This window comes from Pyrus communis, chromosome 1 (genome assembly GCF_963583255.1).
Source record: "Pyrus communis chromosome 1, drPyrComm1.1, whole genome shotgun sequence".
Taxonomy (NCBI): domain Eukaryota; kingdom Viridiplantae; phylum Streptophyta; class Magnoliopsida; order Rosales; family Rosaceae; genus Pyrus; species Pyrus communis.
The window spans coordinates 41217754-41289056 of NC_084803.1; the positions used below are offsets into that span (position 1 = coordinate 41217754).

At 36.1% G+C, this 71303-nt stretch overlaps 6 protein-coding genes across 8 annotated transcripts in view; 4 read left to right on the forward strand and 2 right to left on the reverse strand.

Moving 5' to 3' along the window:
* The window catches only part of LOC137736433 (dynamin-like protein ARC5), a 9367-nt gene extending 1716 nt beyond the window's left edge, over window positions 1–7651 (forward strand). The window contains exons 4-16 of the mRNA XM_068475703.1: window positions 221–354; window positions 447–539; window positions 742–805; window positions 1100–1148; window positions 1306–1388; window positions 1789–1946; window positions 2089–2149; window positions 3763–3825; window positions 3945–4045; window positions 5829–5886; window positions 6467–6811; window positions 7050–7214; window positions 7332–7651. Coding sequence (XP_068331804.1) covers window positions 221–354; window positions 447–539; window positions 742–805; window positions 1100–1148; window positions 1306–1388; window positions 1789–1946; window positions 2089–2149; window positions 3763–3825; window positions 3945–4045; window positions 5829–5886; window positions 6467–6811; window positions 7050–7214; window positions 7332–7421 — 1464 coding nt within the window. The 3' untranslated portion in view covers window positions 7422–7651. The remainder of the gene's footprint in view (window positions 1–220; window positions 355–446; window positions 540–741; window positions 806–1099; window positions 1149–1305; window positions 1389–1788; window positions 1947–2088; window positions 2150–3762; window positions 3826–3944; window positions 4046–5828; window positions 5887–6466; window positions 6812–7049; window positions 7215–7331) is intronic.
* A 4525-nt stretch (window positions 7652–12176) lies between these two features.
* On the forward strand, window positions 12177–13522 carry LOC137712593 (NAC domain-containing protein 104-like). Of its 3 annotated transcripts, none has more exons than XM_068451695.1 (3): window positions 12177–12400; window positions 12710–13026; window positions 13205–13522. In XM_068451695.1, the coding sequence occupies exons 1-3, from the start codon at window positions 12238–12240 to the stop codon at window positions 13346–13348; spliced, it is 624 nt and encodes a 207-aa protein (XP_068307796.1). In that variant the 5' UTR covers window positions 12177–12237; the 3' UTR covers window positions 13349–13522. The 3 variants fall into 3 exon arrangements, with proteins under 3 accessions (XP_068307796.1, XP_068307813.1, XP_068307804.1); XM_068451712.1 differs by having other exon boundaries at window positions 12710–13021; XM_068451703.1 differs by having other exon boundaries at window positions 12710–13017.
* Window positions 13523–17191: 3669 nt separating this feature from the next.
* Window positions 17192–20060, forward strand: LOC137715896 (putative clathrin assembly protein At1g03050). Its single transcript, XM_068455259.1, has 2 exons — window positions 17192–18049; window positions 18594–20060. Exons 1-2 carry the CDS (start codon window positions 17386–17388, stop codon window positions 19724–19726), a joined length of 1797 nt encoding a protein of 598 aa, XP_068311360.1. The 5' UTR covers window positions 17192–17385; the 3' UTR covers window positions 19727–20060.
* A 1057-nt stretch (window positions 20061–21117) lies between these two features.
* LOC137711294 (probable manganese-transporting ATPase PDR2) lies at window positions 21118–35828 on the reverse strand. The gene is made up of 22 exons (XM_068450523.1): window positions 35612–35828; window positions 35175–35438; window positions 34581–34673; window positions 34229–34431; window positions 33217–33289; window positions 32938–33110; window positions 32684–32855; window positions 30884–30988; window positions 30646–30756; window positions 30463–30549; window positions 30195–30377; window positions 29300–29350; window positions 29087–29212; window positions 28061–28140; window positions 27179–27287; window positions 26141–26269; window positions 25287–25352; window positions 25027–25098; window positions 23979–24130; window positions 23636–23747; window positions 23426–23542; window positions 21118–22574 (listed from the first exon to the last, which is right to left on the reverse strand). Exons 2-22 carry the CDS (start codon window positions 35421–35423, stop codon window positions 21465–21467), a joined length of 3573 nt encoding a protein of 1190 aa, XP_068306624.1. The 5' UTR covers window positions 35424–35438; window positions 35612–35828; the 3' UTR covers window positions 21118–21464.
* Window positions 35829–40598: 4770 nt separating this feature from the next.
* On the reverse strand, window positions 40599–44240 carry LOC137736722 (cytochrome b-c1 complex subunit 6-1, mitochondrial-like). The gene is made up of 5 exons (XM_068475964.1): window positions 44112–44240; window positions 43486–43554; window positions 41577–41661; window positions 41028–41117; window positions 40599–40934 (listed from the first exon to the last, which is right to left on the reverse strand). Coding segments are annotated over exons 2-5 (210 nt in total). The 5' UTR covers window positions 43488–43554; window positions 44112–44240; the 3' UTR covers window positions 40599–40901.
* Window positions 44241–47888: 3648 nt separating this feature from the next.
* On the forward strand, window positions 47889–51757 carry LOC137728016 (fructose-1,6-bisphosphatase, cytosolic-like). Its single transcript, XM_068466897.1, has 12 exons — window positions 47889–48047; window positions 49355–49402; window positions 49503–49577; window positions 49833–49894; window positions 50004–50070; window positions 50169–50282; window positions 50374–50460; window positions 50681–50751; window positions 50868–50933; window positions 51028–51114; window positions 51397–51472; window positions 51629–51757. The coding sequence occupies exons 1-12, from the start codon at window positions 47889–47891 to the stop codon at window positions 51755–51757; spliced, it is 1041 nt and encodes a 346-aa protein (XP_068322998.1).
* Window positions 51758–71303: the final 19546 nt, after the last annotated feature.

Consider the following 71303-nt stretch of genomic DNA (forward strand, 5'->3'; position numbering starts at 1 on the left):
GTGCGGAATTTTTTTTTAAGTTTATTCCTCTTTGTGCTATCCCTTAATGCTTTCTTTGTCTATAGTTCCTATGCTAATTTTTTCTGTCAGCTGTTGCTGGTAGATTCTTTGTATTCCGTTAGATAATAAGCATAAGATTGGGTATGCCGGTATACAATTATGTTCCTTTTTTCTTTTGATGTGGAATCATAGCTGGCTGGTTTGTACTTTCTTTATGCAGGCAATATCATTAAGAGAGATGGAAGATGTTGCAAGCTTGGAGGAGAAAATGGGCCGGTCACTGTCAATACAAGAAAGAAGTAGAATAGGTGTAAGCAAACTTAGGTTGTTTTTGGAAGAATTACTACAGAAAAGGTTAGTAATAATCCTGTTCTTCCTATTCTGATAATAATAATGACAACTTGCTAAGTTCCATGGCTAAAAGTTTGGGAATCAAATTTTGCAAGGTATATGGATAATGTGCCACTAATCGTTCCACTTCTTGAGAAGGAGTTCCGTAGCGCAACCAGAAAGATGAATGAAATAAATCAAGAACTCAGGTCCACAGTTTTAACTTACAGAGCACATATCTTTAGGGCAATTAACAGACTGGATGCAATTTATGGCACTTTATTTGCTTAAACTCTGGTCAGACCATTGACCAGGAAGGTTAAGCAAATTTTGTTTTCTCTGGTATTATAAATTTATCTTACTTATTTCTTTTATATTGGTTGGTTATATTGCATTATTTTGTTTATGCAGCACTTTGGATGAACTGAAACTGAAGGAGAAAGGAAGAATATTTCATGATCGGTTCTTAACAAAGGTTTCAGTAGTTTAGATGTTGTCATTTAAAAGTACTCATATGTTGTTATTCATATCTTAGTATCAGAGTCTTCCGTGGCTGATATATTGTACCTTATCTATGGAGTAGTAGAATGGCCTCACACTATAGTGCTAAAGGTTAGGACCACATTGAGATCTCACACGAAGGACCCGAGTTTTAGTGTGGTTAAAAGTAGATTAGGGTCTTCCATTTTTGTTTTTCATTTGTATTTAAAATTTTAATGATTAAAAACTATTGTTATTATTACTGACAAAAGTTTTCTTTGTTCCTCAGTTATCGTTGCTACTGAAAGGAACAGTTGTTGCACCTCCAGATAAATTTGGTAAATAAGCTTAAGTTGCTTATTAGTTAACCGCAAACTATTTAAGCTTACTAAAGGTGAAATGATACAGGATGAGAGGACGAATGATGAAAATTCTTTTCATGTTGATGGAGTCTTTCCTATTCTAGTTTCATTCATATATTGTTCCTTTTTCAAGGTGAAACGCTACAGGATGAGAGGACTAATGGAGGGGCATTTGTTAGCAACGATGGCCTGCAGTTCCCCCACAAGCTTATACCCGTAAGTTATAGAATTCTCAAGACTGTAGATTTTCTTTTTCCTTTTTTATTTTCTTTTGTGTTTGCATGGCTTATATTGTGGCAGGAACTTTTTCATACTGAAAATTTTCAGAAATCTCTCTCTCTCTCTCTCCAGATTTTTTGGTTTATTTGTAATTCTTTCTAAATGTTGGAATCAGCCTTGCTTCTTCCCTTCCAATATGAGTACCAAACCATGCAAAAAATCAGGCTATTTAAGTTGCTGCCTTTCTTTTGTTTTTTCTCGTTAACATCTAGGTGAAATTTTTTACTAGACTGAAAAGTGTAGACTTGTTTCTTGCGTATGTTCTGGACCCAAACTGACTGAACCTTTTAGAGTTTCATATACATGCATGTAAGCACTGTGTATCCTTTGTGTTCAGAATGCAGGAATGCGTCTATATGGGGGTGCACAATACCATCGTGCCATGGCTGAGTTCCGTTTTGTAGTTGGTGGTATAAAATGCCCTCCAATTACACGGGAAGAAATTGTAAATGCATGTGGAGTGGAAGATTTACATGATGGAACAAACTACTCAAGGTATTTTTAATTTTATATTATCATACCTGTGATTCTGGTTCTTAAGCTGCAATATTTGTGCTCCAATATTTTTCTTGATGTTTTTGTGTCCCCTTCTATTATTAATCCCTTTTCCATTTCAAATTTACTTTTGATAAATCAGGACAGCTTGTGTAATAGCTGTTGCAAAGGCCCGTGATACATTTGAGCCTTTCCTCCATCAGGTGATGAATAATTTCTCTCAGTAATTTATTTCCCATTTTTCTTTCCTTCTATCTTTTCCCTGCGACACGAGTTATGTTATAAGTGGTGCAATATAGGTATCTTGTGTCATCATGTGTTTAAAAGTTATGATCAATCTAGTTATTAATTTTAAAGTCTGTCTGCTCGGGTAATTGAATAAAATGCAAGCCTTGAAACAGAGCACCTACAAGCTACATTTTACCTGACAGATGCTAGACTATGAGAACTCTGTTAAGTCTGACGTTTTCACAAAGAAACTACCTCATAAACGGCAATGATCTATAGGAACCCTCAAGGGAGCTCCCCCAGATTTTCTTCTTTCAATGTATCTTGAAGAAATGGATTGGAAACTTGCAATTCTAAAAATATCTCCCAGTTTCACCTTCTAGTGTCCCTTTAAATCGTAATGTTATCATACAATTAATATACCTAGAGGAATTAAGTGGAGATGTGGTTGTAGAAAATATTCATAATTATGGGTGTATTCAATTAGGAGTTTAAAGGATTTTAAAAAAGTTTACAAATCCATATGTATTCAATCAAGAATATAAATGAATCATCCATGTAAGTCCATGGGTATTCAAGATTTTAAAGTAGTTTATAAAACTCCGTAGAAATCTGAGTGTATTCATTCCGGATTATAACGTGGTTCATAAAACTCCATGTGTATTCAATTAGGATTTGATTTTAAGATATTTAAAAGATGAATGATTTGGAGGGATTTTATACTGTTTTAAGGCTTTAGGAAATCAGGCCTCTCCCCCTAAAATTTCTGATGATTTCACCTAAATTTCACATGGAGTCTATGAAACTTGATTAAACTCCATAGGTTTGTAAATTTTTAAAATCTTTTAATTTTATTGCAAGAATTTCTTATATAAAAACAATTGTTGCAACGATCTTTTGGTTGTTTTCTGCTGAATAATTAGGCTTTGCACTACATAAAATAATGTTTCAAAATGAAAGAACAATTCATACATTCTGGCACCTTGCGTTCACCATCAATTAGCAGGGTTTGGCTGACTGGCAGTGGACGATGGGCCTCTGGTCTTGGTAAATTTTTTTAGAAAACAGCTTTCCCCTTCGATCAGAGCAAGTCATTTTCTGAATTGCCATCTACCAGGAAGATATTTTTTTGTTTGCCATCACAGAAAATAATCAGAAATTGCAAAATATATATTTTTGGTAGCTTGGTAGGTTTGGAAAATGGCTTCCCTAATAAAACAGGAATACATTTTAGGAACCTCCTTTTTTCAAGGGGTTATTTTCCATTGACTAGGAAGTTATTGTTAATTAATCAACCCACCCAAATGATGAAATTGAAAATTTATATATTCTAGTAGGTTATGTTCGATGGAGCAAGCATATTGTGTTTCTTCTGTTTTTATGAATAAATTTTGGCTGATGTTAATGGAAACTTCCCTATAGAATTAAGGAATCTACCTATGTAATCTTAAGGAATCTTGAAAAGGTTCAGTAATTTGGTCCTTCGTTTAGGACTCTTATTCAGACTACATATTATTTCGCAAGTAAATATCTTGTTATGACTGTCATGGTCTTAGCTTTTGAAAATTAATATTTTCTACTCATGCAGTTAGGGTGTAGGCTCTTGCACATTCTGAAGAGATTACTTCCTATATCAGTCTATCTTCTTCAGGTATGGACTACAGTCTACACTGTTGTGTAGGTTGGTGGTTTCCAAATCTTGTGTGCATATAATAAACTCCTCAAGTTCTACACGGTTAATTCTTGCAATTTCTATCTTGCTTTCTACAGAAAGATGGTGAGTATTTAAGTGGCCATGAGGTGTTTCTAAGGCGTGTTGCTTCTGCTTTCAATGACTTTGCAGAATCTACTGAAAGGGCATGTCGTGAAAAGTAAGCCACTTTACTACTTATATATATATATATATATATATATTACTATCTTAGTAAGTGAATAACCTGTTTAGGTTTTTATTTTCTTTTCGTTTTTTCTAATATGAATACATTCAAACAAGCATGTTATAACTAAATCAAAATTAAAAGTGGCGGATCCAGGATTTTTTCACTGGGTGGGCGACGTGCAAAGCTTCTCAAATTTTTATGGGAAGAAAAAAATGCCCTTACAAATCAAATCATGCTATTGTGAATCTGATTCATAATTTAAAGAAAGAATAAGCTCTATAATTGCACCCAAAATTTTTATGATGCGTTATAGATTCGTTAATACTTAATAGTAGTAGTAATTATAGAAAATGATAAGTTTGACCCTCTGAAGCTTTCCTTTTAAGTGCTAAGCCAAAGACAAGGTAACGGGGAGATGGAACCCTTGAAAACCAACATTTGAAGATTGCTTCAGCGTTGAAAAGTTCTTTATTACCTTCTGGCTCAATTTGCAACCAACTCCAATCTTTTAAAATCTCACATACAGTACAGTACTCCAAACAGGATATCAACCTTTGATAAAGCTTGAGAAGGATAACTGCAGCCCACTTGAAGAACTCAAAACCTTTATCTATAAGAAACCCTTATCATACATACTGTTAATTAATTTCAGAAAATTGACAGGTCATTTCTTTCCATTTTAAAATGGCTGATGTCGTTTCTATTTCAATGAAAGGACCAAACAGTGGCATTCGGTCCAGGACTTTTTAACTAACAAGCTTTTTCTTTTCCCGTCCTCTTCCTTTGCCCTTGCACTGGCTTAGCTGCCATGGGCAGTAGCTGACTAACACACAAGGAACATATATTGCACTTACTAACACATCCTGATATTATAAACAACAAAGTATCATTATCATTGATGACTTCCCCATTCCAAGTAAACATGCCCTATAATTGTATTACCTAATCTTTTTATAGCGATGCCTAACTGTTCATTCCAAACCATCTTTCAGAGGTCTGCGTTTAGTCTTTAGAAGAGTATGGTATACCAAATTTCTTGTTCTTTAGAATAAAATATGATAAAACTCGTAAAAGTTTCATTACTATGTTTTATTGATCCATTGAAGTTTAGTCAGGAAATGTAGGGCCTTTTGAGAGGTTCTCAAATGGGATGCCACTCGTTGATCCAAGAAATGCGTTTTGGCGCTCTCAAGCAAAATCTTTAGCCACTACGGAACTAGAAATTTTAAGAGGAAAAAGGACCCAAGCAAACATCTCAACTCTCATTAAAGTTTACCAAAACCAGTTTCACCTAAAGGTCTAATCTCGGCTCATGAAGGAAATGTCTTGAATTCATCCAACCAGCACAGGAAGTCAAGAAACAAATACGACATGTGGGCTTTGGAAATTTAGGAGGAATACCCAATTGCAGGTCTGCATGGATGCAATGACCCACAAGTAACCTAGATTGATTCCCTAGATACTGAATTGGCCAAATTACGTAAATTACAACTAGGGTGGATCTGATGAACTAGAATTCTCGTACACGGCTAATGCTATGTACTAAGGTTATTTTCATTCAATCTTCCAAACTAGATACATAAAAATATAGTTCAGGTAATTAAATGTGATACTCTTTCATTAAATGCAGCAGTAAAACATTAAAATGCAATTTATTGATAAATTAAACTTCAAGTGAGTTAGGAGCATATACAATCCCCAAGAATGTGTATATCTTATATATCCCCGTTTCCTTCACCTGAACCTGCTCCTGTTAAATATGTTTTTGCTGCAGATGCATGGAGGATTTAGTAAGCACCACCCGTTATGTCACCTGGTCTCTTCACAACAAGGTAATCATAGTTGACTATGAAGGCATTCCTACATGTGTTATGCTTTCAAATTGGTCTATTTTGTTGCTGTACGAAAATTTGAATAGTTTGATAGTGTAATAATGAAATAGATTTAGAAGGAAGAGTTACAGCAGCCAAAAACAGTTACAGAAGGCTCTTTTTCTGGTTGAACAACGTGGAAAACAGGAGATAACCTCGTTCTCGCTTTCTGGCTTAGAGAAAGATATAAAAAACTACTATTGTAGACCTACTAGGCTAAATAGATTAACATCTGAAATACTACAAGTCTTTGTTAGAGGCCTTAGAGAAAATTATCTTTTATGCCATATAAACAATAAGTATGATCTCAATCCTCTAAAATAACGTAATAAGAAGGAAAAGGACATAATATTCCGATTAAAATAGTCTGTTAGTATAGTTAAGAACCGATATTTTACTGTTTATGTATATTTCTTTTTTTATATTGTGGAACCCGAAAAAGGGAGCATTCAAGCCTTATAATTTCTATACTATTCATTATTTTGCATGATTTTTCCATATAAAATCTATTTGCTCTACTAATTTGATGCTTAATTAGTAGAATCGAGCTGGGTTACGTCAATTTTTAGACTCTTTCGCTGGAACAGAACATGCCTCAACAGGTGGTAGTGGTGTATCTGCTGGTCTTTCCCAAGATTCATCTGTTGGGTCGGTCACTGGTGATAAGGATACCAAGTCACGGGGAGATGTGAAGCTCAGCCATGTGGCCTCTGGCACCGATTTGACATCTTTTATTCATTCAACAGAAACAAGGCTGGCTGATCTTTTAGACAGTACACTTTGGAATAGGAGGCTTGCTCCTTCATCTGAAAGGATCGTTTATGCTTTGGTGCAGCAGATATTTCATGGCATAAAGGAATATTTCTTAGCCTCTGCAGAGTTGAAGGTTTGTAATATAAACTGCTGCTTTCCAAATCTAACTGAGTAAGCGGAAGTGATAACTAGCACGCTATTTGGTTGATGTTTCCGGCATTGTGAATAATGACTTGTTTCTTTAGTTTTAAATCAGACACAGATACAGACACACATATTCTACTTCTAACTTTTAATGGTTCTGTTGGTTTTTTTTTTCCTGCTAATGGGACGTTTTATTTTGTTTAATAACTTGTGCCTTTGTTTTGCAGTTCAACTGCTTTCTTCTGATGCCTGTTGTAGATAAGTTGCCTGCACTGCTTAGAGAAGACTTAAAATCTGCTTTTGAGGATGACTTGGATAATATTTTTGATATCACAAATCTGAGACGCTTATTAGGCCAGCGAAAGCGAGATGCAGAAATTGAGATTAAAAGGGTATTTCAATTTTGCCTTGTGTTTCTACCCACTTAGGACCTGTCAAATTGCCCTCTCTTTCTTACCCACTTCACGCGTGCTTGAACACATTTGTTTGACATGCTGTTGGATTTGCAGATCAAGAGGCTTAAGGACAAGTTCAGATCACTACATAAGCAGCTTAGTTCGAATCAAGCAATTGCTCCTGCCTTTCCCGACTACCATTGATATCCGAAGTCAAATCGTTGGATAAGTTATCTCTTCGGGAGCGTGCTTATGATAATGACATATGTGGTGGCTTAGAGAAATTTAGTGGAACAATCTTACATGTTTATCTGGACCAGAGGATTCTATTTCATTGCGTGGACTATGTTTTTTGAACTATAACTTCTCTTTTACAAATGAGATATGCTTTGCTTCGCAATCTTTCAATAATATCTACTGGAGTATTTTCTGTTTGGAGCAGCATGTTAGAGTTTTGGCGAGTTTTCACGGCCTTCTGTCTAAGAACGACTTGCATGACATGGGTACACCACCACGTCACGTGACGTCCAGTGCCAATGAAATAAAGACGTGTAAGTTTTTGTTCACACGTCCTAATTTCGTTTGGCACCTGTCACCCTTCATTCAATCTAGAGCCACTTGGCGTTCCAACTCAGTTCGGACAATGCACTTGGATTGATAAATTGCTTAAGCTTTCTTTGCTTTTAGGCCCTTGTCTCCATCCATCACTGGGCTCGTCTTCGGCCGCGAAACTGGTGGTGGTCGATTGGCCTTGGTCTAGGATTGATGTCGACCCGCGTCATCTTCAATTGACATTAACTTGTTTATTTGTTTGTTTGGAGGAGTCGAAAATAAAGGGTTTAGGATAAATTTAGAATTCTTTACAATTTTATAGTTTTCAAATACAACTGTAATTCTTTATTCTTCTCCATAATGAGATATTTATATGAATACAACGAGCAATACTAGAAAATAAATAAAATCAAAATAATTTGTCCACGAGGCAAGGAAACGTAGACTAAATCATATCAAATCTCTAAAATAGTTCATATTTTCCAACACCCCCTTCAAACTCCCGATGTACCAATAAGGAAATAAATTCTAATTTGAAATTTTGTAAGTTCAACACCCCCTTCTCAGGACCACAAATTTAAGTCACATGTGCAAGAAATTTTCACTGGTGAACCTAACGTCAATCTTTACAAAGGCTCAGCAAATCACAATTCTTTGGAACTAAATCCTCTTTTTGAAAGCCCAATTAGAACAAACACCTCTTTTGAAAAGGCCAACTAACAAATCATAATTCTCGGAGTTGCCACCTCTTTTCAAAAGTACAACTAAAATTAACGCTAATATTTTCAAAAGACCAATTCTTTTTTCGAAAGCCCTATAAAGAAAACTCTTTATATGTTGAAAGTAATGCTTCTTTTTGAAAGTCTAATTGGAAAAAACATTAATATTTTTGAAAGCCCAAATAAAGCCTCTTTTCGGAAGCTCCAACCAACAAATCTTTTTTTTTTCTGCAATTCTTTTTTCACTCTTCCTTCTTTTTTTCTTTTTTTTTTTTCTTCCTCAAACTTATAATCAAAGTAAATAAAAAAGAAAAATAAAATAAAGCACAAAAGGCCCCATGATAGGAAACGGATATCATGCCAAATTTTTTCTCTTTTCCCCAGAGGACAACACAACTTTTTTTTTTTTTTTCCTCTTCATGGCAACGACAACACTTTAACTTCTTCGTTTTCTTCTAGCAATTGTGGATAATCTTTACCCTCAAGTTCATAGCATGTGGGTTTATGATGAAAATTAGCTTCGTGCATCCATAGGAAGTCGCCTACAATCTCAAATAAAACTTTAATATTTTATTCTTCTCTATAAGGAAGTCATTTATAAGAATAAACCGAAGCAATAATAGAAAATAAATAAAATAAAAAGCATCCCTTGTCGACATGACAAGAATATATGCACCAAATCAAATCATATCATATCAAATTCTTAATCAAATCAAATCATATCATATCAAATCCCTAAAATACTTTATTTTTTTTCAACAATTTGTTTATTTGTGGTTTTGGAAGTTCGCATAGGGATTGCCATTGGCATCATCATCAGTTTTTCTAGTGTAAACTCATTTCTTGTAATTATGTAGTCCAACAGCTAATGGAATAAGATGATCTCAAAACTTAGAAGCTAGCATCCAAACACATCTTCTAAGAACAACGTCAGTCAGCATTTCAAGTGTCCCTTAAGCAGTAAGTCATAGTAATTTTTTTGAATGAGTTAGTGTTAGTTTTAGTGCATCTGAAAAATTACAGAGAGAGGCGGAAATATATAAAATAAAAGAGGGTGGAGGAAGAATCCATTAGGGTTAGCTCACTGGTGAAGGTGGGTAGGAGTAAGTTAGAGATAAATAGCCTAAAACCGTTTTTGTAATGAAGCAAAAAAAAGAAGGAATATAGTAGAAAATTAAGAGAATATATATACGATAAACTAGAAAAGGGAAAACTAGCCCTACTCTAGTGTCACCCGCGCACTCCCAAAGTAAGAAAAAGTTTTGCTTGACTCACAAGTCTCAAGACTCTGATTTGTGAATTTAGGGTTAGGGAGTTGTGTGTTGTTAAGTCCCCAAGTGGAAGTGCAAATCTTGTTGTTAATTGGGTTTAGGGTATGCGAGTGTGTGATCATCTCAAGTTGTCTAACTTTGCTATGAGATGTTGATGACTATTATTCTTTAAGAGAAGCAAATGAAAGCAAAAGCCAGAAGTTAGTTAGTTACACACTTCTTAATGATTATAATCCCAAATAATGATAATTATTGTTTTGGCACACTCCAAAAGGAAGGTGGCCCATCGAACCTCAAATTGGTCCACGACCAAACCCATATTCATGTGAGTTACGTGGATGAGATTAAAGAATGAGGTGCATGATATCAGCATGAAGTGGGATGATGAAGACCCACAATATTTTCCAAATTTTCTGATTTTATCATATTCCAAATATACAACATGATTGAATATATAAACAAACAAAAATATTATACTTGGCTCCTTATTTGTGAGGATGATTTCTTTTTCAATGACGGCGTGCCATTATTCTACCGTTCAAACTAGGGATGGGTTCAGTTCCGTTCGGTTTGGTTTTTGGCCGAAACCAAAAATCAAACCAAAATTACTATTTGGTTCAGTTTCCTTTCGGTTTTTTCGGTTTTTTCGGTTCAGTTCAACATCGGTGTTTCAGTTTTTTCCGGTTCAGTTCCGGTTTGGTTCAGTTATTTTTATTTTTATTTTTCCTTATGCAACTTTTTTAGGTTGAAGAATAAATCAATTTGTTTCCAGATACATGGATTGTAGAACAAATTCAATAAACTGACCTTATCATTCCCTATCATTAAGCAAACGAATTTTCAAATTCAATCATCGAAAAAGTCCAAAATCTAGATTTCATCTAAAGTTTTAGAATACTAGTTTTCATATCATGAAAATCTTTCATAAAGAAGTGTATCTCTATCTAATCAACCAAAACACAAGTCCCAGAAATTTAATTTTTCATAAATCTAAGCACGCATGCATAATTTTCAATTAGGAAGACCTAAAATCATATGAAAATTTGAGAAATCTAAATTCCAATTCCACATATAAATCTTTGAATAAATTTGCGAGGCATCGCTTGGTAGAATCGGCTATGGCTAGCTTGATGGACTCGGCTATGGTGGCGGCGTCGGGAGCTACAAACGAAGTTAATCTGCTACAGATCAAGCAGGAAGCGTAGAAATAGAGTTTTGGAATTCCGGGGAGGATAGAGTCGGTGAGTGAGAATAAAGAAGATGTGGGGTTTAGGGAAAAAAAGAAAGAAGAGGAAGAAAAAAAAAATGAAATAAGAGGGAGAGAAGACGATGCGGCTGAGGTCTAGGGAGAAAGAAAAGAAGAAGAAAGAGGGACAAAAAAAAAAAAAAAAAAAAAAGAAAAAAAAGAAAGAAAGATGGAGATGAGGTGAAAGGAAGGCATGCAGCTCTCTGAGTTAAAAAAAAGACAGTGTTAGGTTTTATAATTGGGCTTATAAATTGGGTTGGAATTTGGCTTGGAGATTGGGGTGGGAATTGCGCTTAAAAAAATAAAATACAAAAAATAAAAAATAAATATATAATAATTCGGTACGGTTTTTTCAATTCGGTTCGGTTTTTTTTTCGGTTTCGGTTTGATGTTCTGTCCCCTTTTTTTTCGGTTTTTAGAACCACTCCTAGTTCAAACGTCATAATCACAATTATTTATTCTCTTTCACCATCTAAAAATCATTCAAGACATTCATCCAATTTGAAGATCTCTGAGACATCTATTTGTGTCCAACAAATCGATGTTTTGTAACAAGTAATATTTTCAAAATAAAATGTAAATATATTTGATTCTTATGAATGACTTAATTTTTTCAAATCAAATTCATTTTAATAAAGAAAATATTTATATTATAATAAAGAGAATAAATTATCTCAATTAGAATGTTTGTATAATAAATTGATATTTCGTCACATTGAAAGAAGAATGACTGATCCTTCTAGTCCAAACAGAAGTACGAGTGTATATGGCACATCCACTTACTCATATTGCAGGCTGCTTCCGGCACAAATTACAATCAAGTATTTTTTTTTTTTTTCTCATTTTATTTTTGTGAAGGGTGTATGGCTCACATACATGTCCCTCAAAACGCAATTAAATTACTTTTCAAAGCATCTACATGTACAGGTTAGTTGCCCGCCGCCTTGCATATCAAAGCATCTTTATCATCAATCAAACCATCAACTCAACTCCCCCATTTATGATGAAAACCCACCTTCTTTTTCACGTCACGTCACTCACTCACTCACTCACTTTTCTTTTATATTTGTTTTCTATCTTTTTCTCTTTTCTTCTCGATCTATTGCTTTCTATACAGCTAGCTATAAGTATCACCGTCAGCTAAGACTTCGTTTACACGAATTATATATCCACAGCTTAGCTACTGTATCATATAACTTCTTGTTCTTGTTATTGTCTGATATTCGTTCCTAATGGGAGACGACCAGTTTAAGCTCCCTCCTGGTTTTCGATTTGACCCGACAGACGAAGAACTTGTAGTCCATTTCCTTCAACGTAAGGCAGCTCTCTTACCTTTCCATCCCGATGTCATTCCCGATCTCCATCTCTACCCATATGATCCATGGGAACTAAATGGTATGCTTGTTTTTGTTACCATGCATGTATGCGTTTCTTTCGTAAATATTGAAAATACTCCCGGACAACTAAATCAAGCACTTATGTACTTGACTACATATTTGACAATGAATAGTTGATACAATACTGCTTGCACATATTACAGGACTCTCTTGCAAACTTATATACGGACGTGTCTACACAAGAATCCGATTGATTCCCATACATACTGAGACTAGCAATATAATTAGTTAATATTGTCATATTTTCTGGTAAGAGAATATTTTTCGTATATTAATTAATGAGTTTTTGCACGGTATATATGTATAGGTAAGGCTTTGAGTGAGGGCAAGCAGTGGTACTTCTACAGCAGGAGGGCACAGAATCGGGTCACGAATAATGGGTACTGGAAAACATTAGGCATTGAAGAACCTATCTTTTCAAGCTCATCTTCTAATCCTACCAAGAAAGTTGGGATGAAAAGATATTTGACGTTTTTCCTTGGAGAAGCTCCAAATTCAGGCATCAAAACTAATTGGATAATGCACGAGTATCGTCTCCCTTCGTCAGCCTCAGATTGTGCTTCTTCTTCCACCACCACCAGTAGATCATCCAAAAGAAGAGGACAATCCAAAACAGTTAGTAATGCATGTCACCATCACTACTACTACTACTATGCAATTACATGATGTCCATGCGTGGCTACTCACGTACTATATTACGTCAAGAAACAAAATAATTACGTAGTTATGACAGTTCTCTTACGTATGCAAAAGAAAGTGTATTTTTGTTATTCTTATTTCTACATATATAATTGTTTTTCAGGAATACAGTGGATACGTTTTGTGTAGAGTCTACGAGCGTGATGAAGAGGATGATGATGATGATGGGACAGAGCTTTCGTGCTTGGACGAAGTGTTCTTATCTTTGGATGATCTTGATGAAATAAGTTTGCCAAATTATAATTAGAGTAATTAAGAGAACTGATCAAGGGGAAAATTAAAGGACAGAGAGGGACCTAACTAGTGTTCTATTATTATCGATTAGCTTTATCCAATTGTATAATTTCATTACTGCAAGTTGTAGCTAGATTAATGTTGTAAAAAATTCCATTAGTTAAACTCCGAGTGGGCTTTACTTATTTATCGTGCGAATTCACAACAGCACGCATTTCATTTCTATTATGATACAAGCACGTGGTAAAAAATATGTATCTTTTATCATATTTAGATTCTTAGAAGGCAGACCGTCCGTGGTGGATTTTAATCTATCACGGGAATCCACCATGGTAGATGAATTTTTGTCTTCTAGCAGAGCCAAGTACATGGTTATGGTGGGCTATAGCATAGGTAGGGTTTGAGTTCCTTAACATTAAACATACTAATTAGTTGGGCTACTATATAATGTTTTATTGTCCTAGCCCACAACTAATCACTTAAAAAAATAATAATAATAAAAAACTTATCACCTTAGCCAACACCAAAAATTCATAGTATTAAATTAAAATCTGCAATATCATTACTATCATATATGAGTCTTAGTAGACTGTAACCTTTCACCGCTCAATGCACTCACTCATGACTCATGAAAGCTGCTTGTCAATGCGATACAGAGATACAGACCAGACTAGACATTTTTTAAGTCTAAAAAAAGGTCTCTTGCCAAAGAGACACTTAGACAAATGTCTCTCTTCTTTGTAATCTGCAAGGTTATTGATTTTTCTGATCAATTAGTAAGTTCTTGACTACTTTATTTTTTGTTCTTGAACTAACTGCGAGTTTATCTGTTTATTTTGGATTTTGAGAGTTCATACTTCAAATTTTAATTATTTTGATAGTTTCAGTTTGCATAATTTGAATTGTTAAATATAACTTTTTCTGATAGATTTGTTGAAATATAATTTATCATATAGAATTGAATTAGGTTACTATTATATAAATCTACGTAAGCAACCAAAGAAAATTGAGAATTTGATTTCGTAGTAATAATTTTAGGTTAGTGCACCCACCAAATAATTTTTGACTTCATCATTGTAGTGTTGTTCAATACATTAAACTTAGCTTTATATTATTTCGAAACAATGCTATTTAAACACACAATCTGACCGTGAATATATGTGAGTCTCACAATGAAGACCACATCCACTTGTGGTCAGAAATTTTCATGTGTTCATAATCAACTGTCTATGCAGATTTCTCTGGAGATTAATTAGCATAGAGAAAAGTACATTAGTTAGGGTTTTTTTCCCCCCGAACTTATTCTACCAACTTTTGAGATAGTAACGCATGTAACAGTTCAACAACAAGAAGAAAAACCCTCATGTAACAGTGTTTGTCTTTGTTTTGCGTCTGGCCCTACTCTAAACCTTGTTTACTCAAGGCAAATATAGAATCGATACATTTGTTAGTAATTTTTTTTAGTTAAATATTATCTTATTCAATGGAAAAATATGAGGCAAGATTAGCTCTTTGGCAATAGTCGCATGCGAGACACCTCCTTTTCCTGAAGGGGTGAGCAACATTACACCTAGAAATCCCCTGCGCCAATCCCTCCTCCACCAAATTTATTGATAATAAATGAAAGTAAACGAAATAAAAATACAAGCAGGGGGACTATGCCAAGATCCGCAAAGGCAAAACGATCATCGAAAAGGATAATAAGGACACAATGATATGTGTACACACAAATCGCATATAATGAAATCGTCAGAGACAATTCTTCCAATCCACCAAGGGACCGCAATTGGCGTAATAAATTGGTGATTAATATCATTTTTTTTTTCCAATAGTTCAAGACTATGAATCTTAAAAGTGAACAGTGAAAATTAATCATTTAAAAAATCAATTAGTAGGTTGAACTATCGAAGACAGATTCGTAAAATGACTATAAGTAGGAGTTGACTTGAGCTTAATTATTACATGCTGCATTGAGATTTTGTGCACTTGAGATCTAGCTGGAAAGTCTCGATCATCCTTTGGTTGGGACTTGGGATGCTCACGTGTAGAAATTATTGAGGAGGATTAAACGTGAGGGAGGGAAGTGGAGCCCAGTTAGCACTGTAATGTAATGTGTAAGTTTGCAGCCAAAGGGCCACTGAGCATACCTTAAAACTCTCCTTTCTTTTTCTGCTTTATAGCATTTGGGTAATATTTTGTACAATCCCAAGCAACAATGGGGATTTCGGGTGGCTGCTTAGGGGAGCATGACACATGCATGATGCAAATATTCCATGCTTAGGAGCGATGCACACATGGTTGGTAAATAATTTTCGATGCCATGTTATTTGGACACTCAGAATTGATATCCTAATTGACATATTTTCTAATAGAAGTAAAACACTCACATATAATAGTATGATCTACTTGTATTAAAAATTATTAGCAAACGTATTAATTTTGTGTGTAAAAATAATCTAGGTATCAACTGTAAGTAAAGATTTAACTGATCACATGAACCAATAATATGTTAATTAATTAAGGGGTGGTGCTATTCAACACTCATTTTTACCTCTCCACACCCCTTTCAATTTTCGATTGTCGGTTCGAATGAATTGACAAAGATCAATGGACCAAAATTAACAAGGATGTGTTGGAAGTAAAAAGGGACGTGTGAATAACACTACTCTTAATTAAGCGAAAAATGGGGGGACACAAAATAAAATTTGTACAGGAATGGAAAATTTTAATCAAAGAAGAGGAATAGAGATACAAAATATTAAGATAATTATATCATAAGCACCAAATTTGTTACAAGTTTTGCTACAAAAAAAGAACATTAATGATCATGGCTCAAAACTGACTGAGATTTTTTTTTTCAAGATAAATTCTTTAAGTAACACAACACCCTATACATGCAGAATGGTGAATCAACTCTAGAGTACTCAACCAACAACACGCAAACTGAAGCTAAATTTAACAAAGACAAGCAAAAGCATATACAAAAGCATATACAAAAGAGCATAATTTATTAAAGACGAATAGAAATGTTTACATCCACTGCAAGGGTATTAAACAAGAATTCTGGACCAAAAGCATCCCAAAAAAAAAAAGAACCCCCATGCAAAGCAGTAAATGCAACAACAATGTGAAATTCTCAAAATTTTCTCAAAAGTTTCGTCTCTTGTCCTAGTTTGTGTTCATCCACGTTTTAAGTTGAAGAAAATCCATACACAGTAGATCAATTTGAAAAAGGATTGATTTGACAAAGACACCCCCCAAAACCACCCCCCCCCCCCGGGGGCGGAGCCCCATCATATTCTTGGTGTATGATCGAGTCTAATGGATCTACTCAATATCTATGTTTATGAATATACTTCGTAAAAAGTGGGAGAAACTCTTATCACTAAAACCTTGGAGTTTGACAGCTTAAGAAATTCAGTCGTCCATAGTTGACAACTCAACCAAGAAAAGCAACGGTTGATTTTGTTTAAATGAATCTAAATCGAGAAGATTTGAGGAAATTGAGAGAAAAATGGAAGAAGAAATTTAGAAGATATCCAGCTGCTTTTTCAACACCACATTTGACGCACCAATCATGTTCTTGGTCCCAAGACCGTTGAAATGGTCAAAATGCCATGGTAGGCTAAGAATGTCCTCTGCACCCACCCACAAAATGACAGGTAAAATAATAACCATGTTTATAAACTCAAACAGTAACAATAAACTGGCAATCATCATGTGACACGTGGCTATTTTATTGCCATTGAATTTCCACATTTTGATGCTACAATATCGCACAAAAAATGCATGGTTGCATTGAAAGGTGTAAAAACTTGAGTTTTGAGCAACAAGAAGACAATAGGGATCGAGAGAGGAGAAGAACAAAGAAAACAAAAAAAAAAAAAAAAACAAAAAGAGGAGAAGAGAGGGCAGTCTTCTCTTCTTTTCTTAATTATTATCAAATAATCTTTTCTTTTCCTCGATCTTTTCAACACTGCAAATAAGGTTCTTTTGATTAGTGGCACCTGCTGCTAGGTGTGTATATATAGAAAAATATCTATAATATCCATGGCTTCAAGCAAATTTAGAAGAGCCTTGGATGCAGTGAAGGACCAAACCAGCATAGGCCTCGCCAAAGTCGGTAGCAGCACCTCTTTGGCGGACCTAGATGTTGCCATTGTGAAAGCAACAACGCACGAAGAATACCCGACCGAGGAGAAATACCTACGAGAAATTCTCAGCCTAACATGCTACTCGCGTGCCTTCATCAGCGCTTGTGTCAACACCATCTCCCGGCGCCTCAACAAGACCAAAAACTGGATCGTGGCTCTCAAGACCCTCATGTTAGTCCAACGACTGCTGTCCGAGGGTGACCCTGCTTATGAACAAGAAATATTTTTCTCCACAAGGCGCGGCAGTCGCTTTCTCAACATGTCTGATTTTCGTGACACCTCGCGCTCCAATTCTTGGGACCATTCTGCGTTTGTGCGCACGTATGCATTGTATCTAGACGAACGGCTTGAGTTCCGAATGCAAAGCCGGCGTGGGAAACGCAGTGCATTTGGGTTTGATGAAGATATTGAAGATCCTCAGGAGGCGGCTAATAATTTTACCAACCAGCAGTCATGTCAGAGAGCCACACCGGTGCATGAAATGAAAGCTGACAAGTTGTTTTCTAGGATGCAGCATTTGCAGCAGCTCCTTGAGCGATTTTTAGGATGTCGCCCAACAGGTTCGATCAGTTCAATCTTTCTTCGCCCAACAGTAACAGGCTGCATGCAATATTTCATCCTTGCATGCATGGCCATGTATGCACGACAAATATATTCAAAATTTTCATTCTATTGTATTATTTCTCCAAGGAAATCATGTCACATTATGCGATCAACTAATTAAAAACGTGCACGTTTATTTTAGAAGAGAAAATATTATTTTTATATCATATTCGAATCTACAGTGTGTGTGTGTGTGTGTGTGTGGGGGGGGGGGGGGGGGGGGGGGGGTTACATTGTTGATATTTGGCCGACCTTTTGTTGATACTTCGTCAATATTTGTTCAGTTGGCAAAATATCGGCCATATATGTGTCGAAGACATTGTAAATTGTTATGAGATATCAGCCAATCACTCTCTATTCGAGAATTAGAGTCTTTTTTTTTTATTTTTATTTTTTTTTGTATTTTGCTGTTTCTTCTTTTATTTTTTGCAGAGCAATATTAAATAGGGGAGCCTTTCTTAACAATTTTTGTTTTTGTATGTGCATGATTTTCAATTACAGGTGTAGCAAAGAACAACAGGGTTGTAATAGTGGCCTTGTACGCGATAGTAAAAGAGAGTTTCCAGATATATTATGACATAACAGAAATAATGGGCATCTTAATCGACCGCTTCATGGAGCTGGAGATCCCCGACTGTGCCAAGGTGTACGAGATCTTCTGCCGCATCGGAAAGCAATTTGATGAGTTGGACATGTTCTACGGGTGGTGTAAACAAATCGGCATTGCGCGCTCCTCAGAGTACCCGGAGGTTGAGAAGATTACACCCAAGAAGCTCGAGGTGATGGACGACTACATACGTGACAAGTCGGCTTTGGCACAAGGCAAGAGGTCAGTAAAGGCACTACTAGACCAACAAAAGATTGATGAGGAAAACAAAGATGAAGAATCAAATCATGGCGAAGAAGAAGAAGAAGAAGACATGAAGGCCCTGCCACCGCCAGAGGGTTTCGTTGAGGAAAGCAATAACAAGGAGATAGAACCAGTAAAGGAAGAGGAAATTAAGAAACCGCAACAAGAAGAAGGCGATCTGTTGAACTTGGGAGAAGATGCTTTGTCGAGCAATGAACATGCTGACAAATTGGCGTTGGCTTTGTTCAACGGCGCCACTGAACAAGCACCAGCAGGTCAACCGGCATGGGAAGCGTTTGCTGATGAAGCTGATTGGGAAACGGCGTTAGTCCAGTCCGCAAGCCACTTGTCGAATCAGAAGGCTTCCCTCGGAGGTGGTTTTGACTTGCTGTTGCTGGACGGAATGTACCAGCAAGCGGAGATATCAGCCGCGATGGCAGGCCCAGGGTATGGAGTTAGTGGCAGTGCGAGTAGTGTTGCATTAGGGTCAGCAGGACGGCCTGCAATGCTAGCATTGCCTGCACCACCAACATCATCGTCTTCGTCAAATCATCCTAGTAAGTCAAATGTACATGTAGACCCTTTTGCTGCTTCGTTAGTGGTACCGCCGCCATCATATGTGCAAATGTCAGACCTGGAGAAGAAGCAGAAGCTGTTGATGGACGAGCAGTTCATGTGGCAGCAGTATGCAAGGGGTGGGATGCAAGGGCAGGTTGGATTGACAAAGCTACAGCATAACCCTCATCACAACATAAACATGGGAGGTTACACACACACCTACTGATCATCAATTAATTAACACTTAATTATAAACAGACTACTTCAGCTTCAGTGCTAATGATCATTAGGGGTTGCATGTGTATTAACTTGAACATATTGTTTAATATTTTCCTCTTAATTGTCTAGGTGAGGTTCAATTTAGTAGCATTTATTCGGTACATATCGGCAATGTATGAAAGGTACATATGCATGTAGCTAACCCCCGTGGCAACCATTTTCTTGAATCAGACTAGAATCATTGTGTTGCTCTCTCCCTTTCTTTTTCATTCCTTTTTTTTTTTCTGAAAAAAAGTAGTCATTGTTGTTGCTTGGAACCCAAGAATTCCCACATGGTTTCTTCCGAGTCCTTTAAATTAAGAGAAATCATTTATATAAAACATATTCATCGTTACTGTAATGTTCTGATTCTAAAGTGGGTATTATGTCAATGAAAATGATATAACAAGGAAGGATGCTAAAATTACTTCATATAATAGGCCCACATCCCCAACGAGTGGGTAGCAAATCACCTTAAAAAGCACAAAATAGCATTACTTCATATAATTAATCGAAGAAGTACCAATATTGCTGACTTTGAGATAAACCGGTGCCCTGCTCAGAACACAAACAACCAAATTGCGCAACAATCTAGTTCCCACAACCTTCCAACTACTTTAAAATGCAAGATTATATACATGATTTTGCTCCATAAAGGTAAAAAATATAGTCCCAGAAACCTCAATGTTTCTAGTGGTACAAAAAATAAATAGATGAGATTGACCACCGGCTAAGCATTAGTCGGCTAACCACTACCCTAATTAATCTTTAGACGTTTAAAAATTAAGAAATGACTTTAGACCTACTTAGAAGCTCGCCTAGCCCACTAAACTCGTCTAGGCACCAGCCTTGGTCGCTACTCTCACTTAAATAGAAAGTAGATAACATTCATTTTACATTTTATTTTTTCATTAAATAGTAAGAGACTTGTTGAATACTTTGATAAACACTTATTATATGTTTGTTCCCCATATTTTCAATATGTTCTAATACTTTCTAATTTATAATCATTCTATTTTGCAATTTATGTATCACAATATAATTATGCATTCTTTTTTATGTACAAGTCGTAAACATTTATTTTTATGTTACATAATAAATTCAATTAAAACTTAAAAAAGGGCCTAGGCCCCCACTTGACTCCATCTAGATGCTTAGGTGCTAGTCCCTTGCCCGGCTAGCGCCTTTCAAAACTTTGAATCTAACAATTGCGATCTAACCGCTAAAACACATGGAGCACTAATGCAACCAAGCATTGAAGTCGGGCTCCACTTTTTGAGCGTGAAAACCTAATGGTATTCAAATGACAAACAATGAAAATCGAAATTAAAACTAGCTTATAAAACCCCATAAGATCTATTTAAACCGCCAAGATTATCTTGATTAAAAACAGACTAGAACCAATGACGAAAACATGATATCGAAATGGGGCTACAGAATTTATAGTTTTTGGCAAGTAGTTCCAAATACAAGGGATATGAAGGGTCAAAACAATTTGTAAACGCAACTATTAGGAATACAGTTTGTTTATAGGGCAGAGGTCCCAAAAATAATCCTCCTACAAACTCAACTCAATAAAAATCTCCTATCAAAGAGGGGATGGAACCTCCTGTGGCATAATAGAACTCCATTCTGCTGTATATAACTCTGCATTGCCCATTTGCCAAAAATGTCGAATCGCAGTCCGGCCTTGAGCTTGTACTCGCTCAAAGTTGTTTCTTCTTCTCGAGACTGGAAGCAGCAATCCGTTGTCGCTTCTTCCAGGCTGGAATCTTGCCTGGGAATGCCCACCGCAAAAATTTCTCCCAAGAGTAGCAGGTCAAAAACATGAGAAGAGCCCATAACAGTAACTTGTTTCTCAATCCCACTGGCAAGGGCACCAGCCTAAGCCAGTCATTCAAGTCCCTAAATAGATCAGATGTGATAACCGTGAAGAAACCAGCCGCAGCCACGATCGCATACAAGAATGGCTTGTTTTCTGTGACGCTCTGATTGAACGGATGCCCCATGTAGTTCACAGCAAAGGTGGCCACCTGTAGCATCATGCTCACCATGTACGACACTGTATTTACAAGGTTGGGATGAAAATCAGAGTCTGGTTCAATGCACTCGTCCGGCATGTATCTCTCAGCCTCGTTCACAGAAGATATCAAGAAAAATAAGTGGATTGCAAACTGTCCCAACAGAGAAAGAAAGACATAGGAGCAGAAGACATTCGGATGAGGCCGTTCAGCTGAAAGGGTTGGAAGAGGGCGTGCATGTGAGATGAATAGGAAAAAGGCAGCTGTAAACACACCGCTGATAGTAGCCTGCACATCACCCAGCTTGACACCATCCAAGTACATAACACTCAGCACATAAGCTGTCGCGAGGCAGTTGAGGCCTAGTATTTTAAACATCTGGAGTGTAGTCACCAGAGTACTGCGACCTTGACGAATTATGTCAGTGGTCGGCGCAACCGATGCATGCTTCGCTGTGAATGGTGATGCCATGGAAGCATCTCCAAGCTTTACAATTGGAGCTGAGCGACCATCCCCCTCCTCATTCATCTCATCCATTAGTCTCTTTTGCAATGAAGCTAGCTTCTGTCGTTTCAACTCGGCAGCCGACAGATTCCGGTTACCAGCTGGGTTGCTATTGGGATCCAATTTTGCGGTAGCTTTTCCCTTTGAAGAGACTTCTCTATTTACACTAGTAGATTTACCTGCAACATCCAATGCAGACTTGGACTTCTTTGGCTCTTTAGACGTTTCACTGGGCGGCTTTCCACTCTGAGTTGGAGGCACCGCATTCAATAGAGCAACTCCCACATGGGCCTGAGAGGAGAGAAACATACCACACTATATTAGTTCACAGCTTAATTGAAAAAGCCATACACATGATTCAAGCTATAATTTGACTTATATTAAATCCATAAAAAAAAAAAAAAAAAAAAAAAAGCGAGTACTAATAAATATCTGAAAAGCTATTAAGGGAAAAAGTGACACACTTAATCTGTGATTCTGTAGAAGCCCGTATGTGTGTCCCATATATGTGTGTGTGTGTGTGTGTGTGTCAACGTGTGAAGCTATGGGGAGTAAAACATATTGCTACCCCTCGAACTTTATTTATTCTTTTGTAGCATGAAACCATGATAACTAACTTCAAAGTTAGAATGGCAGCCCCACAGTTCTGGAATGAATACAAAGGACACACCCTGAAGGCATGTCTGGTGCCCAGAATTTAACTGGATTGTAACGGATTAGATTGGATTGCACTAGATTGGATAGGACAACTTTAATTTTTATTTTAAGGATATGATAATTTTTTATAACATGCGTTATTTTAGTAATTGTTCTTCCTAAGAATTAGGATAGTTTTAGTAGCACTTAAGTTCATGGACCCAGGTCCCTGGTCTTGGGTTCATGGTCACGAGGTTGGAGTTGTAGGAATAATTATCATACAAGAACGAAACTGATGGGATTGGTTTTTATCCAATCCCTATTATTTTTTAGTACCAAACATAGGATTGAAATAAACTAATCCAATTCTACTCTCGTTAATTGCCATTACGTCAATAACTGACTTTTAATACTTACACTAAGGATTTATTATTTCAAATAAGCCAGTTGCCTTGCAAAGAAAAAAATAACTCAACTAATAGTTGAATATTCACAAAACAAATTACCTGCTTCAACGCTCCAACGTCATTGGTTCCATCCCCACACATCAACGTTATCCTCCCCACTGTTTTGAAGGTAGTCAAAATCAGCTCCTTCTGCTCAGGAGCAACTCTCGCATAAACCTAATAAGATGACTCCGGTCAAAAACGTTAAGATAAAGCCACTAATAAAAAACAAGTTTCACAATTAATACTTAATTGGTTATTAATAAGCACCTTGACGTATGGAATGACTCGTATAACAGCTGAGGTTTGTAGCAACATTTCAAAGCAGTCACCACCAATACAGAGATCATGAGTCTCAGACAAAGCTTCCACCTCGTTTTCACTGAAATCAATTTCATCAATTCCATTCAGAACAAAGGAGAAAGAAATAAGGAGGTGAATCAGCAAAAAGAGTGCAGAAGGGAAACAAATTCACAAGAACATAAATAAAAACCAAAAACGAGAGGAACTCCCAATTATTGAACCACTTTAGTAGGTTTTACAGCCAAGCAAAACATCAAGAGTACCGAACCAAATTGAAAACAGCCAATCCATTAAACAAGAAAAGCTTTACTTGTAAGGAATCATCTGAGTCTCATCAGGAGATATCCACTCATATCCTTCACTGTCCCTCTTTGGACCAAGAATTAATGCTGATTTTGAAATAATATGAACTTGGCTAGCAACATGGCAAGCTGTCAATGCCTGATCACCAGTAATCATCACCTAACAAAAGAAACACTTTGGATAAATATATATGTACTTAAATTTTAAATCTTCCTACGCAGCGGCTTTGTTAAAAACAAAATGAATGAGAATGATTGTACCATACAAAGGAAGACAAGAAAAACAGGGGAAACAAAAAATAAACTACACTAAATCTGTAAACAATCTGGACAACTCAAAAGAAAGCAGTTGGTAGAATATCCTGACAAAGACATGCAAGAATGGTTCCATGTAAATGGTCATAATGGCCCTCATACAGCAAAAACATTGTTTGAGCTTACCAAATGAAAGAAGATATGCGAGAGTGTTCCAACAGTAATACATGATTTCAACTAATCAAATGAAAGTATTTAAAATTAGACCAAACTCCAATGTAGATGTCCATAGTGCTGATACAGAGATAAATAAAAACAATCAACACCCCAAAAGCAAGCAGTTGGTCGAATATCCTTACAAAGATATGCAAGAGTGGTTTTCTGTAAAAGGGTCATAATGGCCCTTATACAGTAAAACGTGGTTTGAATTTATCAAAAAAGGGAGCATTTAAGAATAGCTACACGAAACTATAATTTAGAAGTCCATAGTGCTGATAATTCTACAACTATCACCATGTAAAGGCTCTTACAATCTGCAATATTTCTTCATCATAATAGTTCCTGGAAATGCAACATGACCATGATAGTCTTACAAACTCGCTTCTAAATGTTTATGGCCAAAAATAACTATAAAAATGAAAATGATTTCTTAACCTCAATAAAAGGCTACCAAACGTAGTTTCTTTTTCTCTAGAATATACTTCTTAAGTGATGGTAGTTAAGGGTAAGATACAAGATACTATTCCTTTATACAAAATTACAGATAGACCACATACTATGTAAGTCAGGGAAACCACATACCAAGTCATGCGAGGATCGTTTAAGCTCAGATAAAATAGCGGCTGAATCTGATCTAATAGGACAGTTAAAAACCTGAAATTCAAACGACGAGAATTTAGTGACATGAAGGAAGTAAACAAAGCCTACTCCAGACACTAATCTAATCTTCAAATCAAGATAAATGGGACAAAAATAAATATAAAAAAAAAAAAAAAAAAAAAACAGAAACAGTACGAAAACTATTACTCTGTATGAGGAAATAATAGAACTGATTAATTTACCGCAAAACCAGCAAAGGTAAGGCCACTCTCCACCACATCCCTATCCAAGCTTCTAGCTTCGCTAACCTTCAAGCAATAAGAAGATAATTAAACACTTCAAATGCAAATACAATATAAAAAACAAAGCCTTTAAAACTTCCTCAGAGAGAGATAAGGGACAAACTATGTGAAACTCTTCAAGTATAAGAAGTGTCATTGAATTTAAATCCAGTTACTCAGATATTATACATATGTACTTAACAATAATGTAAAGTAGAAAAGTAAAGACATAGCCTTTGGTTAATTCGTGTTTCTACTTGAGATCATTATGCATGTCAAATTACAAAATTGATTCTATATTCTATAATTTAAACCATTTCCTCCTTAAGGTTAAATTTCTAAAGTACAAAAAATGAAGAAAAATACTAATTGTAGTCTGTCCTTCACTTGATGATACGCCAAACGAAGTTTGCTTGAAATTTAACATGCACTATGAAGAAGATCAAAGCATTAAATCCAGAAGTTGGATTGGGCTAAGGAAGAAAAAGAGTGTCCTGAAAATTCATTAGTTATGATTAATAGCTTCAAGACATAAGTTCATTATTAAAAAAACAAATTCTTATCTCATCTGTAATCCAACCAGTCTGATGCATAAACTCAAAAGTAAAACATTTTTTTTTTTTTTTTACATTTTAAGTACTGTACTCAATGCGATGGCTCTCAAAAGTCTTCCCTTTTCCAGTCCAATTTAAAATCATCCAGTACCGCATAACATGGTATGACCAGTGTGTACATAAGTTACTTCCTTTGAACATGAACCACCAGGACCTATACTATTCAAAGCAATTGAGAAATAACAAATCCAGAGAACTTACTGTCATGTCAGGAAGAGATTTGTAGGCAAGGGCCAGAACGCGAGACCCTTGTCGAGTAAATTTCTTGTAAGTTTCGACATAAAATGATGGCACTTCAGTGAGTCTACCCTGAATGGTTTCAGGGGCACCCTGAAATGAAAAGAATTCATTGTTAACAGCTATTAATACTGGAGTGAACATCTTTCCTACTGCAAAGATATAGAAAAAGGAGTAATTAGATTGTAATATACTACATAAGACGTAGAACCGCTGAAATGAGAAAAAAATGGGAACTGTACAAAACAATGAAGCAGGAGTCTGAAGGAAACAGGACTGAAAAATATATATCAAATAGACAACCAAAAAAAGCAACACCAAGGACAGGCTAAAACCACCAAAGGGGCCTAAGAAACTACTTTCCAAGTTCACATTCAATAGGAAAGGACGGTCACCACACTCATTAGAGACTGAGGCTCGCAGATCTTCCACCGACACCCCTCCATAATCTTCAAAAGTTTGATTGTTACTCTGCATCAAAACAACTTATATTGCAGACAACAGCAACCCCAAAAGAACCTTGGGCTTCTTCCCACACTCAAAACCCATATTATTTCACTTGATAATCACAACATTTGGGATCACCCAGGATTACCAGGTCGAAATTGCTTCCCAAGATAGTTTCAGCCACAAACTTAAAAGCTAGAAGACAGTGGAGAACAGAGTTACTATTTCCCCCTTTCCCTATACTTAACGCCAACACATTTGTGTCCTCTTCTGTGTCAAATAACCAGTATTGAGCTCTATAAGTGCAGAAATCCAAGTCAACACCTGACTACGAGGGTAGATGTAACAAAATATGACCAGAATAAAAATCAAACAATTCCTTCATACAATTGATTGTGAAGTAACAAGATTGATGAATTAAGATAAACGATACCCTGTCCCAGAACACAAACAAGCAAATTGAGCAGCATCAAGAACTCTATGATGGGGATCTTAATGCTTATGGTATATGGGTAACATAGATTGCAACGTAGTACTGATGAACGACTGACGAACCTTCACAAAAGCAAAAAAATTCTCTTCAATGCGCACTACAACTGCCATTCTTTTCAAATAGGAAGCAAAGTGATGTCTCTGAACAATCAGCACAGCATGACCACTTCCCCTGTGTTTTAGTGACAAGTACAATAAGAACAATGTAGAAAGAATTACCAATCATAAATATAGACAAAAGCACAGGATTTACTGCCTCATAAAAGAAGAATGAACATTGACCATAATCAAACTTTAGATTAACAAATTATTGATCACCTATTTATAAGACCACTAATATGTCGGCCCATTTTTCATATTTGAAATAGCAAATATATATCTTAGCAACATCAGACTGCATATTCACTAGACCAACCTTGTAAATCTAATTTATCCACAACATCTCATACTGTAACTGGCTTAAGGATAAACATAGCTTAACGTTTTTTTTGTCCAAAAAATTCGACTAAAACATCAGTGCAAAAGAAGAAAGCTAGCCTTCCATAAGAAACTAACTGGCTTAAGGATAACTGATTGGATTGGACATTCTAACAAAAATTAGATATCATACCAATGGAAAATTCATACCAAGATGGATCCCAGATTGTACTTTAATCTATGTCCTGCTGAAGGTTTCTTTGGTTAAACAATTTTCTGAAGGATTACCTCACTTTTCAATCTACTTAAAATGTTAACATTGCATTAAATTCAACTTTCCAAAATAATCTATCATCAACAGAGTCAGGATAACTGTTTAACAACTAACCTATGAGGAAAATATGAGAAAAAAAAGGTTAAAAAGTAAATATGAAAATAAATGATTAAAGGATATTATGGATTAGTCCAGAAGTGCAAATATAACTGCTGACATATAGATATAGACAAAAACAAGAGATTGCAGCTTACTTTTTTGGCATTGCCTTCTCATCAGACTTGAAGGTCCAATCTATTCCTTTAAGGGCAGCCTTTTCAAGAGGATCACCAACCTACATGGAGTTGTGCAGTATCAGTTAATTTCCAAACAAAATTTAAAAAATAATACCACCTGTCACCAGACATTGATAGTACATATAACAGGATACTGAGCCGTTTCATTACTACGGATAAATTTATCTTCACCGAAGTATCTCTTGTTCCATCTTTCAGTCAATGCAGCCATTAATTTTCTATTCAGGATAAATTGATATTGAGTTCCAACTGACTTGAAAGTTATAAGTCCAGTTAAATAAATAAGGCGTTTTCAAGAAATTTAAATTCATGCATGGGGTAGGAAAACCAACTTAAAGGGAGACTGGATGACCCGGTTGGCAAAACAAAGACAAAATTTGAAAAGGGAATATATATTGAGATATAATATGTTTGAATAACTCCAGAAACACAAACCCAAAACAAAAAAGGGAAGGGCCTAGATCCCTTTTTATCATTCCTTTTTGTTCATATCAAAAACTAACTGATGCAGTAGAGAAAATCTAGGAAAGGCATTATAGCCAAAAAAAAATTATAAGAAACAGAAAAAATTATAAGAAACAGACTTCAATTAAAATATATAAAAATAAATTAGGAAAAAGGGTGCAGGAGATCCATAACAGACCAAGAACCCTGAAACAAGGAAGAAAAACACAAGACATACTTTTCTAACTGACCATTCATTAAAAAACTACAAAAAGACTTGATTTCTGAAGCTCCTTTATTTTTGCAAGTTCTAAGCAGCAAACATTTCATTATGATTGCAAAGAAGCAGACATCTAATGGTTGTAGATAGGTAGAATTTTGTGTGATTTTACCTTTCTGATTCGCATACCTTTTGACAATATAAGCAATCTAAAACTAAAGAGCTTGCATCGTCAACAATGATACTGCAACCGACATAACTAAATAAAATAGAATACAACCTAAAACAGACTGCCTGTTTAGAAGATAACACTAGCATACCAGCTTATTATCCACAAACACCAAGGCATGGCAAGATGCCAAAATCTCTGCTGTGCGCACAGGCACGTTACTCATGTCAGCTTCTAAATCTGTACTGCTAGTTGACCCAACAACTCCACAGAACTCCTGGAGAAGAGCAAGAGAAAAGCATTAAATTTTATATGAATCCGAGTCAATTTAATGAGCACCATATACTAGATTAATATGAAATACCATATCGTCTGATGTAAGTGTTCCAGTTTTGTCAAAACAGCAGATATCAACCTGCACGGAAAACAGTAAACAAATGTATCAAAATATACTTTGTACAGCACAATAAGACTGCAGTATGTCATATTGGGAAACAGCTTGGTCAGTACAAGGCTACAAGCAAACAGCGAAAATAAGGTATCGAAGAAGTATGGTTGATGCGTAACCAAACAGAAAGTATGGGGATGACTGCTAATTCTAAAGATACAATCACATTATGCAATTCTCTAGGACACATTTTCTGCTTGAAAAGAAGGAAGACAGACGTCAGAACGCTGCATGCCTAAGTAGCCAAATCTTGTATTTGGTTTGCACACTAGAGAAATGAAGTAATCATGAATAAAGCAACTCTATCCAGTTTTATGGTATGAGATGGGTAAAAACTCCTGCTTCATTGTCCCATTGCTTTTGTCCTTGGGGCAGACTGTTTAAGGAGAACATTTGAGCTGGAAAATTCCAGTTTCATGCAATGCCTTATTGTGTGAGTTACAAACTCATTGGAGGGATAAAGAGGGTCCCCCGTGCTGAGTGGCAATTTTCAGGGTGGTGTAGTCGGAAATGAATGGGATGAGGAGGTTGATCACTTTGGATGTCAGTATTCTCTGCAGAGTCAATAGATAGTTTGGGCTGCTTTCAATGACTGGAGTGCTTCTGTGTTATAAACTATTACTTTATGAAGCATCATTGTAAAATAAGACCATCTTTATTAGTTGTAGATCAGACAGCTAGATAGCTCCGTGGATGGTACTTTTGAAAAAAGCAGCATTATCCAAAGAGCATCCTTTAAACAAGTGTAAGAAAGAAATATAAAAAATATATAATAAAAAAAAAAGACATAATTAAAGCTGTCACAACATACCTTTCCAGCAAAAGGAATTCGGAAAGGTTCGGTACAAAATATTCCGCGACGTGCAAGAGCAATCAGAGATGTATTAACAGCTATAGATAATTCCATTGGCAGCTCAGGAGGAATCACAGAAGTAATAATGAGTGAACAACTAAGGAAAAGTTTGTACTTGCTCCTAGTGGGATCCTCAAGCCCCTACATCAAAGACGTCTTGATTGTCAGAAAATAACACTACACAAGCATCAAGCATCGCATCTACCTATCAAGGAACCATTTTTACCTTCTTTAGTACATAACCAGCAGCTATCACTGCAAATATGACCAAGAACAAAATGAACAACCCACTTTCCCAGCTGTTAGCTGTAACCTACAGTAAAATGTATGTACACACATTATATAAAATAAAAGTGGAGTAAAAGTAAAACCATAATGTATATAGGTTGAGTAGTCATAGTAAAAATACCCTCTCTGTAGAAAACAAAATTGTACGCATAAGTTTCCCCTGACTTGTTTCAAACCCAGTCCTCAGAACAACAGCCACACAGCCACCATCGGGGGTTTTTAAAGGAAAGCCCTGACTCCATTGAGATAATGAAAACATAAATACACAACCCATGAGATTATGAAACATTAATGATATTCGCTAAAAACCATCAATGATAACGTTTGTTGACTTAAACATATATTTTTGGATAAGCTACCTTATCCGGAGTATGCTGCAATATCTTAGTCCCACCAAATAAGACATGGCTTTTATCTCGCTTAGCTGATAATTTCTCCTCAGTTCCTCGGGCCATGATCGATACCTGAAAAATAATCCTACTATTATTTTCCTCCAGCAAAGACACAACGTTTATCATCAAACAACAGTACACAATAAGCCATAAGTGCCAATCGCAAACTTGCTTTGAAGAATAGCCCCATTGTCCAAGTGCAATAGGAAAATGGATATAAATTATTAGTATTTTGCGCTACCTTTTCTGGATAAAATACACCAAGAAGATAGCAGACATGTATTAGGTTTCCTTGGTTTGGATAGCACTCATCCCTCCCTATAAGCAATTATCCAAGAAAGACCCTGTACCTTACAAGGTACTGTGGGGAAAAATGACATAGATAAATAAATAAATAAAGAGAGAGCTCAACCAATTAAGGGTAGAGTATAATGAATCTTTTACATAATGTTTTCAGTTTTTTTGCTTTGTTTAGATAGTGGACTTTTTGTCCACGGCCAAACTAATTTTCTCATTTTTACATAAAAAAAATTTAAAAAAAAAAAAATCCATTAGTTAAAATAAGCAAATACAGAAATAGTAGACAAGAAGTTCATAGCATAAAAAAAAAGTACAGCCAAATATACGTCAAAAAAAATAAAAAATAAAAAAAAGAACATGGCACTATGAAACAGCCTAAAATCAACCCACTTCTTCTCCCCATCAAAAGACCCGAATCGTCCCATAAACTCTAGCCCCAAATAACTGCAGGAAGTTGAGGTTCCAAACCAAAACCAATTGGTAATTGGGTGAGTGACCCAACTCCTTATAAGCCCTTGCAAGGTTATTTCTTTACTTTCTGCTGTGAAACAATTCCTCACACCCTCATGTGTGGCAAAATTTAGCCTAACATATTGACAATTCAACTAAGTGACATGGAGCACGTGTGGCCATTAAGCTTCACACATGGGTGAACCTGCTCTAACACCATAAAGAAAAGTTGAGGTTCCACCCCGAAACCAATTGCCAATGGGGAAATGCCCCAACTCCTTATAAACATTTACAAAGTTTCTTAACTTTCCTATGCGGGACGATTCAACACAACCTCACAATGACCACCATAAAAATCAGAAAGTATTCTGGTACCCATAAATCCTGCAACCAGATAAAAGACAGAAAGTCCTGATTACTATTATCTTTTTCCTCCAAAACTGTATCCTGGTCCATCCCACAGAATCTCCTAACTTTCTAACACCAAATTTCCTCCAATATAGGGTTTAAGATCACAGTGAATTTAAAACCCATATTTTCGACAGTGAATGAAGTTTCATCCAGTTCAGGATCAGTTTACTATTGAATCACAGCTTCCTCGTATTGTCCCTCTTTTTTTTTTTCTTCCTCTACTCTTTCACCTACTTTTACTTCTATTTGCAGTCTTAGCTCTAAGTTCCTTGTCCAACTGAGTCCAAGAATGATTCATCAACCCACACCCTAATTATCCTCACAAACTTTGAATCAACCCTACATCTTCAAACTTAGATGAGAATATTATGGTTTTGTAACTGCATCAAGCCTCAAGGAAAAAGGATAAAGTGAAGACAAACATAAGGGTAAAATTAGTTTTAAATAAAATGAGAAAATTATTATTACTGGACTAAGCAATTTAGCCAAGCAATCACCGCCAGAAAGAATATACACACATTGAGATGCATAAATCTATGTGTGTGAACGAACATGCATAAATTAAAAAACCAAAATGCTGCAATGACATAGACAAGAGGTGACCACCTTCCATTGGGGAGTAGACTCGCCTGTGAGAATGGCTTCATTGACAATAGCACTTCCAGCTAATAGAAGCATATCCGCTGGCACAGCCCTATCTTCTCCATTTGGACCAGAAGCTCGCCCAATAGAAACAACATCACCGGGCAAAAGATCAGTTCCAGCAAGCTTTATCCACCTAAAATTTACAGCAGTCAATGCATAAAGAATAAACAGCTTAAATATTACGACAAATAAATAATTGCGTGTAGATAACGTACTTCCCACAGCGATGTACCATGAGGGTCTGGTTATCCACTCTGACACGTCTTAGCTCACTAAGAGTCTTCAACTGACTTTTAGCCATTGTTGACTCGAACATAAACAGCATAAAAAGTGTGAACAAACTGTAATACCAATATTCATCCAAACACCAGAGACCCACACAGAAGACCTACATGCAGGGAGCACAAGTAAATGTAGGTAAGGAAAGGGGGCATGCATGGAAAGGAAATCTCACATTAGAGAGAGAGAGAGAGAGAGAGAGAGAGAGCTAAAACCTGGAAGACAAAGAAGGGCTGCATGCAATTTTCTTTCATCAATTTCTGGAATGTAGGTTGTGGATACTCAAATCTGCACAACAAAGAAACGTGTACAACAAGGACCAGTTAAGAAAATGATAACTTAACTGGATCGTGCCTAATGTACCACATGCTCCACTAAAATAAAAATTCAAAAAAAATGAAAATTACAGAATCTTTCTTAAACAATAGCAGCCATCCTATCTAAAAGTACTGCAAAGAATGCAAACACATTAAGATACCCAGGAACGGAGCCTTTCCCCCAGCATCACCACCTCATCAACTGTAAAGCTTCAAAGACCCTTACCCTTAAGTCAAACTTTATTGTTCTAGACTCAGAATTCAAATACTGAACATTTCCAGTTTTTCCAAAATTGCTTAGACCACTCAATCTAACTTATCAAGGGAAATAAATATCATCTCAATGGGCTAAGCTTTATCATCCACTCATCTCTTAATTTTTTTTCAAACATTTTAGAAGTAATTGAAGCAGCCACAGAAATTGAATTCTATTAAATTTATTAACTTAGTCTATTAAATTTATGTTTGCTTATGCACATTGACAGCTTAGTGTAAAAGAGACACCAATATTTCCCAGCACTGAAGCGGCAATTTTGTTAATGTTAAAGCTTGACTTGGATAAAAATTGGATAAGGGATGATCAAGACTAACATTACTGCATTCCAAATGATGAGCAAGAAAAATCAAAACAATTGACGATAATTCAACAAATACGTTTTTTTTTTTTTTTTTTTTGTGAGAAGAAACTATAACAATTTATTAAAAAAGAAAAGTGAAATACACAGAAGTGGATAAGAAATCCACCAAGAACAGAACAAGAAAATCTCTCAAGAGGATCTGATTACAAGTAGGAAAACCTCAACCAAAATCACTTTACAACTGCTAACATATCCCACGGTTTGTGAGAAAGAGAGTAATTCTTAAAATACGTTTTCAAGAAGGAAAAAGGGAAATAAGAAAGGTAACTCACGCATTCCGTCCCCATTTTTCAGTAGCAGCAACAACTTTAGCCTCAGATCCATGGCCAGTACATTTTAAATAGTAACCAAATGATTCCTTGGTAGGGTAAGGAAGCTTGCAAAAGTTATCGTTCTCTTTGGAAAAGATATAACGTTGCTTTCTAAAGTCAAAGTAAATCTCTTCAATATCCACTGAAGATGAGGAATCTCCCTGCTGAAAAATTCACCAGACAAATCAAGGACTACTTCCCATATTGGGAAAGGATAGTAACCAGGAACTTTAGCACAATACTATCCATTGAATCTTTATGATAAAATTCAAAGAAAGTGTAGTCGAAGTATTCAAACTGTAAATTGACTTACAAGCTTACGGAAATGGAGTGATACAATTTCTTTAGAACCAGAAAATTTTGCTGGCGTTATTTTGCATGCATCTGCCTGGTGAATATCATTTACCTGAAGACCAAAAGAATCACCAATTACAACAAATCATCAAAAAGAAATTTCATCAAGTTACGTTCCAATTCATGTCTTCCCATACTAGTTAGGATATACATATATATTAACATTAAGAGTAATGCTATTGTGCTAGACTCTCAATTCTAATTATTGAGGCCAAGAAAAATGCTTCCTATCCAGACTCTCCTATTGCCGTCAAAATTGTTGATGAGTATAATCATGTACCAATATACGGTCCTCATTAACATGTCAAATCCTCACTCAGAATAGAGCATTGCTATATACTTATATAAGTACATATGTATTTATTATAAATGTATGACATCAAACACATGCTAAAAGGGGATAAGACTCCCATTATTAGGGGTTGTTTTCATGCGGAACCCCACATTTTTCTCCTATGCAATGGAACAACTTTATTGTTGTACCGTAAAGCACACACGCATATATAATTATACATACATAAATTGAGATCATATACAAAATTTATATACAGACCTTGCTATAATGTACAAAGCATTTGAAATCGACGGACCAAACGGTGAAAAGCCAAACGAGAATGTGAAGAGCTACAAGGGCACCGAAAACAATCCCGGAATCCACAATGTCAATGGTGGGCACAATTGTGGTAAGCCAGAGAGCGTAAAGGATAGCGAAAGGCCACACATCAAATCGCCACAGCAAGCTCTTAGTCTTCAACAAATCAACTTTATCCACCACCTTCCCTCCCACATGGAACCTCGACATCCCTCCCTATCACAACTACATTAACCAATCAAGTCAAATCAAACCCTCTTCACCAAAATTCAAAAATAATCAAATAAAATAAACAAGTTACAAAATTTAATCTCCGAAATAAGTTTCTTTTACTGGTTGTATCGAATTGGATGCCGGAAGATCAAATCCTTAGGGGACGAAATCGAAATTATGATTACCTGATGAGTCTGAATTTCAATGGCGATCGCAAGCCACGAGTTGCTCTATGGAAACCCTAAATTTGATGGTATCGATGGAGGAGGAGGGTGATACGGATGAAAGCAGGTGAGGTGGTGTACGATTTGAAAGCGGACTCTGCTAACTGCTTTAGCCCTAATTCATTTCAGTTTTGCGACTTAAACCCCCTTCACTTGTTAATTTTGATCCAAAATAAAAAGAACCCCTTTAGTCACTTTAACAGCACCGCCGACTAATATTATGCTCCCTCATATCTACTTTTTTCTTTATTTTTTTTTTCAGCTTTTTCTTTTTCTATTTTCCCATCAACCGGATCTCTCCACCAAGATTATAGAATCAAGTGATTCAGACCTTTCAAATTTCATCTAACGCCCAAGAATTATTACAGCTTTTAAGGGGTTAAAACAGGTGGGTCTTTGGATGAAATTTAAAAGATTCGGATCACTCGAAAGTCTCAATTCTGTTTGTCGTATTCGTGCTAACTCGTTATCTCAACATGTTTATTTATGGGTAAAAAATATAAACTTGAACCGAACTTGTTAAAATAACAGGTTGCACGACCCAACTTGTATCACATGTTAAGTTTTTTCTTTCCTTTTTTTTACAAATAGAATTCAAAACTTGATGTAAGTGGTGGAAAACTATTGCAGCTATGGTCTTTTTCTTTAACTCATTTCATTTTGGGTTCAAACCATTTTTTCCCTTGAGCTTAGTTTCTTTAGAAGAAATTAATAAAAATGCCCTCCTTGTTTGGGAAAAAAAAAATTGGATAATATATTCATACAAAGTTTAACAATCAATATATCAAACTTAATTGAAATCAGTATCGCACTATTACTAATTAATATAATCTCCAAATGTCATGAAATCACTGATTTAGGGTTCCTCTATGGAAAAATGAAGTACATTTGTGTTTGGGCCCAAAATAATATTGTTGGGCCGAGTGTAGGTTTGTACTCGGCCCAAAGCCGTGTCAGAAATACTATAGACTGCCTAATGATTCTGGACCATTTAGCAGGGATGGTCGAGCCCTATCACAAGAAGGAGTAGTTCAGATAGGCAAAGAGGGTCGAGGAAGTCTTGGTGAAATTAGGATTCTCAACCAACAATGAATAAAGCCCCGAAAGGGGGTGAGTTCAAAGTCCTAATGGGAGCAAGGTTGTTCGAAGCAAAGTTGGAGCGAAACAAGAACTCCCAATCCAGATAGGAGTCTAATTCGATCTCAAGAATGAGTTGATGCTATAAATACAAGAAATCATGCAATAATTGAAGACGGCCAATTCAACACACAATTGCCCTGCGCAAAACCTATCAAAAAGCTTGAGATTTTTATTTTTTTTCTCACCGACACACCTTCAGTTTGGATAAACAACACTGTGAAGGCAACCGACGAACACCTTCAGTTTGGATAAACAGCACTGTTGCCGTAGAATCAGCTGACCGAGGAGTACCTTCAGTTTGGATAAACAGCACTGCGTCGAGGCTGACTAGCTACCTATCCAAGTCTCGGCCGAGAAGGGTTTTCGAACATTTGTTGGCAAAGGTCACCTTATTAGCCTTTTCGGCGAAGTAAGGTGTTACGAGCTACGACATTCAGCGTACTGGACGCCGAGTGATTTTATGATTGGATACTCACAAATGAATTTCAGAGTTCGGCATTCTGATGGCCGAACCACATTCACCATCAAGACATACATAACCTTTGAATATTTGTGTCCATATAGTCTGGTGTCGATTCGACGTACTTATACTTTTACGAACATAATCACAATGATCGAATCGGGCACCGACGATTTGTGAACTTCGCAGAACTAGTAGCCTTGTCTTCAAGCTCTAGAACCCGAAGACCGAGAGTGTTCCTTCCTCGGTCACAGTCGCAAGGTAAAGAAGTCAGCAACGCACTCAACGCCACATCAACAAATTTTACTCCTTGGCCAAGCTTGGCCGACGAGTTGGCACGCCCTGCATTCAACCGAAGGATTTAGTTAGCTTATTAGTTGCTCGGCCTGCACGCTGCATAGGTTTTGCAATTTTTAGGGTCAACAATATGAAATAGAGAGATTAAAATACGCTTGTGTTTGTAGACGAAAGTAATATACAAATCAAAATTTTTTTGCTAGAGAAAAGTAGGAATTAATATATTCATAAGTTCCACTTAATCAATTGTAATATAGAGAAAATCATATGATGATGATTTTTCTTTTCAGTTAAAAACTTTTTATTAAAAATTTATACTCATATGTAATATATGAGAAGATAAATTTTTTTGGGGCTCCTCAGAAATACCGAGCCATGTTCCACTGTACCTTTTGTACATCCACTAATCATCCTCTATATTTACACTAAATAAAAATATTGCGAATTTTGTCACTAGTACTAGAGTCTAGAGGTATTCCTCTGCACTTAAAAGTGAGAGGTCTTATATTCGATTCTTGCCAAGGGCGAATTTGAACCGCATTATTATAGCTAGCCCAGTGTGAGCACGGGTCGAGTCGAGCCCAAATTTAGAGGAACCAAACCTTACCTGTTGTAAATAGTAACAGGACGGGGCGAGCCGGGTAATGGATTTCAAAATGGGAAATCGGACCTAACCAGACTCGTTTCAAAGGGACGGGGTCCACGGGTCCAATATCATTTTCTTTTTTGTCAACCACATAAGGAATGACCTTCATCACAAAAGAGAATAAGCAAGCAATATTCAATCGCACAACAGCAAGCAACAAATCAAAGCAAACTTAGATGCAAAAACAACAAATCAAACCCCTTTGATCATGCATATAGACAAAACCAACCAAACAATGATCAAAACATCAAAATTGAAAAGAAACAGCAATCAGCACAGAAACAACAAAAAAAAAAAGAAAAAAAGAACATTACCCATAACTCACAAAGACTAATCTTCAATATCTGTATCTAGAACCTAGAACATAATCTACGAGAAACTCACGGTAATCCTAATTCAAAAACTCTAAATCCCTATATTACAAATTCACATAACACAATAAAAAATCCTAATTAACAAATTACATAAATTTTAGCACGATGATGGCAGTGTCCTCGATGGCGGTGATAGGTGGTGGTGGTCTTGACGACAGTGATAGTGACTATGGTGAATCGGTGATGGTCTAGGACATGGGTTCTTTGATGTCGTCGAGTAGGTGATTCAGGAGTGGGGGAGACTGAGAGAACTGTGGCGCGGAGCTGGTCGCCATATTGGTAATGGGTGATGAAGGTGAATCGATGATGGTCTCGGTGATGACGTTAACTCAGTAAGCTTCAAACTTATTTTCCTAGTAGGTGAAGACGCTGATCTCCTTCTTCGTGACCCCATCGAGTAGGTGATTTAGGAGTCGAGAGAGAAACCTGCTCGATTTGGGAATTTGAGAGAGTGGAGAGTATCTAGGAATTCGACAGCGGAGAGACCGAGAAAGTAGATATGTTTATAAATGGAACGGTGGAGATACATATGATGAAGAAGAGTATAAACGGTCTTGGTGGGGGGGGGTGGCTTTTTCAGAGGTAGAAGACCCGTCCCGCTCAGCCAATTATGTGGTCCCAGCCTGCCCTGCCCCGTCCCGTTTTAAGTTTACGAAATTTTGTACCTGCCCCAAACCTGCAGGACCCACCTCGCCCCATAAGTCCTAGACCCGTTTGCCCACCTCTAGGCAAATTTAGGCCAGGATTCCCCTTTTGGGTTAGTGGGGGGCCAGGATTCCCCTATATATATGTATTTTTTTAGTTTTATATTTATAAATTCATTGAATACAATGATTAAGATCTAATATGATAAAATGCAATGATAAAAAAAAAGATTTGAAGGTCCAAATTTAAATACAACGGCTTAAGTAATTAAAAAAAAATCTTTCATATGTTTCATATTATTTCATAGTGTTCCACAAGTTTCATGATGTCAGTTTATTGATTTTTAATATTTATCGAAATTTAATTATTTTTAGGTTAAAATGTTAATAAAATTAAATTAGGATAGTCTATATAGTTTTTTTTTTTTTTTTTTTTTTTTAAATATAGTTACTTTAAGAAAAAAATTATTCTAAATTCATTTTTTACTATTCTCGGGCTAAAAATTTAACTCAGAAGGGTTGGAACAGAAAAACTGTTTCTAGTTAAAGTCTAAATTTTCTAGGTTAAAAATTTTAAGTTTTAACCTAAGGATTGGAGATGGTCTTAGTGTAGATTGTTAAAAAAAATTTAATATTTTTAATAAATAAGAAAATATGCCTTCAATGATAATAAAGTTGTTTACGAGTTTCATAATAAAATAAAAAATAAAAAAAAACTAATGAAAATGACTTGAAAACATTGAGTTTTAATGATAAGGACAAAATAAAGGGTAAAGTGAATAGTACCACGATTGACTTTTTAGTATGAAAATGTGATTTTTCGTTAAAGTGAACAGTACCAAAATTTTTTTGTTAAAATTCCCCAAAAAAAATTGAGCGAGTTTTTTTTATTATTAATTTTCTACCTTTTTTATGCATCCAAGTTTTTGATGTATGTACCATGAATGAATGGAATGGATTTACAGAGAAAAACATATTAACAGGTTGACCAAGAAAACATCAGACCCAATTATGCCTAAACCCATAATTTTATTTTTTTTCATGTCGAGTTTTCGTGTCGCTCGTAAAATTGCTAGATCTAGTTCACACCCATTTTCCATTGTAATTAGATACTTCTAAAATCTAGTACTACAATCTAATTGTATTCTTATGAACTACTAAATAGATTATTTCAAAGTTCAACTCCTATAAATGACGACTTCGATATCAAACACGTACCTACATATTTTCATAAATTGTTTTGTATTCGATCCGAACCTTCCATTCTGTGAGAAACGTTGTATGATGTTTTTAATTTGTGTACGCTTGACTCCAAGGGGTTTTACGTTCCGCCCAGCAAATACACAAGGCAAATAGATGACCAAAAATAAGCATACAGGCCAACAAAGAGTAAAACGCTCCAAATCACATAAAAAACAAGGAAACGTGCATATAAGCAATCGACACACTAGCTGGATATCCCCAATGCGTATTAGCTCGTGTTTACAAGACTATCAAGAAATTACCGTGTGCACCGGGCACACCAAAGAGCGTAACTTTACTTTTTATTGATCACAAATTCAGTGCCTCTATGTTCATAAAATGTCACACATCCATCCCTAGTTCGGGGAACAAAACATGCTGTTCTGAAGCATTTAAGGACAAAACTGAAAAACCGAACGCCGTCTTTAGGGCAAAACTAATCACCACATCACTTCAGTTTCTGGAAAAGCTTTGGAGCAACCTGCATCGTGCAATTGTAGTTTTACCCTTCTAGGGGAACAAACAAGACGGTAAAACTAAATGAGTTTCAAGACAATTGAACAGTACTACTTACACATTTGTCGATACAAGACCAGAAATCAAAATATTGTCCAGTACAATGCTTGTGCCCGGTTTCATCATCTTGGATCCTCTTAACACATGCCTGTACCAAAGTATGAAATTACCCTTTTTACACACGCTTTGCAAACTAATTCAAATTCTAGGGCCACAAACTTTGATTCCGTGTAGGTAGGAAAGGCTTGCATTTTCTGGTTCATCCCACGTATGTACTGAACAAATGCTTAAACAACGAAATCAAACTACTAACACATGTATGACTCAATAACTTTCTGTTTTTGTTTGTAAATTACATTACACGTTTGACATTTTCATCTCCTGTCATTTTGAGTTTATGCTGAACTCTTGAATCTTGAACTAAAAGTTGCTTTCTATTTTCAGAATTTTGTCAAACTGTTTTTGGCGTTCGCGATATGTGCCTTAATAGCAACCAAGACATTAGATGTCAAGCCCGTCTTCTAGGGTGACCTTTATCCTGGTCGAAGTAATGAAACAAGGGAGAAAGACACTTCATTGTAGAAGAGCATTAGGATGTTGCACATACCTGATACTCGAGTAGAGGTTTCACACACTTTGGCTTGCATAACTCTTCAAGGTACTTCTTTTGATCAACAGGTTCCTCGTCCGCCCTAAATATATTTTACCAAAAATATTACACAAAAAAATAGGACGAGACATACATGCACAGACAAAAGAAAACGGACATGGCCAATCAATAATAGAGGCGTTGCAAACAAAGCCAGATAGAGCATTGGCAAATACATAATAGTAGAATGAAATTGAGCAACCAATACCAACTTTTCAGGGAAGGATCCAGCAGTATGAACATTCAGAAATGACCATTTTCATTTTGTTATGGAAAGAACAAGGTTTTCTGCTAATTCTGCAATGATCATGCATTTTTTTTTTTTTTTTATAAATTTACGTAGCCACTTTTGCGAGATACTAATCCTAAAAGTCTAGGATCTACCTATTATATTATCACCTACATTTTAACTTCAGAATATGTGTTCGTCAATTAGAGATTATTTCTATTCCCTTTCTATTCTTATATCCCTTACAAATTATCCTGTGTCATTCCTGTAGTAATGCACAATGGTAAAAATAGTATCCTATTTCTTATTTTCTACAGCACACTTTTTATCTTCTTAACGATGTACCCTATGGATCTATTCATTTTCCCTCTTTGAATAACTAATTATATTTATAGGAAGCTTCAAATGAGGGACAACTCTGTAGGGCCGACTTAGCATTGTATTTAAATGATTCAAACCACCTATGTTTTCATGGCTTCCCTCCAAGATCACTTGCAACAAATCACTCAAATCCGAAACCTTGATTGCATGGTTATCATTTAGTGTTTTCTTGAAATACTGTGTTCATCTAGTTTTTGTACTGCACCTATATGTCTTACATTTTTCGGATTTGTCTCTTTTTTTTTTTGTGAGGACAATCTTTGAGCGAAGAACTAAAACATAGATAGTTCAGATCATTGAAACAAAATTCGGAGCGAACTCAACGAGTTGTCCTTATTTGAGGGATTTCTCAACAGACGGGGACTCAATTTACACACACACACACACACACGCATACATATACATACTATATTGAACACGATCTTTCAGTTGGTTGAAATCAGTGAGCTATGGCAAATATCATCATCTATTACATTAAAACTTAGTTAATGAAATCTAAACCAGCATCATCTGAGAAGTTAGAAGAATGATATCATGAGATGAGCATATATGATTTCTTTACTTCCATGATCATGAGACAAAGTAAGATCTCCAACCCTAACTTTAATGATATAACAGAAAATATGAAACCATTTGAGCATCCCCCTGCTTTTATAAAGGAAAAATATTTGTAGTTAGAAAAGCAGGAGTTAGAACTTAGCTAGCCACAAAGCCTAGTTCTATGTATTGTACTGTTGCTAAAGCTGAATGTCATTGTCAGTAGTAACTCCTGTTCACTAATCATCACCGTCTAATACGAATTTTCAATTGAGAACTAATTGGAAGATTCTTTAGAACGAGGTCCTCAATAGAGGATCCACTTCAAAGCTAACTGGAAGGATGAACTTGATGGAGTAACAAATCAAAAGCTCTATGGAATATATATATATATATATATATATATATAACTGGTAATCTATCCCTCTATCTAATGGATATTATGCAACATATTCAGCTCTCAAGCGGGTTATCTGCTTCACTAAAATCACTGTTTTTTGCACATCTAACATTTTTAAATCCATAAAGCACCTTTTGTTAATGGTTTTAAAAGAAAATGAATAAATAAATAAATAAATAAAGAGTTCACAAACCGTAGTGAAACCACAATTTTAGACTCTTGTTCAGATTGGAAAACAAAGTGCAAGCCATATATATAATATATCCCAAATACAAAACTTAGAACAGATTCAAACAATACAACAAAAGTATAATACTTACATAGCAAATGATCAAAGAGAAGCCGAGAAGTCACACGACTCGGTACAAAGGAGCCTCCAAGTGACCTGACTGCATCACGTAACCCAGACGAAAAACATCTCAAATACCCGGGTCGAAAAATGCATAATGAGATGCAAATCACTAAACAAAAGAGCAGCAAATGCAAATCTATCACTTGGCAGGTGTTTCTGAATTAAAAACAGAACAATGGCGGCGAAGGCGAACACTGCTAATAATTACTAGTATTAGATCCATCAAAGAAACAAATTAGTTCAATCCATTCAAGAACTTAGCTTTTTACTTCACTAAATTACATACATGCCAGTTTAAAGCGAAGGATACTAAGAAATATCTGAAACCAAAAAACCCAATACTCAAAACCCTTTGAATTCTTATTACCCCATAACAATTCCACTTATCCATCCACATCTCGCATGAACAAATACAGGTTTAATTCAATTAATTTTAAAACAAAATTTGATTAAAAAAGAAAAAGAAAAAAGGGATTAAAGAGTAAAACAGATCTGATTAAAAATTGTAATAAAAATTGCAAAAATATGATAAATATGATGGTTCCCAAGATATACGAAAACAAGTAGAGAAGAAAATGGGGGTTTGGTTTTTACCTGTGAGACTGAGTCCACCGCAAGACTGCGCTGCTACGGAAGTTGCGAGAGAGATGACAAATCGCGAACCAGAGCTTAATTCAGCTGCTATACTCTTGCCCTTTTCACTTTAGCATATAACGCTGCGTTTAATTACCTGGGCTGATGTAGGATCCCAGCCCAACTACATAAGCCCATGCCATAGACAGTCTTTATGTCTATGATCTTTCCATCTTATCTTCTAGTAGTTTCCTTGTTGCATTGCATGATTCTCCTTTTCATATCATTTTTCTCGAATGAACGGTTGAGATTTAACTAATTTTTAGTTTTTGACCATCTTCTAGTAGTTTCCTTTCTTGCATGATTCTCCCTAGTATATTATTTTCACAAATGAGCGGTTGCGATTTAATGTATGGATACCGTTTATCATGGTTATTTCGATAATATTGGTGAAATATGGTATGGAAACATTGTGATGTTTTTTTTCTTTCTTTTTTCTTCTTAAGTGGTCAGTTCGTCAAAGAACAAAGTGATCAGCGGTGGATATTATCACTTCTATCGATATTAAATATCAAAACCAAAGTAAGGAGTTATGATAATTTTAAGAACCATTTTGGCTAAAAAGTCTAAATGTGTCAATAAAACTCCATGGGTGAAACTCTAAGGGTGAAACTCTAAGAGATCTAAGCAGATTATAGAGATAGAGAGATAGAGAGAGAGAGAGAGAGAGAGAGAGAGAGGGGGGGGGGGTGAGATTTCTATTTATCTCATATGAAATAATGTTCTCGATGCATGACATGCATTTCCAGATATATATGTACAATTGATTAATCAAGAAACTAATCGACTCCAATTAACATAGATACAAAGATCAACACAAATACAAGGATTTTGTTGTGCACTTGTACTAGCAATCATCTAGCTGGGCTATGGTCTGGTGTGGATGAGTCTAGTCTATCAACTCATGTCCAAAATTAATGCGACCCACCTACAAACCGATTCAATCAAGCTTCATGGTTAGCTTGGCTCGACTTTGATGCTTTGATATGTGAAAAGTTGCATCTATTTCGCTCATACAGAAATGATATCGGAAGAACAAGCTTAGATGAAGATGGAGTTAGGAGTTAGTTGTGAACTTTAATATTGTTTCATGCTAATCAAAACACATAACTTTACTTACCTGGAGAAGACGACATGATGAATTGTTGAATGATCAAACACGAGGGCGGGATAGCTTGCATCACATCTATGTACTGCTACTCCTTGTACAATGAACTGATGGGGAGTTCTAAAGTTGTGATGTATTAGCAGCGTGAGACCTCAAACTTATTATCTCAAATGAAATAATATAGTTGCGCTACGTGTTCATATTTTATTTTCAATGGACAAAAATGGGAATTTTTTACTTCAAAATTTAATATATAATTTATTTATGAAAAAAAATCGAGATTGTTAGATTGAAGTTATTGTTTGAATCAGAAGGTCAAAAAGTGTCACGTGGTAAAGACCGTTGCATTTCCAACTTTTGACTGGACCCCATTCAACTTGTTCACGTAGATGACGTCATCCCACCATGGCTGGGCTTCGGACTATAATTGCCATGGCCCCAGCTATGGTTCCACGCTCACAACAATGGGTGGAGGGTGTTTGTGGCACCTTGCCATTGCAAAATATGATGAGTGGAAGTGCTCTTGAGTTTTTTCGTGTGAAAAAAAAAAAAAAAAAAAAAAAATCATGTGTTGCTTCTAGGGCTGGAAAAAATTCCCGAAAATCCCAAACCAAACCGAAAAAATCCCAAACCCAAACCGAAACTATCCCAAACTTTGGTAATCCCATACCGAAAAATACCGAAATATTCGGTATGGAATTGGTTTCAGATTTCTTTTCTTCGGTATTCCCGAAGTCCCGAAATCTTTTCTTGTTTTTGGTTCCTACTTTCCAGCGCTACATCTGCAAAGAACAATGAAAAAATAAAACAAAAAGCAGAGTCTTTCGGTTCCACTAGCAAAGGAACAAAAATAAAATAATATGGAAAAGGCATGTGATGGTGATGCCTTGTCGGTTTGGGATAAAAGCACAAAGCTTTTTGGGAAACTAAAAGCGCAAAGCTTTTGTTTTGGTTTTGAATCTTGATTCTTGAGGCAGATGAGAGAAGCAGTCTTCGTGTTGGGAAGCAGAGATAGGAAGAAGCTCTCTCGTCTCTGTCCTCGACCCATTTCTCTCTCTATCCTTTCTGAAGCTCTCTCGTCTCTGGGTTATGAATCCTCAGCGCTGCGCATGCACGATTCATAACCCACAACAAATAATTCCATTTGATGATCACTGAAGCTCGAGAGAAAAAGATTGGATTTTTGCATGTGGGTTCTGAAGGATTTGTGCAGAAATGGCATAAGAACATGTGATTGTGAAGAGGAGTGGGTGTGGCCGTGTGGGGTTGGGAGCGAGGTGGACTCAGAGTCGCCGCCGTGCTCGAAGAAAAAGATTGGATTTTTGCTTGTGGGTTCTAAAGGATTCGTGCAGAAATGGCATGAGAAGATGTGATTGTGGAGAGGAGTGGGTGTGGGGTTGGGAGCTAGGTGGATTCGGAGTCGTCGCCGTGGTCGTTGCTTTCTGAGAATGGTGGAGGTGGCGGAGGAGAATGGTATTAAGATCTCTCTCAAGAGGAGGCTTGTGAAGAAGCCACTGGAGATTGCTGGTGTTGGCTGCGTCCCGAACCGTACCGAAAAACCGAAAAACATTCGGGAATACCGAAATTCGGGAAAGGCAAAATTTCGGATCGGTTTCGGTTGCTAAAATCTCATCCCGAACTTTTTCAGTTCGGTATTTGGTATATAGTTTTCGGTTCGGTATCCCATACCGAACCACCCCTAGTTGCTTCTCTCTCAACTCTCTTCTTTACAGCACTCTAACTGTTTAATTATTTGCTTGTCTATGAAGTTGAGTGTGGATGCATTGATAAAGTGGATTGACTGGTTGGTTCAAATTGTTTTTCAATGTACTCAATTTGATTGATGTATTATTGAAAGGACGGCTTCGTACGGTTATAATTAATCAAATTGATTTGGTCTCTGAATAATTAGTTGGAAGCTAGTTAGAACTGAAGAGACGTGCGTGCTTCATCTATTTTTCTTTTTGTGCTATGCCTCATGGTAGCTTTCAGGCAACGCATCTTTTATAATTAAAGATTGGACTTTTATTGTTTATTTTAACATTTGGATTTCAGATGGATCATATTGAACAACCATCTATACTGTGTTATAGTGCTTTGAATCTAATCCAACAAAAAGAATAATCCAAAAAAAAAAAAGAAGTAAAACTAAAAATCCAATGACAAAGAATAGCCATGAGGCTCTGTCACAACTACTACAAGTACTGTACACAAATCATGGAGTGCCCACAAGAAGTTATTCTTATCATCTCTGTTAAGATCCCACGTTATACGAACGGAAATTACCTAAATGTGACGGTATCTCAAGCCAACAAGTATTGATTCTTATTGGTGTCCCGGTTTCGTAGGGGTAGCTCATCAGTCTGACATATCTCATATGACTTTGCAGTATTTAGTTGGTTGGTTGGTTTTATCCTATAGCAACGTCAGTGGTTTAATCAGTCCAAGTTCTCATCCTGAAAATGTGGAATATAATATCTACTAATGCCTCTCCAATTCCATTTGTCGAACCCTAGTTCTTGCATATTTTATAGTTCTCGATCATTCCATCATTCCATCATTTCAGTTTCTTCTTCTACGTACTCTTCTTTAACAATCTCCGAAATCTGAATCCTCATTATTCACTAATAATGGATCATGCGGCTGATGCTCAGAGAACTGATCTGATGACCATCACTCGTTTTGTTCTTAACGAGCAGTCCAAGCATCCGGAGGCGCGTGGCGATTTTACCATCTTACTCAACCACATTGTTCTCGGTTGCAAATTTGTCTGCTCCTCCGTTAGCAAGGTTTTTATCTTCATGCCCTCCATGCCTTTATTTCAGTTTTTAATCTTGGTCTATCGATCTTATCTATTTTTACTTTCCTCCGCACTTTCAGTTTTAAAGTGCATGCTTAAAACTCTATCTCCATTGGCAATCTTTGAGATGGATCCATCTCATTCACTGATAGACAAGATGATGTCGTTTGTTGGATTAAATGAAAAAAAAAATAAAAATTCTGGTTTTCTTTTCTTACCTTATAATGTCTATAGTTAGACCATTTCCAACCGAAAGGTCCAGAGGGCCGAAAATAACTCAAAAATCGTCTCCAATCGAGGACTAAACCAAAGAGCTCGTGGGTCCCGTTGAACAAAAAAGGGTCAAATGGCCAACCGGCTGACCATCTTCAACCAGTCAACCAGCCCGTTGGCTAGCCCAATTTCTTTTTTTTATTTTTTTGTTCTTTTCCATTTGCCCAGCCCTTTTACTTTTTTTTTTTCATTTGCTCAGCCCATTTTAGGGTTTAGGGCTTAAGTATTTATTTGGTCAATTTTTTGTTTTTTATGCTAAGCCCACTTTTCTTTTTTATTTTTTGGACTTTTTATTTTTAATTTCTAATTTTTTTCCTACACCATTTCTCACATATTTTCACCATTCTATACTATCTTATCTCATTTTATTTCAATTCTTTACATTCCATACTATAACCCTTTGGCCCTTAGTTGGAGACGGTTTTTTGTGACAGAGCTAAAACTAGCCATATGACCCATTGACCCTCGGTTAGAGATGGTAATAAATATGACCATGCACTGTTCATTAAAATATTAATTTCTTGGAGTGCCAAAGAGCTAAAACGAGGTCTTTGGCTAGCCTTGGCTTGGAGATGGCCTTAGGTCCTGTGTAGGAGTAAGATATCATGAACCCTGATAAAGGATCTAGAAAAGGTATATATCATGTAAGAGAGAAATACCCTGACACTAATGGGAAGAATCAGTCATACTTGAGACCTCTTACAACAATAAGATACTTTTGAATGTTAAACTCTCCTAATGTCTTAATATATTACTCCATATGTGATACGTATAGGGCCATTTTAGGATAGTATCGGACTCCTAACTTACACGTATCTAGTCTGTAGGTATTAGTATCAGTATTATATTAATTTAAACTAAGCAAATATTAATCTATCTAGTTGTCACGAAAACCGCTATATATCTATTTTTTCCTGATCAAAGAGCTTCCCAATGAAATTATGTATTCAAATGTAGATAAATTGAGTATGTATTCACTATTTATTTATTTATTCATGTCATATTTATATTTTTCATCTGCAGGCAGGTCTTGCAAAAATAATTGGACTTGCTGGAGTGACCAATGTTCAGGTGAGCAGCCTATATGACTATATGTATATTAATTTGTTCTTTTTGTGAATCGTAGTCTGGCTAAAGTGCACACTGTATTTGGCTGCTGTTTCATTTTTAGGGTGAAGACCAGAAGAAATTGGATGTGCTTTCGAATCAAGTTTTTGTGAAAGCGCTAACTAGCAGTGGCCGTACTGTAAGTCTGTTGAAGGCTCGAAGCATATCATTAATTTGTCACTGGCACTACTGAATTAGTTGTATTACTTTCAGTGTTAATTAGACTCAAAAGGTCAGGTTATTACTCACGTGCCTACGCCCACGTCTTCCAGTTGAACCTGGTTTAGATCACTTCTGAGTGTTTTAAGTGCAAAGTAAATACAAGGAAAGTGCGACTTCCATTAGGGTCAGCGTCATAATTTGTTTGTTTGTTTCGAAATTTGCCTTGTTCCAGTGCATTCTTGTTTCGGAAGAGGATGAAGAGGCCATATTCGTAGAGCCATCAAAGCGTGGAAGGTTTCTAGTTTCTACCGTTTGCGTTTCTATATCCTTTCGGGTATACAGCTACAGTTGTATATAGTTAGATACTTAGGTGTGTTCAAGTAAATTCCTGTTGGTTTTGCAGATACATTGTTGTTTTTGACCCGTTGGATGGATCCTCCAACATCGATTGTGGTGTTTCTATAGGAACTGTAAGTATTGGCTAGCCCCTTTCTCTTGTGACTGGCCTTGTTAATTAATCTTGTAGATTAGTTAGTACATATTTAAGCTAGCATTCACCTGCACTCAGATCTTTGGGATTTACGTAGCGAAAGATAAGCAAAACCCAAGTCTTGAGGATGTACTGCGACCTGGGAACAAGATGGTAGCCGCTGGTTATTGCATGTATGGAAGCTCTTGCACGGTAAATTACATACAATTTTTCAACTTGAATTATAGCTCTGCAACAATTCTGTTGTGAAATGTTTGCTAATAAAGTCGGCGTGGAACTGCAGCTGGTGCTTAGTACTGGAAATGGAGTGAATGGCTTCACGCTTGATCCATCGCTAGGGGAATTTATATTAACTCATTCCAACATTAAGGTGCGCATATATAAACGGCATATGTCTACTTGATTGCTCTCGTTTAACTTGACAAAATTGGATTGGACACAAACAGATTTCAATCTAGTGTCAATTTTTTATTATCCTTTGCTGTTGATCAATTTGTTAGGAGCTGAAGAATGCATATAATATGACAGTTAACGACAATATAACACCAGGAGACTAGCTAGATGTACTCTTACTCTTCAAGTTTGTGCAGATTCCGCAGAAGGGAAAGATCTACTCAGTAAATGAAGGAAATGCACAGAACTGGGATGAACAAACTACCGAGTATATGCGTCCTGAATATTAATTACATAATTTGCATTGTGAACAACTTTAAAATTGTAAGTGATTCATAAAAAATAGAATCAATCACTAGTATAATCAATGCTTTTATCTCGCAGATATGTGGAAAAATGCAAGTTCCCCCAAGATGGTTCATCTCCCAAGTCTCTTAGATACATTGGAAGGTGATTCATTCTTCGTATTATCTCTGTTCCTAGATTTTGCTACTCTTTTTATCGAATTGTAAGCTTACGCGTCCTTCATATGAAAATTATGCAGCATGGTTGCTGATGTGCACCGAACATTGCTATACGGAGGCATGTTTATGTACCCTGCCGATAATAAAAGCCCAAATGGAAAACTACGGTACAAGCGCGCTCTCTCTTTATCAACTTTTATCCCACTAATTATATGCTATGCCAAGTGCTTTAAGGCTTACGTGCCTTTGACGTGCATTTTGATTCTATGGAATGAACACGAATCATTTTACATGTACACTATTTACCATGTCATTTTATTGCATTCTGATGCAGACAGTTGCACACAAATTCTCTTGGACTTAGTTCTTGTAACAATTTTTTTCGTAGATTAGTTCTTGTAACAAGAGATTTGGAATTTAATAAGAACTCAATTTCCTCATTGAAACAGAGTTCTTTACGAAGTTTTCCCGATGTCATACCTGGTTGAGCAAGCAGGAGGTCAAGCTTTTACTGGAAAGCAAAGGGTATATTAGTTGGCCATACTTTTACCTTACACTACAAGATTAACTTATTTCTAAATATACGTTATTTGATCAAGCAGGACGTCAAGATTTTGCTAAATTTTTAACTTTCTGAATCACTTGGATATATAATAACTTACCAAATGGTTAATATTGCAGGCCCTAGACTTGGTTCCAAACAAGATACATGAGAGGTCCCCAGTATTCCTTGGTAGCTATGACGACGTCGAGGAAATTAAACAACTGTATGGGGTTAAGAATAGCATCTCCAATGGCTTTTCTAGATGAGGTCCTAGCTAAAATCTGGGGAGGATTTGGAAAAATCCATCTCCAATCACACTTCTTATCCACCTCCTAAGATAGGGATTCTCCTCGGAGCTGCTAAACCTCGGGAGTAAGAAAGGAGCTTTTATAATTAATTATTAATATTTTAGCTAAAATTTAATTAGATAATGAGCATGATAGGAGATGCTCTAATTGATACATGTACGTGTTTTGCTTTATTCTTTATTCTTTTTTTTTTTTTTTTTTTTTGTCAAGCGTGATTTGCTTGATTGGATTTCAATGTCCATGCATCGTGCATCTGCTTGCAATCTGACAAGTTGGTCCTCGTGTTTTAATTTGTTTACTGTTTGAACATTTTCATCAAGTGGCGTTAGCCCAAATTCCCTACTCATCAGTGAAAAGTATCACTAGTGTATCAAAGAAAAAAGAAACGCTAGAAGAGTGTTTACATTAAGAAAAAGGGAGAGTAAACCTCTAAAATTGATTAATATTTGGATGAAAATTTGTCTTCATTAATCTATCTCGGAGACACACGATGACATGATCGTAATATTCAAAACATTTTTTGACCTTAAACAAAATGGTGTATTTTTAAGAACAAAACTACTGAAAAAAGGCAGTCCTAATAAGTCTCTTTGTCTTGACAGATGTATAAATATTTATTCTTCGTTTTTTTGTGTCTGTTTGCAGCTTTAGAAACTTTACCCTGAACCTTGGCTTAGCAACGATCCTTTTTCCTTATTCTTTGGTTTTTCTTGTTTTGACTCACTTAAAACTCCAGATGGCCTTTCACGATGGTTTTCTTTCATTTCTTCGATCTGCAAATACCGAATCAGTGTGTTAAATTATAGGTTTCAAGCTAAATGTCTATATTAGATATAGCCTAATTTTATATAGGTTACAATCATTGTGTTAAACATAATAACCAAAAAATATGTATGACTTTAGAATCTGAAAAACAAGATGTAGCATACACAAATAATACTCACAATTAGCATTGATATAGCTCACATTGGAGAGGTAATATTGTGATCAAATGATAAGCCACAAATGGGTGAATACAAGAAAATAAAGAAACTATTTATATATAGTGTAGTAGTACGATAGTGGTTTGATACAAGCTATACTGTAAAAGGTGGATCTGAAATTTTGAACCCAGAGCGTTGGGTCACAAGGTTTTAGCTTAATCACCAAAACTGGAGATTATGTATGTACTAGCTCAAAAGTCAAACAAAGAACTATAAGTGCTATTAAAATGGGTCATTTTGGTTTTGGTTCCGGTCCCTAGTCAACTTAATTGTTAGACTGAAATCTTATTTGTTTAAATATTTTGATCGAGGTCCTTAACCTTTTTTAATTAAGAGATTTAACTCACACATTTATGCATTTAATGTCCAACCAATTATGAAATTTAAACAAATTCAAATAATATTTTTAAAATCTAATAAATACTTAAAAATCAATTTTAGAGTAATATTGTTCTTCACAAAAATTATAGCAACAAAATAATGTACCAACATAATTATTAACATATTAAAAAAAATAGATATATTTTAAAACATAAAATAAATACATATAATTAGCATGGATACATTTAGCAAAATTAAAAAATGGGTACAAATACATTAAAAAATATGGGTACAAATACAAATAAAAGTTTAAAAAAATATGAGCACAAAAAGGAACTAATATATGAGTAAAAATTAAAACTGAAGGGAAAGTTGGTACAAATTAAAAAAATGGTTGCAAATTAAAAATGGGTACAAACTAAAAATAAAAATATGTGATTAAAAATTTAACCATAAATATAAATATCCAAAATAGATATGATTGTGAATTTAAAACCATTAAGATATAAGCAAACTTAGACCAAAAACTAAGAACGTATTTACGAGCCTAATAATACCATTAGTACCCAAACAATTTAGGTCTTTAATTTATGTAAATTTGTGGTCCATTCTAAACAAATGAGTTTTTTTTTCTTCTTATCAAAGAATAAAAATTATAAGTTGACTACTATTTTGTTAACAAAATTAGTAAATTTAGTAAATTTAATCTATATTTTCTATACTTAAAAAAATAAATAATCTTCTATAGAAGAATAATCTGATTTATACAAATGATATTTCAACGTCAGAAATCATATGGCTACCTTACTTGAATATATTATTTGAAATGGGAAACTAGGAAACAAAAAATTTGAACTCTTACCGTGCAATGCAGCAATGGGGAGATAAATTCCCTAAATTCAGAAATCCTCACCACCTCAGTAGGTACAAAATTGTTTTGTATTTATTGAATGGACATTTTGTTCGAAGTACTTAAAAGAATTATACACTAAAACAGAAAGGCCACCAATAAGCTATTTGTCTAGTAATACTTCGTCTCTTCTTGATGTTACAAAGTTTCAAATTTGAATTCCCCTTCATATAGATATAACAATTTAAAAAGGACTCATTCGTATTCCAAACATGAAAGTTCCGAAACATAAGCACATGCTGATATCTATGAGAATACATATATTGCTTTGCCTCACTACGAGACACAATGGCATTAGTTACGACAAATGAAGTGAGAGTGAGTGCAAAGTTTATCAGGGGCTAATTACTCAAATCACAATCAGATGGTTTTTTTTTTTATTGCCAAATAGAAATGTTGCCAAAGTTAACATTTCATTTAATCGGAACAAATGAATATAAAAAAAGGGACAAAAGATTAAAAAGTATTAGAATTAAGAAGAAAATACGCAAAATAAGATTACAAAATTGTTGACAGGAGCACTTGCAAAGAGGCTATTACAAATAATTCGAATTCAAACCACCAATTAGAAAGAGAACCCTTCCCCTAATTTTTCAAATCCAAACACAAAGCAAAGAAGAGAATGTACTCAGTAAGTAACTAAGAACCTATTTAAACGGGGGGTCTTCACTCTAACGATAGAGATGTTGTTCCCAACGTTATCACCTGCCAAATCTGTCGGGTGTGGGGTTTTACCACAAAAGACCTCGGTATTAGTTAGAGTAGGATAATCATATTTAAAGCCATCCTTATTGACTTCTCCCACCGATGTGGGACTGCCAACAGGAAGGTAAGTAGGGGTGTGCAGAAGAAAAAGAGTTTGGAGATCATTTGTCAATTTTTTTTTTGTGGGAAATCATTTCTCATTAAAATTTGATCAGAATTTGCAGATATACAAATTAAAAACCTATATATTGTCAAAAAATAATAAGATATAGCAAGACTGCTTAATATACTCAAGGAAGAGAGATTGAAGTGTCGAAAAAAAAAAATTTAAAGGGTTTTTAAGCTGAAACATGTATAAACCCAATAATAAACCCTTAATAGAATGAGTATTAAGTAAAAGAAGAACTCAGCATGAAATAAAATTATAAAATCATTGAAAAAATCAGTACTAGATTGCTAGAAATGCAAAATGTTTATGCGTACCTCCTTGAGCAATACCGCAATAGACTTATCAGGGCCTCCGAGCGCCACAGCATCACCCTCCACTTTGGTCGTCGAAGGTGCATCGATGTGATCTTGTTGCTTTGGCAATGGCGCAGGACCAGGTTTCACTGCATCTTTCGCATCGGTGCAGCCACAGTCTCCCATAGTGTTCCCCATTTTTACAACACCAGCAACAAGAGGAAGAGGGAAAAGATCTAGAGGAAGAATTAATGAGATGAAATATAGGATATGATTATGATAAGATTACGGCCTAGCTAGGGCTTGGGTCATCTTTGGTTTGTATATGTAGGGCTCCAATTTAGGGCCACGTTCACTCTTCTTTCTAAGACCTTATCATTTTGCTAATTCCAAATGTTTTCCCGAAACTTTAATGGCAGAAAACAGATGTTTACTTAATTCGATATGTCTTTCCATTTTTTTTTGTTTTAAATTTTTAAATCTCTTTCTGGTTTTATTGGCAGAAAACAGATGTTTACTTAATTCGATACGTCTTTCCTTTTTTTTTTTTTTTCTTTTTTTTTTCTTTTAATCTCTTTCTGGTTTAAATATCATTCCCTAGCTGTGTTGACATGTCAAATATCATTCCTTTTTCTTTTTGATAATCAAAATATCACTAGTTGACTCGGATTTTGCTCTTGCGGTTTAATTGATTTCAATTGCAAAAGTGGATAATTACTCTCTGGGAAGTTTAATACTGAATTGTTGTGCCCTTATGCACCAAAGTTGGTCTTGTGAAATTCGTTATATCTATCGTAAAAAGAATTTTGTTACTGATGATTTGACTTGTTTGAATTTGTAATGCAGTTTGAGTCCAATGTTTTTTGAGCAAGCTACTTCTTGTTATCGGTTGCTAGTTGCAGATATAACTAGGAACTCGTGATATTCTATTGTACACTTCATTTTCTTTCAAGTTTATGCCCTCTAACCAAAAAAAAAAAAAAAAAAAAAAAATCACTCGTTGAACGATACCGTGGAATAAAATGCAGAAAACAGATGAAGGTTTCTTATTCGTATTATTCTTTAAAAAATTATTCGCCGGAGTAGACCTTTATGCCTTTGTGTGTGCGCGTTTGCATTTGCTGTGGTGTTTTGTTAATTTTTTTTTGTGATTTTGGTTCAAATTAGTAATCCCATCGCTTTAGTGCTTTCTGCAAAAACGAAAATAGAATTAATAAATAATAATTTATATTCACAAATAATTAACTAAAAGTATAATAAACATGTTGTGATATACTTCTAATACATATTGTGATTGTATAAATCCTAAGTACATATAGGTTAGGAATCCTTCGGGATTTAGAAGATCTTTTCTTGTTAGACTTTGTATTAGTTGGAGAGCAAGTTTATATCCTCCTTATTACTATAAATAAAGGCACAAGATTAGAAAATATAATACACATAATTCCTTAAGCCTATTTTCCATCTCTTTTCTCTTCATGTTGTGCCTTGTCTCTCCCTCAATTAAATATAGGCCACAACAAAACACAAATTATTTGCATAATCCTCAGCAACGGCGCCCATTTCTTGATAGGATTTTTAACAACCTACAAAAAAGAGTTAAAAACACCTAAAACATATTTGTGAGAGAGCAAAGTAGTATAGTATAAACAGCTCAAGTAAAGTCGTTCTTCATAGGGATTGATATGAATAATTTGTATTTAAAAATTGTTAATTTATATAGATAAAGCAGAAAAAGCAAATAGTTTTGGGACAATCAAATGTAAAAGATTTTAAAGTTTATAGTAATCACCATTAACAATCTTATGTAATTTCACCAATTACATATGAGTTGCACACAACTTCGAAGGTCAAATCCTAATGCATATTCTACTTGTGGCATTCAAGTTAGAACATATATCTAGCATGCAATATGTATGTGGCATTCATATCAAATATAAACATGTAAGACTCATTAAGCTTTGTGAAATTTTGAAAAACCATGCAACCCTTAAGATGTGGCATTCACCTAAAGTGAAATTACAATTATCAATCACCCAAAACCTACTCAATTTTAGGTGGTGGCATTCCAACAGAAATTGCATCAAATTATTTGTCCAAACATTCTAATGGTGGCCAATCATCAAGACATGTAGATAGTTGAAACACAGTGATTAATAATTCAAAGTATACATGCAAAACATCTTAAGCAAATTGATAAATCTACATATTCATGTTAAAACTCATGGTCTTACCGTAGCAAAAGGAGTTAGTTATGCATAATCATAATCAAAAAGCAAAATATCATTAGAATAAAGGATAGAAAACACCTTGTAATTGAAGTACAAAATCCAAAAGCTATGCCGAGTTCTTCAAAGAGCAAAGAAACCCTAAGAACGCACTATATATAATGCTTTATTCCTTATCCTACCTAAACAAAGTCCTCTTTAATAAATCTGGAATGACAATTAAAATAATAAATAAAGACTTCATATTCAAAGTTAAATTCAAACTGCAGAGAAAATCACACTTTTGACCAACCAAAAACTCTAATTTGGTCAAAATGCCTATTTTTAAAGCTTGACACGCCCTCTTGAAATCCTTAGTAGGAACCTTCTTCAAAAAAGGTCATCTTGACCCTCAAAATGTCCAAAACGTCTAAAAACGTCAATTTGGGAAAGCTGCGTAATCAGTTTTCTTTTCTTCGCCATAGTCAGACGGTGTGGAATAAAAATATGAAATTTTGAAACAATTATCTTGAAGACTCACGAATCCACTCTAATTTGAATTACTCCAAAGTTCCTTTGTTTTGAGCACTTTTTGCTCAAAGTAGATTTACATGTCCTGCAATATAAATATAGAACAAAGTATCAAAATAACAAATAAGTTATAACTAAGAATAAGGTAAAAATATAGAATAATATTGACACATTAGTCGGGGTTATTAGTCTACCACATGAACAATTCTTATATGGGAACATGGTTGGGGTTATTAGTCTGCCACATGAGTAACTTAGACTCTGATATCCTATTAGAACGTAAGGATCCAATCCAAAATTAATTGGTATTTGGTTGAGAAGCCTAAAATATTTCAAGCATTTAAGCTAGACCTTTTTTTTATCCTTTGATGGAAAGTTGAATATCAGAGTGTGCGATATATAGCCAAGACTACAAAATAATAGAAATATTATTAAACAAACAAGAATGCTGAAACGGCTACAAAATCCCAAGAGGTTACATCGCGACGAATTTGTTCTCGACTGAATAACAAGCATGCTATTTATAATAAACTAACCCTAATCCTACAAGGTAAGAAATCAAAACCCTAATGCTAACGGGCTAAGCCTAGAAAATCAAACATTCAAATAAACCAAAATTCTAATATTTTCCAACACCCCACGTCAAACTCATGGCGGTACACGACATGAGTTTGCAAACAAACAAATGCGGATTGGCAGGCATGCAAACTTGACTTGACTTGACTTAACTTGACTTGATTGGCAAATTGATTCTTGTTGGCAAACTAATTCTAGCTGACAAATTGATTTTGATTCAAACTGACTAGTATTGAGTGTATGAAAAGAATTCATCACTAAACGGAAGAGATTTACATATCAACTGTAACAACGAATGAACAAACACAAACACAATTACTCAAGTGGTCACAATTCCAAGCACTTGAATGATGATCACAAAACAATCTCAAACAAGCCAACAGCTCATGTGGGCCTCAAAGACATCAATCCAAAAACAGAAGCTTTTTCTTTTCTTGCCCGTGTGGGCCTTCAAATAAAAAGCCTACGTTTTTTTCTTTTTTCTTTTCTACTCTTTTTTTTTATTCTCTTATTCTTTTTTTCTTCAAACAGCACGTCTTCTTTCTTCTTCTTTCTTCCTGTATCCTTCTTCCATTCTCTTCTATGCAACTGCAAACTAGTGCAGCAATCATCAAACTGCATTGAAACTCCAGTGCATCGTCGGACCAACAAAAAACAGCAAGAATAAGGTTTTCAAACTAGCAGCGGCAGGGTTGCAGTGGTTTGACAGATCCGACTCATGGGAGTCGATTGCGGGTACGAGACTAGTCGGTGCGGGTACGAGACTACGGAAAAGTGCAGCAGCGGAGTCAGCGGGTCGTGGTGCGGACCGCAGTGGACAGCGGCAGAATCGATTCAAGTAGTGGAGTCGTGATTGCGGGGCGGCCGGGTGGTGCAACGGCTGTGCGGTGGTGATCTGATGCGGGATAGGAACTGGGTGCGGCGAAGCAAGACAAAGCTTCAGCAATCTTTTTATTTTATTTTTAAATATCAAACTAAACGAACAGACGAAACTGATAACAACCAAAGCAGATTAAATTCCAAAGGATTGAACCTGCTATGATACAAGGTTAAATATCAAAGTTCGTCATAATCAAGATTACAAAATAATAAGAATATTATTAAACAAATTGAAATAGCTACAAAATTCTAAGAGGCTAGATTGCGATTAATTTGTTCTCAACTAAATAATAAGCATGTTATTTATAATAAATTAACTCTAATCCTAAAAGGTAAGAAATCAAAACCCTAATACTAAAGAGCTAAGCCCAAAAAACCAAACATTCAAATAAACCAAAATACTAATATTTTCCAACAAGATATTCGTTCTGTTTGTTTTCAGAGTAAAATGGCAACGGGTGGGAAGTGAATCTGTGCTGGAAGAGGACTTAACGGTTTACATTCTAGAAATCTTAAAAATCTTGTAATCGTGATTGTACATTGTATATTGTGTGAAAATGAGAATTCTTACTTCGTTCTATGTAGCAGTCTCCAATGCCACAATCGTCACCGTTTACAAGTTGGTGGTAAAAATTATTTAATAGTCAGCTCCTAATTAATTTAATCTTGATGTGACTGTCAGAATAGATGCTCTTTGCCATTGGTGTCCAAATTCCAAATTACTTTTTTTTTTAAAAAATGGGCGCCATCCTGAGCACCCAAATTCTGAGTTCAAATTTATAATTTATGTTTTTGGAGATTACAAATCTTGGATAATAATTTGAAGCCTTGGTTAGTTTTAATTGTTTCCATCCAAGAAAATGAGGAGTACTGCCACATAAATCATAATCAACACCTGCACCACATAACAAAAACACAAAAAAAATAAAAAATAAAAAATAAAAACAATTTGATTTTAGGACAAATTAAAATGGAAGATTAATATAATAAGTTCAGTAAGAGTAGAAATGGTAATTTATCCCAATAATTTCATGTGATTTGAGAGATAAAAAAAATCTTTACAGAGAGTGTTTTATTTCAACACTTTCTAGGCTTCTACCAGTTTTTGTGAAACAGTATCTTCTGGGACTTTGGACCTTTGGTTACTTCGCTAACTCTGTATACAAACAACAAAGAGAACAAGATTTAGTTGTTAAAAAAATTAGAGAGGGAGAGAAGTAACTTAATGAATTAATTACCTGAACTGAGTTTGATTCATCATCATGCACATCTCATATAGAAATTGTGTCCGTTATAACTGACATAGAATATATTAATAATGAATAAATAAGAGCATTTTCTATCGGATAAAACCGACAGAACTTGTGTTGGATATAACCGACAGAAAATTTATTAATAATGGATAAGAACATTCTTTATCGGTTATATCAGATAGAAATATATTAATAATAAAAAATAAAAAAATTTAAACCACTTTGTTTGGCTTTTACGCCTCTAAATGAAGTGCATTTTGCATGCTTAAAAGGAAATGAAAGCCTTTTCATTTTTGGCCTAAACAAATAGAAAAAGTTTTCCAAACTCAAAGCACTCGTGTTTTACTTGAAGTGGGTAGCAAACATCCGTTTTTATTATTTCTTGGAGCAATAGAATAAAAAAATAACGATTTGATCACATTTCAAATGAGCATACAACCACACAACTTTATCCCGACATGACCAACAGGGATATCAGGTTTCAACAACATTTCAAATGAGCATAAACAAAATAAATCTTTTGAATCAAACAAGACAGTAGACCAACATGACTGCGATGAAAAACAAACTGTAATAATTTTCTAAAGACAACTTCAAATGAGCTAAATCCCTTTTGATTTAATCACAGGTTCCAAATTGGAATTTATTCTAAAACTTGGACTGAAGGCTATAGATCGCGTTCGTACCCAATTGGAAAGCCTTTGCAAGAATATCAGCAGGGATATCAGGATTTGATCCAAATACTGCATTTGCAATAACAACTTTTCTAAATGGCGCGTGGAACCATGGAAGCATGAGCACTGCCAACTCCAATACCCAAATTCATTAACTCCACCATCAAAAAGGAGTACCTTCACAGTTACAAGTATACCATTCCAAGTTCCAACTCTGATAAATTGAACAAACAATATTTGGTATTCAGCTAAAGATATTTAGTGGTAAAATGTGGAAGCCAATCTGTCGATGATAATTATACTTTGGAAGAGGATGCACACATCTTTACGATGTTGAAGCTTTTATAAACTGCATGTGCATGTTAACTCTGAAATAATAAATTAATAATGTACAAGCATGCATCATGTTATGGAGAAAATTTTCGATATAACTGGAACATGGGATGATATATCACGTGTCATTATACAAATGGTAGGATATGTATGTTAAAAAGTTAATAGTTAAAAAAATACAATTTTTCACCACTTACATAAAAATACGTGATGTACCACTTGTGTTCCCGTCACAATGAAAAATTTCTCCATGTTATTGGTTATGGGTACTTGAAAGGTGATAAAGTAGCCAACCTTTCAGAAATTTGAAATCATTTTCTAATTAAAATAAGGGGTTTAAAGGAGTTATCTTCCCTGATCGTTTCTGCTCGATCTGTTGTGGATCTACCAATCTCGACCCCTATATTTCGTTTAAATGGACCTCTAATTCTTTGGTTTTTCCAATGTTTAAAAAACACTCAAGGAGGGATTGGACTAAGCAATTTAGCGATACTTGTGGAAAAAAAACTTGTAAGGCCATGTAGGTTTCGGACGCGATTCAGCAAAAGAATATTGCATCTTCTGGATCCATTTTTTGTGTTAACGGTGAATTTCATAATGTTATGTAATTAGTTGTCGTTTTTAAAAGGGTGGTGCTACATATCAGTCATATTCGTTTCCTTAATTTTGTTTTATGCACAACTCTCAATTTGTATTCGTAGCTGGTAATAAGAAAATAGATTCTAGTTGTAGATGACATTTGGGTACATTTCAATCTAGCATTGGTACGTTTCTAGTTAATATGCGGGTACATTCAAGCTGGCTTGCATAAGTAGCAATCAAATTATCACAATGCAGTAAAATAGGAGAAGTTAAGTAAACTCCAAGTTCACTAAGGAGAAAGCAAACCCAAGGGGTCTCAGATATGCATAAGTAGGAAATGATACTTAGACTTAGCACTCGAGCGAGAAACAGTAGGCTACCTTTTGTAGCACTGTGAGATGAGATTAGAACCCAAATATATGAGATAGCCAACAATGGAGTGCCTAGTATCTGCACAACCCACCCAGTTAGCATCCGAATAAGCAAATAAAGCAGCAAAAGTAGTTTGAGGACGTAGATGAATATCGAGTCTAAAGTACCTTAAACATAAAATAGAATTCTTTTAGCATCAATAAAGTGAGTAGTGCGAGGAGAATTCATATACTGAGCAACAATGTTGACAGCAAAGGAAATGCTAGGACGAGTAAGGGTAAGATACTGTGGAGAACCAACCAAATCACGAAAAGCAGTGGGAGAGGTCAAAGAGCCATTTGTAGTAGTGAGAGTAACCTTAGCAGCAAAAGAAGTCAAGGCTCAAACACTCTACACACTCAAAAGGCTCAGAAAGCTCAACACTCTACACACTCAAAAGACTCAGAAAGCTTTCTACATTCTTTATCATACTCGTGAAGAGGCATAAAGCATCATTACATGTGCCGCTTCCTCATCTCCACAAGCCAAACTTTTGCATTGTTCATTAGTTCAATAACAAGTCACTACGAGTCTCGGATCAATAACTCTACACATACACTTTGTGTTACAACTCGTACCTTGAAATATTTTATTTTATTCCTAAAAGTATGAAATGATTATTTTACCCTTGAATGAGTGTCTTAAATAACGTATCGAGTCTCGACTCAAAAGTTCAATCCTTGTACTTTCTTAAGTTTCATAATTTTATTTTTGGTACGTTAATTTAAGTCGAAATCATTCTATGAATCTAGGCCACGAGGACCAAATTGTTACTTTTACAACTTTGGAGGGCAATTAGGTAATTTCACTTAAATAATTTTAAGTGGGACTTAACCGAAATCTGGCCCGCTCCCTCTCTCCCTCTTCATTTTCTGAAATCCACCTATCTCTAACTCTCGACACTCTCCTCTCTCTACGCTCCGAGAGCTTCACCTAGCCCTCACCTTAGCTCCCTCACAAATCGAACAAAAAATTCACATATTTGGAACATCTGAGACTTGAGGAACCCTGCAATGAACTTGCATGTGCCATCAGAGCACCGTGGAATGCTCTGCCATTAAAGCCGAGAGCTAAAGCTCTAAAACTCGAACCCAGGTGAGATTTGTGTTCCTTCTTCAAATTTCTGGGTTATGCATGTTGTTGATATGTGATGTTGGTTTTATGGCAAAACTCGAGGGTTTTGACCTCTACTCTTCTCTGTGGTAGGAACCCAACTCCGACGATGAACTCCGGCGAAATGTCGTCGAGTTCGAAGTTGGTGGTTGTCATAGTGCACCTAATCTCTTCCTTTTTGTCTCTTTGATAACTGAGATGAGGTTTTGAACCACTTATTCGAGCCCTAACGCCTGCATGCACCTCAATCTCTCTTTTCCAATTCCCAGCGAGTGTGAACAACGAACTCCGACGAGTTTGTGGCTGTGGGTGCATGGACCCCTTTAAAATCGAACTCGGGTAATTAATTACCTAGTTGCATGTGGATTTTGGTTGAGGATCATCGAGTTTGACCTGCATGGATCCTGTTCTTCATATTTCCAGAATCTGGCGATCTCCTCCGAGCTCAACTCGTTGAATCCGAGGTGGATTCGACCTCTCCTCCTCCTAAATCGAGTTTGGGTAAGCTTGTAACCCTTTTTAAGACATTAATTGGTGTTTTTCATGTTGAAATGCTTGAAAATCGAGCTCGAAAGCCCTAAATTTGTTTTATGGGTTTTTCTCCAGATTTCGACGATGGTGCCGGCGACGGTCAACAGCAGCTGCCGTTAGTTTTGACGGCGGCAACACCCATTTCGTTAACTTTGATCGAATCATGTGACGGAGAAGTTATATTCCGTTAACCTTATATAAAACCCTCACCGCACCGGCATGTGCTTTGGCAACGGCACGTTCGTCGACGACAGTGGCCCATGATGGCGCATGTTTCCCAGCGCGCGACGGTGCATGACACCACTGCCGTGGTGCATGGTGGTGCATGGCCGGAGCATGGTGGCGCGTGCGGCAGTGTGTGACAAACCCGAGACCTAATCCTAGGTTTTTCAATGTTCTAAATCACGTGGTGCCTCTGTTTGTGCAAATTCATTACCTAAATGGTGGTTTTGGGCAATGTTCCATGAATTGATGATTTAAGCTCATTTTAGCCTATGTTGACTATCACAGAATTATTAGAGGATCGGAAGGATACATGTGTGGAGCCTAATTGTGAGGGACGCTCTGCTTCCCTGTTCTAGGTTATATTTATATATGCCTTATATGCGGATGCATATTAATATGTTAATCTATGACGAGATGATATTGCTAATATCTTTAGATCATCAATGATCTATTTTCACCACATGGTCATCATGTGATATTTTCATATAGCTATCTTCCGCCGTAGATTATTTGCAAGTGATATTTGTCCAAGTAGATGCTAGGGTTGATGATTATTATCAGTATTAAGATTAACTAGTTGATGCAAGTATTTTCCTGCTTGCTATACTTATGTTAGTGGATGCTAGCATGTTTGATTGATGTTTACGGAAGAAATTAGGTATTTTTGTATTTTCACTAAGTTTGGGAGATACTTTCCTTTTTAAAATTGTTTTTGAGCCTTAATTGGTGAGGCCAAGGGGCCCACCCCCTGTTTTGTCCCCGGTTCCCTCTCCCTCTCCCTTTCTTTTATTTCTTCTAAAAAGTCTCTCTTCTCCCTCACTCTCTCTTCTCTACCCGTACTCTCTCCCTCACCCATTCTCTTTGTCTTCCTCTCCCTCCCTCCGAGCAGAACACACACACCCATGCCCACACCTATAGCTCTTTTCTAACCCCGAGGTTGGGTTTTGGACTTCAAACCATGAAGAAACCACCTCGGAGACATTTCCCAGTTTTCCGGCGAGCACCTCCCCTTTAGAGGCAATTTCCGGCCAAATCACGGCGAGTTGGCCGGCGTGCAAGGTATCAATCTCTTTGTCTCGCTGAGTACTACAACTTTCCTTTTTGTTTCACCCAATTTCATTGAGTATTGAAGAAGTTATGCTCATTTGAAACTTACCCAGTTTCCGGCGGACACCTGTGGCTTCCAGGCTGTTTTCCGGCCAACTCCGGCCACTATGACGGGAACCAAGGGTATATTTCAATTCCTTACCTTCGGGGCTTCAATTTGGTATATTGAATGACATGTTTTGGTTAAGTTTTGAGCTCCATCGGAGCTTGGGAATTCTCCGGCCGAAATCCGGCCTTCTCCCTCTTTGGAATCCGGCGACCACCAAACCCAAAGGCCTTAGGGCCCTGGTTGCAAGCCCAAACCCATTACCCTTTTAATTGGGCCATTGGGCCGTGAGGTTTCAAACCCAAACCCACTTTCCTTCTAACCCAAACCCAACCCACCTAAAACCTAAACCCAATTACCCTAACCCAAAACCCTAAAGCCCAAACCCGTGACCCGGTCAATGGTCAGCATTGATTTTGACTTTGACCGTTGACTTTTTGGGTTTTCGTGCGGGACCCCTCCTAGGCTAATTTTGACGTCCTGAACCCGTTTCCGATGTCCGTTTTTCCAAATTCATTCATTTGAGTAGAGTTTGACTAAATGTACCATTTATGTGCTTAGGGGCGATTATTTATGGCTTTTCCTTCTTCGCTAGATGGCGTGGCTTTTCGACGACGAAGTACTGTGAGTGGACCCCTTCTAAAAATGCATGTTTTGATAGTATAAATGCATACATGAAAAACATGATTTGATGATTATGTTTTATGAACGTTTTATGAGATAACATGCTTACTGAGGCTAGTTTGAATTATTACTATTTTTCCTATAACCCATGTTCTTATAGAATATCTGATGGATGACGATATGATATTTAGAACATGTTTAGAACACTTTTTTATAGTATAGATGATGAATGACTTTATACTATGAAGTTGATTTTCAATATATGTATGTTCACTGGTTTTGTACTTACCTAGTGGTCCTTTTCGCTACAGGACGTAGGGATAGATCCAGTCCATCCCGGGCGACTGTTTGGTGTTGGCATAGATCCCGGGCGACTGTTTAGTGTTGGCATAGGGCTGGGAATGTGTTTTCCTCTGACTGTCTGCTCAGAGACGGGGAGCCGGCATGGGGCCTGAAGTGTTATATCGGACATTCACTAGTGTTTATTAGTTATGCGAATTATGATTTGAGATATTGCACGACATGCTAGGTTTCGGAAAACCTATGTTTATCATTATATATGTGTTTTCATAAAACCTGGGGGTTAGTATGTTGATAACTGTTTATTTATATATATATCAACTTGGTCCACTCATGTTTATTTTGCGACCCCTTCAGGACTTAGAATCGAGGCATACAATCCCGACGTCTAGGCACTTCCGCATCGGCATCTTCGAGTCCTCTCGGTGTAGGACCCACTCCTTTATTTCATTCAATTTTATATTATTTTCTTTTAGTGTTCTAGATTAGAGGTGTGCTCTGAACACGGTCCTTATTTGCATATTAATTATTCTTTTATATTTATAAACCTTATTTATCCCTTGTTTTCAGCATTTGCACTCAATAAATGGCTTTCGTCACCCTCGGGTGTCGGCCAGCACGTGTCTATCCTGGTATTCGGGGAATATCGGGGTCGGGGCGTGTCATAAGGTATGATTTCTGAACTTGACTTGATTTGTTTTGGATTGTATTTGGATGAGATTTTACTATAATGGTAGTAAATATTATTATATGTATAGTTTTTGCCATATATGTTTTCAAAATAGGGATTTTGTAACTGTGGTAAAGCTGGTCCACTCACGTTTTGTTTTATCGACCCCTTAGGATGTAACGAGAGTAAGGAGAACATTAATGGAGACAAGTGAGCTTGGCAGTGAAGCTTTCATCATTTGGACTTTGGGTGATGGTTCATTTTCTGCAGTTTTATCTTTGTTGTAATAATAATGGCATGATCATACTTTTGATTATGCACGGTATTGCACTTTGTTGTATTTACCACAGTGCGAAATTTCTAGCTGCTTTGATGTAATACGATAATAACGGGGTTAAACTCGAGATAATTTGTGTCCCCAAGTGGGAAAGATGTTAAGTGATTTCTTGTAGTAGCTTTGGAATTTATAAATGGACTTTTTGGTTCAAACTCTTACACATCGTAAGTATCTTGCTATGGCTTTGTCATTAAGTTGGCTTGTGATGTCATCTCCGAATGGGGTCATATGGTCAATTTAGTGTAGGCCAACACATCACGGCCTCGTAACTTGTGTTATTGGGGTCAAGGTGTGTCACTTTGCAACCCTGAAGATCGAATAAGAGGATTAACACTTTGTACCAGAGTTGTAACCCTAATCTTTTGTCAATACAAATTCATTATTTTGTATGTATGTTCTTATTTCACTAGTTGCAAAAATTTCGTGTTTACAAGTTTGGCACGCCAGTAGGACAATCTCTGCCTTACATCTCTATCTTTGTTAAAAATCCAAACACATCGTCGTAATCAATGGCTTCGAAGAAGAGACAAGCTACGCAGGCGATTAAAGGAAAAAGCGTCAGCACTTCCACTGTAAGCGGAGACTCTGTCGGGATCACAACTCTGAGTAAGGCAAAGGTGGTGACCACGATTCAACACGCACTCTAAGTTGGTTGTGTTACGGGAGCAAGGAGAGTGTCAAAGACTTGAGCCTGTCAGCAGCTTAGCGTCGCTAGGGGCACCGAAGCATACTTCTGTGGCATGCAAGAGGACTTCCCGAAGCAATTAAAAAGGTTCTTCGGCTACAAAGAATTCAAGGGAGAGTTCCTTGTCACCGTTTTCGAATGCGGGCTGAAGCATACTCTGAAGTTTGCGATCCTTGCAACAATTAGGAGTGATAGCCTAGGTAATGGGTAATTCTGTGTACTCTGAAGTTGGCGATACCTGCAGAGTACCATAAGGAAAAGATGCATCATGAAAAAATAATAAGATGAGTTACATAGACACGATCAATTGAGGGATCAAGACAATGGTAACCTTTATGATGAGGACTATAGCCTAAAAGGACACATAGTTTAGAACGACTTTCTAATTTATGGGACGGAATATGACAACTATAGGTAAAGCGATGAGGTGAGGTAGTTACCTAGGGTTTTACTTTTGGGCTTTGGGTTTTTAGGTTGAGATTTTTTTATATAGACTTTTAGTTTGGGGTTAGTATTTACATAAAACAAGGTCTAAAGAATAGATTAATATATATATATATATATATATATATATATATCAATATGGACGGTCCGTTTTGCTTCTGACCGGTTATTGAGAATTAAAAACCAAAACTGGAACGGGTTCAGAATGGCAAGAATGACATTAGTGTATTGAAGAAACAAAGCGAAATCAAAACATTTCTTAGGAATTGAAGTTCCAAGGTCATGCAAGGGCATTACATTATCCCGATATGAATATGCGCTTGAAATATTGAAGGATGCTGGGTTTCTTGGAGCCAAGCATGCATGATATCCCATGGATCAGAATCCGAATCTAAGTTTGACACAAAGTGGTCGTGCTCTCCTAAAAGATCCTTCCACGTATAGAAGGCTCGTTGGCCGTTTGACATACTTGACAATCACAACCCCAGTTTTGGTTTATTCATTGCATGTCCTGAGTGAGTTCATGGACAAACCCAGGGTACATCACATGGATGCAACCCACCGTGTGCTGAATACATGAACACACTGGGACAAGACATTTTCTTTTCCACTACAATCTCGTTACAGCTGAGAGCTTACTATAATGCATATTGGAGTCGTGCAAAGACAGTAGAAGGTCAATCTCAAACTATTGTGTAATGATTGGTCAGTTTTTTTAAAAGTTTAAGAAACAAACAATTCAGAAGCACAAGGTAAGACTAGTTGCTAAGGGGTATACACAGAAGCCTGGGGTTGATTTCAAAAACCTTTGCTCCTATTGCAAGATTGGATACCATCAGAACACTTACAACTTTAGTAGCTCAAAAGAAGTGGAAGTTGTATCAATTAGATGTGAAATCAGCTTTTATGAACGGTGTGTTGCAAGAGGAAGTCTTCATTGATCAGCTACGGTTATGTTATGCAAGGTGTAGAAGATAAGGTCTACAAGCTTAAGAAAACTTTGTGTGGATCAAAGCAAGCACCAAGGGCTTGGTATGAAGAAATTGATGCTCATTTGCATAACTGTGGATTCACCAGAAGTGCTAGTGAAGCAACATTGTATATGAAGTCAAGGGTCTATATCTATGTAGATGACATTATCGACACAAGTAGTAGCACTAAGTTGTTGGAAAAGTTTAAGTGTGACATGATGAAAATATATGAAATGACAAACTTGGGACTACTATATCATTTCATTGGAATGGGAATTCTTCAATCTGAATCTGGAATTTTCATTAACTAGAGGAAATATGCAATGAGTCTACTGCAGAAATTTGGGTTGAAAGACTGCAAACCTGTTAGCACTCTATTGGTCTTGAGTGACAAACTCAATAAAGATGATGAAAGTGAGAAAACAGATGAGAATGTCTATAGACAATTGGTTGAAAATCTTCTGTATCTTATTGCAACTAGACCAGATATCATGTTTGCAGCTAGCCTACTTGCTAGGTTTATGCATGGGCCAACCAAGAAGCATTTGGAGAAGCAAAGAGAGTGCTCAGATATATACAAGGCACATTAGACTATGGGATTGAATATCAGAAAGGCAAAGAATCAATTCTCATAGGTTGTTGTGACAGTGATTGGAGTGGTGATGAAACTAATATGAAAATCACTTCTACATATGCATTCTCATTTGGAAGTGGGGTCTTCTCTTGGGCCTTGATTAAACAACATAGTGTTGCTTTGTCAACAGCTGAAGCTGAGTACATGAGTGCAACTGAAGCAACCACTCCAATTGTGTGGTTAAGGTTTGTACTCCAAGATTTTGGTGAAGAACAAGTTGAAGCTACCCCCATCTACTGTGACAATACATCTGCCATTGCTATGACAAGAAATCCAGTGTTCCATCAACGAACATAGCACATTGGAAGAAGGTATCATTACATTCGAGAAGCTTTACAATCAAACATCTTCAAATTGATCTATTGCAAATCAGAAGATCAACTTGCTGATATTTTCACCAAGGCACTTCCCAAAGATCGATTTTGCACACACAAAGAGAAAGTTAGAGTCAAACTAGCTACTAGCTTAGAAGGAAATATTGGTGGATAAGCATGGCAGCTGGATCATGGATGCTGTGTAGCAGAAGAAAGGAAGAAGAAGTTAAGATCGAAATCATTCTAAGTGTTAGAGTAGGTGTTAATCAAACTGTGTATTAAACGGACAATATTAAAACATCTTAATGGTATGTATCTTGCCACGTGTCTAGTTAGTTAGAAATTAAGTGAAAGCATGTGTGTTGCACATGATCATAGTCACGGTGCTTTGATGTAATTGCAACGGCTATAAAGCCGAGTTTGCAGGCGAGTTTGTAGGATTGAATCCAACGTGAATACGAAGAGAGCAACGTATTCTCCTTCTTGAAAGTTCATCCCTGTTATTTCATCTGCAAATTCATTTTCAATTTCTTGTTGAATTGATTACTATTACATAGTAAAATCTAGCTCAAAAGTAGCTCAGACACTAACATGATCCACACTGCACATGTGAAAACAATTCAACAATTAGCAGACATGTTCACTAAAGCCTTAAGTACTTCACAATTTGATCATC

Excerpts from the sequence above, each read along its gene's own strand:
- LOC137712593 (XM_068451695.1), top strand. The coding sequence starts at position 12,238 with ATGGGAGACGACCAGTTTAAGCTCCCTCCTGGTTTTCGATTTGACCCG. Across the intron at positions 12,401-12,709 it reads TGATCCATGGGAACTAAATG|GTAAGGCTTTGAGTGAGGGC; the intron begins GTATGCTTGTTT and ends ATATATGTATAG. Across the intron at positions 13,027-13,204 it reads AATCCAAAACAGTTAGTAAT|GAATACAGTGGATACGTTTT; the intron begins GCATGTCACCAT and ends ATTGTTTTTCAG.
- LOC137715896 (XM_068455259.1), top strand. The coding sequence starts at position 17,386 with ATGGCTTCAAGCAAATTTAGAAGAGCCTTGGATGCAGTGAAGGACCAA. Across the intron at positions 18,050-18,593 it reads TTTAGGATGTCGCCCAACAG|GTGTAGCAAAGAACAACAGG; the intron begins GTTCGATCAGTT and ends TTTCAATTACAG.
- LOC137711294 (XM_068450523.1), bottom strand. The coding sequence starts at position 35,423 with ATGTCGAGGTTCCATGTGGGAGGGAAGGTGGTGGATAAAGTTGATTTG. Across the intron at positions 30,378-30,462 it reads CTGGTTATGTACTAAAGAAG|GGGCTTGAGGATCCCACTAG; the intron begins GTAAAAATGGTT and ends TCTTTGATGTAG. Across the intron at positions 26,270-27,178 it reads ATTTTTTTGCTTTTGTGAAG|GGTGCCCCTGAAACCATTCA; the intron begins GTTCGTCAGTCG and ends TTTTCATTTCAG.
- LOC137736722 (XM_068475964.1), bottom strand. Across the intron at positions 41,118-41,576 it reads AACCTCTACTCGAGTATCAG|GCATGTGTTAAGAGGATCCA; the intron begins GTATGTGCAACA and ends ACTTTGGTACAG. Across the intron at positions 40,935-41,027 it reads GGTCTTGTATCGACAAATGT|GTTGCTCCAAAGCTTTTCCA; the intron begins GTAAGTAGTACT and ends TGCACGATGCAG.
- LOC137728016 (XM_068466897.1), top strand. The coding sequence starts at position 47,889 with ATGGATCATGCGGCTGATGCTCAGAGAACTGATCTGATGACCATCACT. Across the intron at positions 50,071-50,168 it reads GTGGTGTTTCTATAGGAACT|ATCTTTGGGATTTACGTAGC; the intron begins GTAAGTATTGGC and ends ACCTGCACTCAG. Across the intron at positions 50,283-50,373 it reads TGTATGGAAGCTCTTGCACG|CTGGTGCTTAGTACTGGAAA; the intron begins GTAAATTACATA and ends GTGGAACTGCAG.